The 72089-nt window shown below is 37.3% G+C and overlaps 4 protein-coding genes across 6 annotated transcripts; 2 read left to right on the top strand and 2 right to left on the bottom strand.

Annotated features, from left to right (window-relative positions):
- The first annotated feature begins 18334 nt into the window (after positions 1-18334).
- LOC137020773 (cystatin-F) lies at positions 18335-23703 on the top strand. The gene is made up of 4 exons (XM_067386777.1): positions 18335-18813; positions 19006-19181; positions 19270-19389; positions 21736-23703. The coding sequence occupies exons 1-4, from the start codon at positions 18756-18758 to the stop codon at positions 21826-21828; spliced, it is 447 nt and encodes a 148-aa protein (XP_067242878.1). The 5' UTR covers positions 18335-18755; the 3' UTR covers positions 21829-23703.
- A 2109-nt stretch (positions 23704-25812) lies between these two features.
- Positions 25813-41885, bottom strand: apmap (adipocyte plasma membrane associated protein). The gene is made up of 9 exons (XM_067386765.1): positions 41640-41885; positions 41384-41500; positions 34082-34197; positions 33665-33757; positions 30177-30293; positions 29843-30017; positions 29534-29668; positions 27128-27320; positions 25813-26327 (listed from the first exon to the last, which is right to left on the bottom strand). Exons 1-9 carry the CDS (start codon positions 41729-41731, stop codon positions 26118-26120), a joined length of 1248 nt encoding a protein of 415 aa, XP_067242866.1. The 5' UTR covers positions 41732-41885; the 3' UTR covers positions 25813-26117.
- A 116-nt stretch (positions 41886-42001) lies between these two features.
- Positions 42002-48872, top strand: si:zfos-1056e6.1 (uncharacterized protein LOC107988029 homolog). 3 transcript variants are annotated; one of them, XM_067386769.1, is made up of 9 exons: positions 42002-42522; positions 42950-43008; positions 43094-43141; positions 43236-43300; positions 47395-47432; positions 47550-47629; positions 47763-47825; positions 48372-48422; positions 48612-48872. In XM_067386769.1, exons 1-9 carry the CDS (start codon positions 42384-42386, stop codon positions 48663-48665), a joined length of 597 nt encoding a protein of 198 aa, XP_067242870.1. In that variant the 5' UTR covers positions 42002-42383; the 3' UTR covers positions 48666-48872. The 3 variants fall into 3 exon arrangements, with proteins under 3 accessions (XP_067242870.1, XP_067242869.1, XP_067242871.1); XM_067386768.1 differs by having other exon boundaries at positions 42950-43017; XM_067386770.1 differs by lacking the exon at positions 48372-48422 and having other exon boundaries at positions 42950-43017.
- A 995-nt stretch (positions 48873-49867) lies between these two features.
- Positions 49868-63268, bottom strand: ppm1g (protein phosphatase, Mg2+/Mn2+ dependent, 1G). The gene is made up of 10 exons (XM_067386761.1): positions 62749-63268; positions 62412-62481; positions 59955-60040; positions 59687-59810; positions 57518-57960; positions 56374-56502; positions 53295-53529; positions 53090-53219; positions 52424-52520; positions 49868-50992 (listed from the first exon to the last, which is right to left on the bottom strand). The coding sequence occupies exons 1-10, from the start codon at positions 62857-62859 to the stop codon at positions 50804-50806; spliced, it is 1614 nt and encodes a 537-aa protein (XP_067242862.1). The 5' UTR covers positions 62860-63268; the 3' UTR covers positions 49868-50803.
- Positions 63269-72089: the final 8821 nt, after the last annotated feature.

Here is a 72089-nt window from a genome sequence, read left to right as displayed (position 1 = left end):
TGAGATTATTCCAAACTTTTGACTGGCAGTGTACATTAGTGATGATGCCTACAAATTTGTTAACACTGACAGAGAATGCAAAAGATAAAAATCCTACGATAAGAGAACAAAGGCTTTGAGAAATATCTCCTTCAGGTTATACACTAGCTGCCGCAGATGCTGATTTTAAGCATATACCCAGGTGCATAAAAGTCATCTCAGTTTAATAGATTATCAGTGTGGATGTGTAGATTTTGAGTAGATGCCTCTCAGACTCCAGCATCCTGGGATTTGTTGTAAAACATTCATCCAGCATTTCTCACTGAACTGTTGCTAGGTTACCTTCTACACAGTGGAACAGTCTGTCCGTTTAAACGGGCGAGAAATGTAGATCTGCATTTTTTGTTCTAAAAGGGTTAAAGTTCATTGTGCAGATGTGGCAATCCTGAAGAGCCAAGATAAGGTAATGTTTTTCTCTTAATACACACAGAGCATACTCGTTTTTAATACCATTTAAAGCAGTAATAAAATTTAAACAAAGGAAAAAATTACCTGGTAGTTTTACAAAATGGTGCAACATGTTGCATGTTAAAGCTGTAGTCTGTAACTTTTTTTGGTTAAAAATGATGCAAATGCATAACCAGCCAGTGTTCAAAACTCTCCTTACCTTAGCCCAATTCACAATGGTAAGCTTGTAATAATGTTTCCTAATCTGAGTGTTACTGGTGGGTTTCCACAGGGAATTCGAGCATGTCCGCTGTTCGTCTTTGCATCAGTGTCACATCTGTTTACATAAAGAGTGAGTCCCAGCTAGTAGGCTATATCACATGTGAGGATCTTACACAGTTCATGGTGAGGATGCTGCAGGTGGCGGATCATTTATAGCCTTTTCTCACAGCAGCTGCAATAATTAAACAATTTTGATGGCAGATTGTATGGGATGACAAATTCATGTTAGAGACTAGACCGTACAGAAACTGAAATCTACAGGTAACGCTAATACACACTAAATACATGTAGTTATGCAATGCAGTGTTGTTAACATTAATAGTTTGAGAACAAAGTATAATAATAATAATTGCATGGTTTGATGTGATATGAGCCAAGCGATCGTTAGATTAATCACCATTGGAAGCACGATTTATTGTAATGCTTTTTTTTTTTCTCAGTTGGTCAGAAGTGGAAGATTTATTACTTGTTCAGGTTTTCTGGTGAAAATTTTGGTCATACTTCCAAGATTACAATCTGTGATTACAAAATACAGTATCCATCGGTGAGGTGACTGACAGCAAACATTCTCCTCAAAACATTAGATTAATCTCCGCTGATGAGCCGTGCCGCTGCACAACCCACGTAAAGATGATAATTCCGCAAATAACTGCAATTGCAGATTTTCAAACAGAGATGGCGACAAAGAGGCACAGCCCACAGCTTTAAAAAAATTTAAACTGATTATATACATAGCTAATCTGTAGGCAAAAATGGTCAATTTAAATTGATTTAAAGGATTAGTTTACCCAAAAATTCTGTCATCATTTACTCACCCTCATGTCTTTCCAAAACCGTAAGACTTTTGTTCATCTTCAGAACAACAAATGAAGATATTTTTAATGACATCTGAGAGATTTTTGTCTCTCCATTGACAGCTACGCAACTACCACTCTGACACTTCAGTTCATAAAGAGATCGTAAAAAACTAATTCATATGAATTAAACTGTTCAGTCCAAATTTTCTAAAGACACTTAATTCGCTTTATATGATGATTTAATTTTAGGCTTTACTCACATATAAACATTGATCAGCGAACATACAGAAGCTCAACCGAACCTGCTGATGCATGAGAACAAACCTCTTGCGGAAGCTCAAACGTGCCGCATAACACACGAGAATGAACCTCACTGGTTCTCATATGTAAAACGATCATGCTTGAGCTTCCGTTTACCACAACTGATGTATGAGTTGATGAATGTTTATATGTGAATAAAAGCCTAAATTAAATATGTTCATCATATAAAGCAATTGTGTCTCTTCATAAAATTTGAAATAAACCGCTCAATTCATATGGATTAGTTTTACAATTACTTTATGAACTTTTTGAAGCATCAAAGTGTCAGTGAGTACATCCCCTCTGAACAAATACAAAAGATGTATTTTCTTTGATCACTAATACAATTCATGGAAAGATGGCAAAAATAAAATGTTTTAAACATACATAAAAACTGAGAAATATGTCATTAATAGCCATAAAATAAGTAAATTAGCCAATTTTGTTTAAATTAAGGATTGCAGAAATGAGTACACCCTAGATTTAATTCAACAAATGTATAATATTCTAGCACTTAGTACACCCTCCATAATTTTGAATATACTGCTCTGACCCTTCTTGGCACGGAGTGTACAAGTTCATGACAAATTGTCACATGTGTCCTGTTTAACTCCTGGATGATGAGCTCCTTAAATGCCCTGATCTTTAATGAAGAGTGTTGCTCAACTCGTCTCTACAGAATCCCCCACAGGTGCTCAAGAGTGTTAAGATTGAGTGCAGTACATGTCCACAGAAGGTTTTTCACAAGGTTTTTCAGGAGAATGCATATCCTCATTGTCATGTTGAAAAAATGCCCAACAATGCAGGGAATGAGGAAAGGGTAACATCTTCAGTTTCAGGTTTGTGTATTAAATTACACAGTGGTGTGTGAATTCATGACAACATTGATAAAGCACAACTCCCTCACACCTTCAGCATTTATTCAGCCCTATATAAGAGCTTTACTATCACTGAACTTTACTGTGGGAACCAGGCACTTCTCACTGTACTCCTCCTCTAGCAACACCACAACATTTTGGATGCTGTTTGACCCAAAATGATTGATTTTGGTCTCATGAGACCAGAGTATTGATTCCCAGAATCTATATTTTGTAAATATGGGCTTTGGAAATGGCTAACTGACTTTATTGTGCTTTGGCTACAGTAGGTAGTTCCAGTGAGAACAACAACCATGCATGTCATTTCTGCAGGCTGCATCTTATTCTGTGAGATAAACAGTCACTCTTTTCGTAGCTTTTTCTGGCTCTGAGACACTCGCTTGGTATTTCTCCTGCTCTTTGTCTAGCAAAAAAATCCCTCATCACTAAATGAAAGCTTAAAATGAAGGCCTAATTATTTCAGGGGCCTTGTTGATAATCCTCTTGTACCACTGCCCTCTTTTGTGCTGAAAAATAAATCTTCTGACAGTTCTCTCCCAAGTGCTTTCAAGTGGACAATGTTGTCAGCATTAAGTCTGAGAATGATTCAGTGGGCTATAACACTTTTAATTGTCAATAAATTACTTCTCTTTAAATGTTTTGGTTTAACATACTTACCTGTTGATCAAACATTGCCTCAAACTACTCATTTTTCTCATTTACTCATTTTTGCTACACAACATTTTATCACCTTGATAAGAAAATCTTATTTTCCTAAATAATTTTGACATGTTTCTTTGGTAACTGATTAAGCAGACTTGCTGGAACATTATATCTCTAAAGAACCATAACATGTCTCCTAAGTAGTTGAGTAATTGCTGACTTTCAGAGGTTTCAGAGGGGATGCACTCATTTATGCTGTGCACTGTAGCGGTCAAAGGAGGGACAGAAATCTCTCAGATTTCATTAAAAATATTTTCATTTGTGTTCCAAAGATGAAGGAAAGTCTTACAGGTTTGGAACGACATGAGGGTGAGTAAATAATGACAATTTTTGGGTGAACTATCCCTTTAAGAAACTCAAAACGGCAATTCCCATATAAATTGTCAAGTCCTAATGTACTTCATCGGAGAGGCTATCAAATTTTATTTACATGCACTTTAGATTGGCTGGGTTGTATTGAGGTGTTGATGATGATTTGACTTGCCCAGTAGATATGCACTGCCTTATGCCGATTGATGTGGATGTTTTCATTGGATCTAAGCATACAAATGTAAACATAATTTTATATATGTAATCCTATAGGCACTATAACATAGCTTGTTTTTTGTTTTGTTTTTTTTACACATGAAGACGTGTACCAACAAGATGTTGCATTATCATAAAACAGCTGTAGTCAGTCACGTGGTATGGTGTAACATTCACCCTAGAAAAGGCCAAACATCCATCTCTCAAACAGGAAATACTACAGCAGGAGGCAAGTATTACATGAGACCTTTCATGCTCAAATGCATTTCCTCTTTTGTACAAAGATCTAGATAGTGATTGCTTCTTAGTGACATGCTCAGAGTGCGTCTAATCTCAGTTCACTCAGAAGACTCAAATGCAAGTCGGCAATGTGCATCAAGTGCTGAATATGATGATTGTCAAGATCCATTTGATTCATTCTGTAAATATTCCTGCAGGGACAATATGTCACAGCTGCTTTCTGCTGCAAAAGTGCTCCCCCCCCCCCCCCCTGAATTGAGTCCAAATCAAGACCAAATTTGTTTCCCTAGCAGTTTTATTTAAAAGCATATCCATAAGCAAAAAACCATCTCTGCAGTCTGCAGTTGAGGTCTTTAGTTATGCCTTCCTATTGCAATAAACCAACAGAGACAGTCAATACAGCCACAGGACTCATTTTTTAGACTCATCTCGTCCGACTGCCAAGAAGCAACATGTACTGGTCGGATGTAGTGACCAAGCACAAGAAAAACACAAGGGCTATATATACACAAGGGTTAACAAGTTAACAAGACACACCTGGGGAGACTAATCAACAGGGAAAAACTGCAAAGGACTACAACATGGCACACAGGACAGGAAGAAACATAAACGTCCAGCCAAGACTAAGGGAACATATGACACATGGAAAAGGCTGAAATGAAAAATTTCTAACCTGAATGAACCTGGTAAGTAACGTTTACCTGCTCAACACACCCATTACACTTTCAATATGGGTAATTGTGAAGTGTTTGAGAATATGGCTCTTCTTTTTTTGGATAATCTGATTCCCCTTGTGAATTAAGTACACTTTAGCATACTTTTAAAAAGAGTACTTATTACGGAAATGATATAAAATAATATACTTAAATGAGAACTCAATGTAATATTTTTACACAATTGCATGTTATTTACAATTAGATAAAAATGTATTATTGTTTAAATTGAAGTTGAACTTAAGAGTGCTTTTTGACCCTCTTAAGTAGGACTTAAGTACATCTTTGTGTAATTTCATAATTGTCTAATTTCATAATTTCAAAAGGTACTGTCTGTCGAATTGTAACGATTCAACACTCGACATGGGATCCATTTTGCAAGCTTTATTAAAAGTAATCGTAGTAGTACAGGCAGGGGTCAGCATCAGCAAACACAGCAATGTAGAGCAGGCAGAAACGTGGTCAGAGACAGGCAGAGGATCAGGGCAACAAGCAAGATTCACAGTCCAGGGAGCAGGCACAGGGTCGATGGGCAGGCAGCAAAGGGTCAGGAAACGTTAAACAGACAGGAATAGCAACGGGAAAACAAACAGGGTGATAACGCTCAGAAATGACAGCCGGGGCAATAATCAAGACTTCGCGGTGAAGTGGTGTGTGTGACAGTCCTTTATAGTCCTGGTTATGAGCTGCAGCTGGGTGTGGTGATTAGTGTGGTGTGCTAGGGTGGATGTGTCAACAGGTGATTGGTGTGATGTGAACATGTGACAGACAGGGAGGATTGTGGGAAGTGTAGTCCTGGAACTGACAGGAGCAGGCGATGATCGTGACACGAATGCACTGACATGCATTTATGGTAAAATATAGCTTCTTTAATGACGTCTAAATATTTGTAATTACACATTTGCAATTTAGACCAAAATATTTGAGATTACATATTACAGTTAAAACTAGATAAAAAAGTTTGAAGACAAACTTTAAGTTGGCTTGAAAAAGCCGGTCCAGAAAGTTTGAAACAGTTTTGAAAGTTTGAAAGCTTATCAGTTTGAAATAGTTTGTTTAGTAGTTTTGATAAGATAGATAGATGCTGGGGTACTCGGGGTGGTTGCTAGGGTGTTGCTATGCGGTTGCTAAGGTATCCTGGGTGGTTGCTAGGGTACTCGGGGTGGTTGCTAAGGTGTTGATATGCGGTTGCTAAGGTATTTTGGGTGGTTGCTAGGGTATTGCTATGAGGTTGCTAGGATATTTTAGGAGGTTGCTATGCTGTTCTGGTTGGTTGCTATGCGGTTGCTAGGGTGCTCTGTGTGGTTGCCATGGTGTTCAAGGTGGTTGCTTGGGTGATCTGGGTGGTTGCTAAGATAGACAGACAGACAGACAGACAGACAGACAGACAGATAGACAGATAGACAGATAGACAGATAGATAGATAGATAGATAGATAGATAGATCAGCCAAGGCAGTTCAATGAAAGTCAATGGGAGTTTTTTCCAGGTTTAATCAGCATTTTTAGGAAAACCGTAAGTCGGATCAGTCTGAAAAGATATAGCAACTCGAGTCAGAACATTTTGAAGGTATAGTCCAAGTTTGGTGGTTGTAGCTTGAACAGTCTAGGAGGAGTAGCATTTAGAAATTTAGAAAAATAATAATAAGCTTAAGTAGTAGATCAGTAAGTTGGCTTTTTCAAGCCAACTTAATTATGGTTAAACTTTATTTTACAGTACATGGACTTACCCAAGAAAGTACTGAGTAATGTAAGGTAACTACATGGGTTAAGATTAGGTTTAGGGTAATTATTACCCATTTATTGCAATTACTACTATAAGTATGTACATATGGAACAGGGGCCATATTCACAAAACATCTTACACTCTAAAAACTGCTGGGTAAAATATGGACAAAACCAGGGATTGGGTTGTTTTTACCCAGCCATTTTTTTCAACCAATTTTGGATTTATTTTTTTTTAGCCAGCAATATATTAATATAGTAAAAGGCATATTTTTGCTCACCCCCAAATAGGGGCAAATTTGTGGGGTATTTTAAGCTGAAACTTGACCATACCAGAGACTTGTATTACATCATGTGAAAGAGGGCATAATAGGTGCCCTTTAACCCTACCTGCTGGGTTTGTCCATATTTTACCCAGCTTGGATTTTTTTAACCCAGCATTTTTTAGAGTGTAGGCCTAAAAGTAGCTCCTAATTTGTCGATTTAGGAGAAATTAAATAAAATAATGGATGTGCCAGTCCTAAATTTAGGACTCTCTTGCTCTAAGAGTATTTCACAAATCATTTTAGTGCTAAAAACCAGCTCCTAAACCTATTAAAAGTTGACTCTTAAGTAACTAAGACCAAATTACAAACAATCCTAAAATGGTTGTTGCCGGCAATCCACCTCAGCAGTCTGCCCAAAGACGCTGTACACCATTGAGGCAACAGAGCCTTGACTGCTGAGCCTTTTTCCCCCTTATAAATACACTAAATGTTTTGATTTATAGATTTTAATCTGCAATGACATAACAGAAAGGTTTATATATGGTGTTTTATATGGTCAGTCGCTGCCTTCATGGCTCAATGACTTTGGATGCAACACATTTTTATCGCATATGGCCTCAGTGCTCTCCTCCCTCATCTCCCATCACAGGCCTCTGTACGTCTCGATGTAACACGGATAGTGCTTGACCAGCCCGCATCAGCTGGCAGTCCATGACAGGGTGGCACTTTTAATAACCCTGCTAAAGGTAGTTCACCTGTCTCCCGTCGCACTTCTGAAGACACACACATGCTCACATCTTGTTCTGGATAGCCAGATGGGCCACAGGGCACAGACAATCGTTTTCCTGTTGCACACCAGGTTGAATCCATTAGTGGACAGATTAATCTAGAGGTCACACTGGCCAGCAAGAGGAACATCGCCCAACATCATGATGATTAATGATGCAGTACATCTCTAAGAATAATTTAGTTATACATCATACTGCAGGAATCAATACGGTTTCCTATTTCCACAGAACAACATGTTTCTAGCAGAGCACTGAGGTTTATTGACATGCAATGACAAATTACCTCCTCTAAAAAAAGAGAAAGAGAAAAAAAAATAAATGTAAAAGTAATGTTTGAACACTGTCCTGACAAAGCCTTTAACCTTCAAATATAATGTTACATTGAAGGTTATACTGCACATCTTGTGTTTTTTGAATACTTCATGTTTGAATATTGGCGTGCTAAATGGTTGCTTATATCTGCTTGCTGCTAGGGTGTTATGGCTGGTTGCAAATATGTTGTTTTTATGTTGCTAGAGTGTTCTTGCTGTTTGCTAGGCGATTGTTAGAAACCTTGCTGGTTTCTAGGGTGTTGCTAGGTCTCGACCAATACAAAGAGTTGAAGTAATCTAAACAAGAAGTAATAAATGCATGGAGGACCATCTGTAAAGTTTTATCGGTTAGAAAGCGTTTAGGTTTTGACAATAGTCGGAGTTGAAATAAAATTATGAACAATTATATATGAACATAATATGGGCAGTAAGAAACAGGGTTTCCCTAGTCTTGATTAAATGAGGGAATGTTAAAAGTGTGATTTTCAGACATGAAAAATCATGGACATTTCTAGAATCAATATTATGACAAGTTCAAAAATATTTTATTGGGCAGAATTTGCTAATTGTCAAAAATAACCACCTTATTCAATAATCACAAACGACTGGAAATGTCTTGTAAGTTCATTTGATATAAAAAGTGTGTGAACCCCTTAGCTGTCACCGTCCCGTATACGGGACGCCTAATTACTTCACTTTATTACAATTAAAATCGTTGGAAAGGTCTAAGACTTCTAAATAGATATTTGACCACTGTTTTTGTTACAAATTATGTAGTAACAGTAATAGATTAATTTATGACAGGAGTGCCCCTTAAAACTATACATCGTAATAGGATTTCTGACCTTTTTCACAAACATTTTTTTTGTTGCCTTTGTCCCTATAAAATATTTAAGTAATAATCATAAATTATATATCATTTGAAAGCTTAAAACCTCAAAAATTCATCCTGTGAAAACCATTTTGAAATCAGACATTGCCGTACCATGGAAATTGAACCTCAAAATCTTTTAGCGGTCTCCTCCCCCTAAGTGCGGGGTGTTATATTACGGTCTTTTAGAATCAAAACTTTTTATAATCTTGACAAAATACATATCGTTGGAAAGGTCTGAGTCTCAAGATTCCATATTTGGTGATTATTTTGTTATAGAAGTAATATTGAAAGAGAAATTTATGCATTTGTGACAGAAAAATGCATCAACATAATTCAATTGAGTTTGGGTGTCACCCGGTGGCTTTTTTTGGTATAACGCCTAAACAAAATTGCGTAGGAACCTCATTTTTTTTTAATATCAACTTCAAATTTGGAACACAACTTATCGAGACATATGGCTTTAATTTTATAGCAACTTTGGATTAAAAACTATTTTGTAAAATATTTATTTATTATATACAAAAAATAAAAATAGTACAGTACATTTTCTTTACAGTAAATTTAAACTTGTATAACTTTTTTATACTTTCATGTTTTGAAATTATTTCACAGCCACAATTATCTGCTGATTGTCTTCTTTAAAAAGAGATCAACCTTATGTCCGTATTCAAAAGTGTTCATGAATTATAACAATTCAAGTTCGGATATTGAACTTTTATGTATAGGTTTAAAAATGGGGGGTGACAGTTAAGGGGATAAAATACATTCAGTTCTTAAAACACCTGTGAGATTTAATTCTTTTAAAATTTTAATGTATTTCCAATCCTAGTTTCTGTAAATAAACTATGAAAACAAGCAGCTTTATCATTACAGCAGAAATATCTAAGCTTAGATGGGAGACCTTTGAATATTAAATAATGTATTGTATAAGAACATACACATTTATTGTCCTGAACAGTACTGTGCTAAATGGTTGCAAGGGTGTTCTAGATGTTGCTAGATGGTTACTAGGGTGGTATCGAGGCATTGTTGTCTGTTGGTTACTAAAGTGTTCTAAATATTTGGACCCATGTAGGTATTTCAATGGATGTTGACAGGGTGGTTGCTAGGGCATTGCTAAGTGGTTGCCATGCAGGAAGACAGACTGATATAAAAAGACAGAGCTCACTCAAGTCAGAAGAACAGAGAATACGATCTCAGATGTTGCTGGTATGGAATCAAAGTGTTTGCTAGATTTAGTAAGACTTTGAAGCACTCATCCTTCTGCCACAGAGCTTTCATGCCACACATTACAACACAAAGAAAGCTACATTTATAAAATGGATAGTTTATAGCAGATGATTTTTTGATCACCAACATAAAAATAAATCATTTGTTCTGGGCCTATTAAAACAGGCTAATAAAGTGGAACACTGTTATCCCTTGGCACAGTGGTTCTAAATCTTTAGAGTGGCGTACCCCCGAGGCATTTAACATCCTTCTGCGGACCCCTGTCTCTTCCACTTAGACTGCAGTCACACCTTTTCTATTAAAGGGACAATATTTACATCCTTAAATTGATTTTCAGGTGCATTTTTTACCTTTATAAAGTTTTTCTAACCCTATTTATCTAAATGTATGTCATGTTTTCCTAAAATTCCATTAACTGAAATATTAATATAATAAAGAAATGAATTAAACTAAATCAAAAAATTTAAATCAAATGAAATCTGTAGTCTATCAAGCCATCTTTGCAGTGGTACATGCTGCATCTAGATGTATTAACCCACTGAATGCATTTACAAGGCATAAATAACATATGAGATAATGATGATTTTAAATAAAAATGTTCAATAAAGAGGTATTAAATGATGGTAAAAAAAAAAGGAACTGGTCCAGTAGGTGGCGGCAAGTCACTGTCTTAATGAGTCATTCATTCATTCATTCAGTGGCTGTATTTATGAATGGGTCATTGAATCATTGACTCTCTCGATTCATTCGAAGCCGCAGATTTGTTGTAGTTCTGCTGTGGCTTTCGTTGGAACTATTATTTCTTTGCAAAATAGATATTGACAATACTGTTTGTATGTCACTTAATATTATCTTTTTGTTTGTTGAACTGTTTTATAAATCAATGTCATGTTAGTACGGAGCTATGGAAGCCCGTTTCCGCCACTAAAAAAAAAAAAAAAAAAAATTATTTGCGACTTTTCATCTCAGAATTGCGAATTATAAAGTCAGAATTCTGAGATATAAAGTTGCAATTAATCATCTTTTTTTTTTAGTGGCGTTTTTTATTTTTTTAATAAGTGAAACGGGCTTCCATACGGAGCCCCACACATGACATGCAGGGAAAAAAAGGAAAGTAAATTGCGTGCGATTTACCATTTCGTTCCCTCTATTCATAATTCGTGCACATGAATTAGCAAATCAAGGGAATGAATTAGTAGGCTTAGAAGGAATTAGTAGAACTATTTTATTCCTGCATGTCATGTGTGGGGTTCTGTAGTTTTGACTTAAAAAAATGAGGTATTTGATAGGATGTCATGTATTTGACCTTTTATGGCAATACCGTTTTCCTGTTTTTACACTATCCCTGCATCCCAGTATGCATACTATCAACCTTATCTGCCCTAAATAGTATTGAATATTACTAATGTCACATACTATTTAGGATGGATACTATAGCAGCATTTTGCCTGTTAGAAATACATACATTTTAATGTTATTTTAAAGGGTTAGTTTCCCAAAAATGAAAATTCGTTCATTTATCACTTACCCTCATGCTGTTCCACACACGTAAGTCCTTCGTTAATCTTCAGAACACAAATTAAGATATTTTAGTTGAAATCCGATATCTCCTTGAGGCCTTCATAGGGAGCAATGACATTTCCTCTCTCAAGATCCATTAATGTACTAAAAACATATTTAAATCAGTTCATGTGAGTACAGTGGTTCAATATTAATATTATAAAGCGACCAGAATATTTTTGGAGCACCAAAAAAAACAAAATAATGACTTTGTTGTGAATGGGAGGCTCAGGCAGGAGATCCAAGTGCAGCGTCTTTATTGAAGTTAGAATGGTCGTACAGGCAGGGTCAATCAGGAACAAACAGGAGCAGCAAAGGACAGGCAGGGTCGTAGTCGGGGTACAGGCGGTAGGTCAAAAGGCAGGCAGATATCACTCACAGAACAGTATACAAGGCAAGGATCAGGACAGGCAGCAACGGATCAAAAACCAGAACAAACAAGGTCGAGAACAGACAGGCAAACAGGGAATAAACGCTCAGAAATTGCAACAACAGTTAACAATACTTCGCGGTGGGGTGGTGTGTTTGGAAGTCCTTTATAGTCCTGTTAATGAGCTGCAGCTGGGTGTGGTAATCAGTGTGGTGTGCTAGGGTGGATGTGGCAACAGGTGATGGGTGTGAAGTGAACATGTGACTGACAGGGAGATTTGTGGGAAGTGTAGTCCGGGGAGTGACAGGAACAGACGGTGATCGTTACATAACGCCCCCCTCCCGGAAGGCGCGTCCTCGCGACGTAAATGGAACAGCTAGGGAGGGGGGGTGGGTGCATTGGGGACTGGTATGGGACATGAACAGGGTCCCCAATGCAGGTTCCAGGAACTCGACCACCCTGGCGGGTCAGGTGCTTCAGGCGGCCACGGCAGGTCAGGTGGCTCAAGCGGCCACGGCAGGTCAGGTGGCAAGGGCGGCCACGGCAGGTCAGGTGGCAAGGGCGGCCACGACAGGTCAGGTGGCAAGGGCGGCCACGGCAGGTCAGGTGGCAAGGGCGGCCACGGCAGGTCAGGTGGCAAGGGCGGCCACGGCAGGTCAGGTGGCAAGAGCGGCCACGGCAGGTCAGGTGGCAAGGGCGGCCACGGCAGGTCAGGTGGCAAGGGCGGCCACGGCAGTTCAGGTGGCAAGGGCGGCCACGGCAGTTCAGGTGGCAAGGGCGGCCACGGCAGTTCAGGGACCGCTGATGACCGCGGCCGTGCAGGGTTCCCACCCACAAACTCCCCACCCCTAGGTATACTGCCCCCCCCCAAAAAGTTCTTGGGGATTTCAGCGGGGCCCGTCGCAGGTTCGTGGGCAAGGGGTTCGGGTGGCGGCGGCAGGGCCAGGCGTGTGGGTGAAGCCGTCAGGGCAAGACTCCTGAGTGGCGCCGGCAGGGCTGGAAGCGTGGATGGCGCCGGCAGGGCTAGAAGCGTGGATGGCGCCGGCAGGGCTAGAAGCGTGGATGGCGCCGGCAGGGCTAGAAGCGTGGATGGCGCCGGCAGGGCTAGAAGCGTGGATGGCGCCGGCAGGGCTAGAAGCGTGGATGGCGCCGGCAGGGCAAGAAGCGTGGATGGCGCCGGCAGGGCAAGAAGCACAGGTGGCGCCGGCAGGGCAAGAAGCACAGGTGGCGCCGGCAGGGCAAGAAGCACAGGTGGCGCCGGCAGGGCAAGAAGCACAGGTGGCGCCGGCAGGGCAAGAAGCACAGGTGGCGCCGGCAGGGCAAGAAGCACAGGTGGCGCCGGCAGGGCAAGAAGCACAGGTGGCGCCGGCAGGGCAAGAAGCACAGGTGGCGCCGGCAGGGCAAGAAGCACAGGTGGCGCCGGCAGGGCAAGAAGCACAGGTGGCGCCGGCAGGACAAGAAGCACAGGTGGCGCCGGCAGGACAAGATGCTTGGACGTAAGAGGGGGAAGAACAGAAGGAGCCTTCTTCCTCATCCTCTTCCGAGGATGAGGCGATGGTTCACCGACTGGAGCGGTTTCTGGAGCAGACTCACTGGCTGAAGCGGGTTCTGGGGTGGACTCCATGGCTGGAACGCCCCCTACCTCCGTGAGCACCGAAGGGGCGGCCATCTTGCCCGTAGGCACTGGCAAAGCAGCCATCTTGTCCATCGCGTCCAGGGCGCTTGAGTCCATGGCAACCGGTGAGCTTGAGTGCGTTGCAACCGGCGAACTTGAGAGCGTTGCAATAGGCGAACTTGAGAGCGTTGCAATAGGCGAACTTGAGAGCGTTGCAATAGGCGAACTTGAGAGCGTTGCAATAGGCGAACTTGAGAGCGTTGCAATAGGCGAACTTGAGAGCGTTGCAATAGACGAACTTGAGAGCGTAGCAATAGACGAACTTGAGAGCGTAGCAATAGACGAACTTGCGAGCGAAGCGGCCACCGGGCTTGAGAGCGAAGCGGCCGGCTGGCTGGGGTGCGAAGCGTCCGGCTGGCTGGGGTGCGAAGCGTCCGGCTGGCTTGGGTGCGAAGCGTCCGGCTGGCTTGGGTGCGAAGCGTCCGGCTGGCTTGGGTGCGAAGCGTCCGGCTGGCTTGGGTGCGAAGCGTCCGGCAGAGGCTTGAGAATGCCAGCCGCTCGTGCTGAGGTCAGTGGAGGATCAGCCACACTGGAACGTAATCCTCTCCGCTTTCTGACTGATTTAGAGACGTGACGTGGCTCTGGGCGATCAGCGGCGACGTGACATTGCTCTGGGCGATCAACGAAGGCGTAACGTTGCTCTGGGCGATCAGCGGCGCCGTGACGGTGCTCTGGGCGATCAGCGAAGGCGTGACGTTGCTCTGGGCGATCAGCGGAGGCGTGACGTTGCTCTGGGCGATCAGCGGAGGCGTGACGTTGCTCTGGGCGATCAGCGAAGGCGTGACGTTGCTCTGGGCGATCAGCGGAAACGTGACGTTGCTCTGGGCGATCAGCGAAGGCGTGACGTTGCTCTGGGCGATCAGCGAAGGCGTGACGTTGCTCTGGGTGATCAGCGAAGGCGTGACGTTTCTCTGGCCGATCAGCGAAGGCGTGACGTTTCTCTGGGCGATCAGCGAAGGCGTGACGTTGCTCTGGGCGATCAGCGAAGGCGTGACGTTGCTCTGGGCGATCAGCGGAAACGTGACGTTGCTCTGGGCGATCAGCGGAGACGTGACGTTGCTCATGGAGATGAGCTGGGACATAGACTGGTGTTGTTGTGATGATAGCCGCCATTTTGTGAGTGTCCATTGGCGCGGCGGCCATTACGTGATTCAGTGAAGTGTCGCATTTCTCCGCGACACCCACAGTAAACGGAGAGCCAACAGTCAATAACGCATAATCCAGAAAGCAGGTAAGTGATGAACGCGGTCCCTCTTGTCTAAGTTTATTCTGAAGGGGTTGATTAATGCCATCACAAAAGAAGTCAATAAGAGCACAGTCAGGCCAGTCTGCATAATGGGCAATATCCAGAAACTTCTGAATGTGGTTCTCCAGGGTACTATTACCTTGACGAAGGTGGATGAGACATATAGCTGGGTCCATGCTGATGCTGAATGTGACGGAAACACTCACGGTAGCTGCTGGATCTTGGTGTGGCGAAGTATTCTGTTGTGAATGGGAGGCTCAGGCAGGAGATCCAAGTGCAGCGTCTTTATTGAAGTTAGAATGGTCGTACAGGCAGGGTCAATCAGGAACAAACAGGAGCAGCAAAGGACAGGCAGGGTCGTAGTCGGGGTACAGGCGGTAGGTCAAAAGGCAGGCAGATATCACTCACAGAACAGTATACAAGGCAAGGATCAGGACAGGCAGCAACGGATCAAAAACCGGAACAAACAAGGTCGAGAACAGACAGGCAAACAGGGAATAAACGCTCAGAAATTGCAACAACAGTTAACAATACTTCGCGGTGGGGTGGTGTGTTTGGAAGTCCTTTATAGTCCTGTTAATGAGCTGCAGCTGGGTGTGGTAATCAGTGTGGTGTGCTAGGGTGGATGTGGCAACAGGTGATGGGTGTGAAGTGAACATGTGACTGACAGGGAGATTTGTGGGAAGTGTAGTCCGGGGAGTGACAGGAACAGACGGTGATCGTTACAGACTTATTTAGTGATGACCGATTTCAAAACACTGCTTCATGAAGCATCAGAGCATGAATGAATCAGTGTATCGAATCATGATTCAGATCACGTATCAAACTGCCATCGGCTGAAATCACTTGACTTTGGTGCTCCAAACAGCAGATTCGATACACTGATTCATTTGTGCTCCGATACATCCTGAAACAGTGTTTTGAAATCGGCCATCACTAAATAAGGCGTTATTTTATTTTTTTTGGCGCTCCAAAAATATTCTCGTCGCTTTATAACATTAATATTGAATCACTGTGCTCACATGAACTGATTTAAATATGTTTTTAGTACCTTTATGGATCTTGAGAGAGGAAGCGTCCATTGCTCCCTATGGAGGCCTCACGGAGCCATCGGATTTCAACTAAAATATCTTAATTTGTGTTCTGAAGATTAACGAAGGTCTTACAGGTGTGGAACTGCATGTGGGTACGTAATAAATGACAGAATTTTCATTTTTGGGTGAACTAACCCTTTAAGGTGGGGTAAAATTAAATGAGTGGCAAAACTCTGCATTTTGTTCATGTATCCCCTTTGTCACCTCATGTATCCCAGTTTGGGAACCACTGCCTAAGCATTTGTACAACATTAGGAAACAAGGTATTTGAACCATCTGAAACCGTTTGCAGATAATCAACACTATTCAAAATAAGATTTTTTGGTTGCTTTTAGAAGGGACAGAAAATGTCTTCCTTTCATATTCAAAAGATAACAAGAATGTAACATTAGTTTACATAAGGATTTTATCTCTTGTTGTCTAGCTGTATGACTTACTTTCTCTTGAGCATCAGTTCATGCACAGATGTCCTGACATGTTCCTTTAGAGTTTGCTGGTATAATTCAGAATTCATTGTTCCATCAATGATGGCAATTCATCCTGGCCCAGATGCAGCAAAACAGGTCCAAACCATGATGTTTCACAGAGGGGATAAGGATTCATGTTTAAACAAACACATGTTGACCAGCTCTGGTGTAAACAGAGAAAATGGCTGCATTGCCAGTACATGGTCAGCATATTGGTAGAATAACATTGGACAAGGAACAGCAGTGATTTCAGAGTTTTGTCATCTGAAGAGGATCAACATTCTGCTCAGGCAAAAATAGCCTTCAATTCTTGAAGTGCAAAAGCAATTCTTCAGGCTAGATTGAGACGTGTGAAGGATGTGACATGGCTGGAACTAGCCTTTTCATGTTCTCAGCACAAGGGTATGCACTTGATATGAGCACCATCCTTAAAGTTTTGCGAGCTGAGGAGCTCCAGAAAGTGGAAAAAGATCCCATATTTCTCCTCTTGTGAACTTCTGAATAGACAGCTAAATTGTTTTTGGTGATTGCAGGATGAATTCTGAAAATAGTAGTGGCGTTTGGATCCAATACAGGGTAAAAAAAAAAAAAAAAAACAGGAGACACTTATATTACACTTACTGACGACACAGCACCATCTGCTGGTTTTACAAACTTAAGGAGCTCCTTCAGGCCCTAATTAAGTGCATAACAAAAGCCCCATTCAGACTGTCAGTCCAAGTCTGATTTTTGTGCATACCCTATTGGAGCCCTTTTGTGAATGGAAAAAATAGTCTGTGTCTGTGATTGGCTACTATGATCACGGGAGCGTTTGAAAGCACATGGAAGTGTTTGAATTTAAAAACGGGAGCGTTTTGAAAGTAGGCGTCTATCAGCAGACTGGTCTATGTAGGCGCTCGGTGAAGAGCGTCATTGATGTCTATTTACGTGTTTTTGAAGCGTTGATCATTGTAGCCAATCACAGACATATCTGATGAGCAGGTGAACACAATGGCCAATCAGAGGTGTTTACGAATCTGCTCAACAGAGTTCCAAGCGTCATATATTTAACATTTCATTTATTATACTTTTGACAGCACTTTTTTCTCATAATAGTGCTGTCAATAATCCCCCCTTATAATTCTGACTTAATATCTAATAATTTTGACTTTTTGGCTCATTGACGTTTTATTTCATAATTTCAACTATATCTTATAATTATGACAAAATTATGTTATAATTCTGACCTTTTATCTATGACTTTGTATAATTTTGATGTCATAATTATGATTTATCAAAGCATGATTTTTTTCTCATGTACATTGTGTTTTTCTATAGGCATCATTAATATTAACATCATTAAAATCTGATCTCATTTACTTTCAATGTCATAATTTTGATTTTTTTTTCTCATAATTTTGAATTTTTGAGTTAAAAAAAATATCAAAATCATGTTTATCTTGTAATTTTGACTTTTTTTATCTTAGAATTTCTTAGTATGTCATAATATCAGCTTTTTATGTCATAATTATGATGTGCCAAAGCATGATTTTTTTTTCCTCTCATATGGCAGAAATGGTGTGTGGTACATTGTGTTAATTTTTTTAGGTACCATATTAAAAATATGATCCTCAGCGCACAATTTTTCAGGGAAAATATTTTTTTGTCTTTGTATCAAAATGTGTTAACTTGCCTCAAAGGAGTTGCAAATGCAGTTTCAGAATATAATTCAGTTTTGTGTATTGTGCACTAACACAAATCAACATACGTTCTTAAGCTACTTTAAGACAGTTTTGTCTTCTCATCTAAATCATCATTCACATGCAGTACTCACATCGCATGAGTGTATTCTTATCACTGAATGTCATCACCGGATGTGGGAGGAAACCACAGGAGTTCACTTGCATCTTTCAAAGCACTTCAACACACAGCCTATTTCGGTTCAGTTGAGGAAGGATTCTGTCCTTTGTTCTTGTTGATTTCAGTGGTCTCTACAAAGTTTGATATTTATAGAAGCAAATCCTCAACAACTACATGTACTCTGAACTATTAAAACTAAACTAAAAATATGCTAAATCCTGCAATGCGTTTAACTCCAAAGGAACATCATATTGTACTCAAGCAGTAATCAACAGTCAATTCATTTCACCTGTGTTCATTCTCAAGTCATATGGGAGTCCATGTAGGAAACAATTCTCCTGACCAATGGGAAATGTGCCTGCTCTCTGGAGGACTGCAGCACACGGCTGGTGGTTGAAGTGTTGCTGAACAGGAAGTTGCTGAGTAGAATTGAGAGAGCTCCAACAGACATGAGGGTCTCTTGTCAGGTTCTTGTTTTGCTTTTCTTAGCAGGCTTATGCTCATTCGGTAAGACATTTTCATAAGCTTTTGCATATATATATATATATATTGTAGATAAAGTTGTTTAATTCTGTTTTCTTCTATAAGGGTGTCTTACATGGTCACTTTAATGGCTAAGTTTTACATTGATATGTCTGATACCTTGCTGTCTGTATCAAAATCCATGAAAATGGCAAATGCGAGGTTTTTTGTCAACAGGGAAAGCTCAAGTTCAAGCAGTCGTCAGCAGACCAATCCCAGGAAATCTGCAGAATGTCAGTAAGAATGACACTGGGGTACAGCAGGCCGTCCTGACCGGAACCTACTCATTTAACAATAAGTCTAACGATGCTTTCCTGTTCAAAGCGTCGTCTGTTGATGATGCAAAGAGACAGGTACAGTACAAGATGGCCTTTTGACTCGCTGTGTGTGTGTATATACTCAGTGTAATGCATACGTCATCCAGTCTCTGCTCTGCTATAGGTAGTCAAAGGCATCCGCTACATTCTGGAAGTGAAGATCTCACGGACTGTGTGTAGGAAGAGGGCCAACAACAATGATCTCACCAACTGTCCCTTTCAGACAGATAGTCTGTTACGGCAGGTATGTGTGGTTTTCTATGGAACTTAAGAAGTTAAAATGGCTTTCTTGCTCAAAATTGCTCACACTATCCATGACTTTTCAGCTGGTTTTTGTGTGTGTATATATATATATATATATATATAAAGTGTATACGTTTGAAGTCCATAACATTTTTTAATGTTTTTTTAAATAAGTCTCTTGTGCTCACCAAGGCTGCATATATTTGATCAAAAGTAAAATATAAAACAGTAATATTGTGAAATATTATAACAAAATTTACTGTTTATATAAAGCTTTAGCTGCTTTAGTACATTTAGGGCCAGTTTCACAGACAGGGCTTAGCCTAAACCAGGATTCAATTAGGATATTTAAGTAGCTTTTATAAATGTGCCTTAGGAAAAAAACATTACTGGTGTGCATCTTGAGACAAAACAATGGCACTGAAATATTTTAAGACATGTCAGTGCAAGTTACTTTCAGTTAAAACAACTCAAACATGCATTTTAGTCTGAGACTAGCTTAAGACTTGTCTGTGAAACCGGGGGATAAAATTTAAATTAATTCCTGTGATCAAAGCTGAAATTTCAGCATCATTACTCCAGTCTTCAGTGTCACATGATCCTTCAGAAATCTGCTGATTTGCTGCTCAAGACACATTATTATTATCATCATCAATGTGTTGCTTAATATTTTAGTGGAAACTGTAATAATGTCTGTAATAACTGTCACTTTTGATCTATTTAATGTGCTCTTGATTAATAAACGTATTAATTTACTCACTGACCCGATATACAGTGCTGTTTGAAAGTTTGTGAACCCTTTCAACTTTTTTATATTTCTGCAAAAATATGACCCAAAGCATTATCAGATGTTCAAAAAAGTCCTAAAGTAGACAAATAAAACCCAGTCAAACAAATGAGACAAATATATATACACTTTGTCAATTATTGAGAAAAATTATCCAGTATTACATATCTGTGAGTGGCAAAAGTATGTGAACCTATGCTTTCAGTATCTGGTGTGACCCTCTTGACAACTAAACATTTCCAGTAACTGCTGATCAGTCCTGCACAACAACTCAGCACAGAACGGCTTCGACTCTGGGATGTTGGTGGGTTTCCTCACATGTCCTTTCACAACATTTCAGTTGGATTAAGGTCTGGACTTTGACTTGGCCATTCCAAAACATTAACTTTGTTCTTCTTTAACCATTCTTTGGTAGAACAACTTGTGTTCTTGGGCTTGTTGTCTAGCTGTATGACTTACTTTCTCTTGAGCATCAGTTCATGCACAGATTTTCCTTTAGAGTTTGCTGGTATAATTCAGAATTCATTGTTCCATCAATGATGGCAATTCATCCTGGCCCAGATGCAGCAAACCAGGTCCAAACCATGATGTTTCACAGAGGGGATAAGGTTCTTATGCTGGAATGCAGTGGTTTTTCTTTCTCCAAACATAATGCTTCTCATTTAAACCAAAAAGGTCTATTTTTGTCTCATCTGTCCACAAAACATTTTTCCAACAGCCATCTGGCTTGTCTACATGCAGAAAGGCAGCAATTCTGCAACTCTTCATTGGATGTTCAGTATTTCTGATGGTGGACTCATGAACATTAACATCAGCCAATATGAGAGAGACCTTTATTTGCTAGAAGTTACCCTGGGATCCTTTGTGACCTCAAGGACTATTACATGGCTTGCTTTTGGAGTGATCTTTGTTGGCCGACCACTCCTGGTAGGGACTGTCTTGAATTTCCTCCATTTGTACACAATCTGACTGTGGATTTGTGGAGTCCAGTCTATTTAGAGAGATGGTTTTATAACCTTTTTCAGTCTGATGAGCAACAACTCAGAAATCACCGTTGTCCATGCTATAGAAACCGTTGTGAAGTTCAGACGTTGCTAGATCCCTGTTCTTTAAATAAAACAGGGCACACACTGACACCTGATTGTCATCCCATTGATTGGAAAAATCTAAGAACAGGCGGAGCCTAATTTCACCTTCAAATTAACTGCTAATCCTACAGCTTTACATCCTTTTGCCACTCACAGATATGTAATAATGGATAATTTTCTCAATAAATTGACAAAGTATGTATTTTTGTCTCATTAATTTGAATGGGTTTTCTTTGTCTACTTTAGGACTTATGTGAATATCTGATGAAATACAGAAAATTCTAAAGGGTTTGCAAACTTTCAAGCAGCACTGTATATCATACATCATATCACTATACAAATATTCACTTTGCAACTTGAACTTTTCAGGCCTGAGAATTAAAAAGTGAACCCTCTACAGATGTAACTGTAAAATACTGTATATGGAGGTTGTAAATCAACTCATGATTTTTCATATTTCTTTCTATTGTAGACATTCCTGTGTCATTTTGACATATGGTCCATTCCATGGCTGAAGACAATGTCGACTACATATTTTAAGTGTCATTCTTCTGATAAATTCTGAAATGTCTTTTTCATCAAAATGTTTTTCAATGGATCAATCTGAAATTTCATGCTAAGTTAATGAATATGACAATAAAATGAGACGCAGTGAACAGAACAGTGCAGTGATTGGTTATCATGTACAGTATCTCTATAGGTGCAAGTGACCTTCAGTTCATCAAATGCTGAGCTTGACTGAGAGAGTAAATTATTCAGTGCGTTTCACTTCTGATGTGCTTCACGCACCTACAGTAGATCAGGGGCTATCGCCGCAATCTCTGAACTCCCTGGCTCTTTTCCTTTGAGTCGCAGATCTTTTGAACAAACTGGCCCTAGAAACACACCAGCACTGATCAAACACACACCTAACAGGTTTGTACAGATTTTTTCATTGATTTTTTTTTTTTTTACTTTTTCCTAGAATGTGACACACTTGTCCTAGATTCATAATTCCATACGCCCATTAGGTGAATGCAAGCATCCAATAGGACTGTGGTTCTCAACTGGATTTGCTTTAACCCCAGATTTTACAGTGGACATGAAGTGGCGATCCAGCAACCAAAACATTATCATACAAAAGTGACCTTAAATTGCCCTTAAAATCAAATTACATTTATTTATATCAAACTAATCACTGAATTACATTTGAAAATGTCTGTGTTTTATATAAATTTGAACTGATTCCCTGCATTGACAGGATTTTCCATCATTTATGACATCAGTTACATATGTAACCTTGGTTCACTGAATAGGGAACGAGACACTGAATCGCTGACTCCTGGTGCAATGAGTCAAACTTCCATACCATTTTTAAAAAAAAATGATTTATTTATAAGGACAACACACATCAATCAACATTTCTGTAAATGTGCCAGTGTTAGTCAGCAGGCTAATTTTCAACTGCAGTCCTTTAAACCATCACACCACTTCACTGGCAAGTAGCGTTTGCGCCGCCTCCAAGGAATGTTATGTATGCCTCATAAGAGTGGGCTCATGCCATCTCTCTTCAGATTTCCCATTATGAAGGAAGCACTCGCAAAGTAGGAAAATGGCCAGCAATGCAGTGTCTCATTCCCTATTCAGGGAGTCAAGGCTGCATACATAACAGAGATGCAGTGTAGAAGTGAAGTGAACCTATGAAAGGGAACACAACTCTTCCCTGCCATTGATGGAATTTTCCGGCAACCCATGTTTTACTATGTCCGGATCGGATAACAATGAAACAAAATTTTTGTTCAAAATGTTGCTTTTTTATGAAACTTACATTCAAGTGTTGATAAAGAATGCATGAAGCTAGAATAAAATGAGCTTTTTTGTTTAAAAGCAGAGGCTCTGTTCTTTCTTTTAATGTATTGTATGTTCTGATAATTATACAACTAAATATTCTGGGCGCCATGAAAATTTTGTGAAAATTATCAAAAATGTGGCGATGGCTGGCAACTTAAAAAATAAAAAATAAAAAAAAAACCTTGGCAGGGAAAAGAGTTAATGTTTGAGAAACAACAAAACATTAGTCTAAACTAAACAAAATGTTTGAGCTTTCCTAACTGAAAGCAACTCTGACATATCTTAATCTGAACTTCAGCTTGTTAAGCGTTATGTAGGCTAGCTATTTTTATTTAACGCATTGAGATCAAATAATCGACAAGTTAAACTCTGTCAAAGCTTGCGTAGAGCTTTTTTTTAATTTTAAATAGGCTACAGATCACATTTCTGAATAGAAAACTAAACAAAATAACACGTAGGCCCGGTTTGAGCTTGATTTAAGACAGGAGTAGGCCTTAGTTAAATTAGGATATTAAAGGGTTAGTTCACCCAAAAATGAAAATTCTGTCATTTATTATTCACCCTCATGTCGTTCCACACCTGTAAGACCTTCGTTAATCTTGAACACAAATTAAGATATTTTAGTTGAAATCCGATGGCTCCGTGAGGCCTCCATAGGGAGCAATGACACTTTCTCTCTCAAGGTCCATAAAGGTACTAAAAACATATTTAAATCAGTTCATGTGAGTACAGTGGCTCAATATTAATATTATAAAGTGACAAGAATATTTTTGGTGCGGCAAAAAAACAACGACTTATTTAGTGATGGCCGATTTCAAAACACTGCTTCATGAAGCATCGGAGCATAAATGAAGCAGTGTATCGAATCATGATTCAGATCGCGTGTCAAACTGCCAACGGATGAAATCACGTGACTTTGGCGCTCCAAACGGCAGATTCGACACACTGATTCATAATGCTCTGAATCTTCCTGAAGCAGTGTTTTGAAATCGGCCATCACTAAATAAGTCGTTATTTTGTTTTTTCCAAAAATATTCTCGTCACTTTATAATATTAATATTGAACCACTGTACTCACATGAACCAATTTAAATATGTTTTTAGTACCTTTATGGATCATGAGAGAGGAAGTGTCCATTGCTCCCTATGGAGGCCTCACGGAGCCATCGGATTTCAACTAAAATATCTTAATTTGTGTTCCAAAGATTAACGAAGGTCTTACAGGTGTGGAACGACATGAGGGTGAGTAATAAATGACAGAATTTAAATTTTTGGGTGAACTAACCCTTTAAGTAGCCTTTATAAACATGCCTTGGAAAAACAAAACATTACTGGCATGTATTGAGATAAAACAATGGCACTGACATATTTTAAGATATGTTAAGAGTTGCTTTCAGTTAAGATAGCTCAAACATGCATTTTAATCTGGGAATGTCTGTGAAACTGGGCAGTAATTTACTAGAAGTTCTGACAAAGAAATAAAAATTCGGTCTAAATGAATTGATTCAATGACTCCCATTGCTTCAATACTGGATGAATCAATTTAACAACTCTTTGAATGAATGAGTCAATGACAATTAATATTTTATAATAATCACTTGTCACCACATTCAATGTAATTAATACAATCTTTATTTGAAGCATCATTACTTTCAAAATGTGTTTTATATTTTGATTGCAACCGTAGACCAGTGTTTATATTTGAACTATAAACAGTACTTCTGTGATAATTTGAAGTATTGTAAGACAGAAATGATGATACTGTGTGTGAAGCCGTTTCATACCTATACATGACAACAGCGGCGGTGTTGATTTTGTCAAAGGATTAATAAATATTGCCAAATCGTCGTCATTTAGGAATAAGATCGCACGGGTGTTTGAATTGAGATCGCAATCTTTTAATGATTAATCACACAGCCTGAGTATCCACACAATCTTTGACGTCAACAAGACTTACTTTTGTCAGAAGTTTTAAATCCAAAGTGACTTGCAATGTCTCCACTCTCCATTCCCAGTTCATGGTGTTGCTAACATCATGCTCTACTGTTTAAACTACAGGAATGCAAAAAGAAAAAAAGTTAAGCAAATGTATTTTGCTTTCCCACCTCTGCAAGGTTATATGATTCATTTAATCTATTATTTCCATTTAGCTTTTTTTTTTCTTTTCACCACTGTCCTATCAAATGAGCCATTACTCACCAGTTGAGAACCACCGTTATATGACGTTATTGCTGATAATTATTACAGACATCATATAAAGTGTGAACGGAAAACAGATACTTGTGTAAAGGTGTGCTAAATATTATAAAGCCAGCAGCATTTATCAGCCAAGAGTGACACAGCTCTCAGTTCAACAACATATACAAATAACGATGAAATGAGGAATTAATACCTTCAATCTCTTAATTAAAAATAAACCAAAACATTCACACACTTGAACATTCTTAAAACCAGAAATAATTATAGCTGAATGTTGCAGTAGATTCATTATATAATGAAATGAAAATACCCTTTCACTTCCCCCAAACAACATCCTTATGCTGCCACCCACAGGAGTTATAGTCTCGATTTGTATCACAGCGCCTTTAAGAAAAACAGTTGACAGCTCTATTTTAAGGACCAGATGACGGTCGGTGCAAATAAAACAAGTACAGAAATGACTTAATTTCTGTCACAAGGGAGAAAAAATAAAAATAGTAATGGCACATCTTTTGATTTAAAAAAAAAAAAAAAAAAACAGGCTGCCAGAGAGCTTAATATGCACCCCACATCTCTAAAAAAAGAAAGTCCCCCACATGGGTTAACGGAACAAAATACAGGCATCTGTCAGACCTAAATGAAGAGAAGGGGTGTCAAATGAAGGGACTGTGTTTGTTCATTTGTTGACTGTAATATGGAAGAATTTGATAAGTGTTCTTGATGCGCTGCCAAAGTTAATTGCTTCGGAATCTGCCTGTTTGGAAGCCACGGTGAAATGACTCAAGCCGAGCATCTGTTAGGATAGTGACGTGTTTTTCGGCATGCTTCACACTTTGCTCAGATCCAGCTTGCACAGATAAGGGGAGCGGAAGGAGCCCAGGTACAGGTAGCCGTTGTACTCGTGTGCCTCGCTGATGTAGGCCGTCACCATGCCGTGTGGGTCGTGGAAGCTACGCACGCACGTCCCGCCGTCCTGCAGCTCTACCACCAGGCTGTAGCGCGGCACAAACTTCAGTAGAGTTTCTTGACTGAAGAGCTGAAAACACAAGACACATGGAAAAGCAGATCTATTTTAGAAATATATATTGAGTAGGAATGTGTAAAACCACATTTACAAAAACTTACAACTATTATAGTTATCCAGACAACATATGAAAACTGGTAAAACCTTAAGAAGCTTCTCTCAAAAGCTAAAACATGAAAAAGAGACATTCCTAATATTAATTCCAATAACTCCAAATTGTTACATTTTTACTTTGTATTGTAGCACAGAGGTTGCACGGACCGCATTTATGTATGTTTGTCGGATCATCAGCACTCTTTTACAGCCCGGAGATAACATGTGCATGGTTGCCAGATTGAGAAGATTAAGTAAAAAGAAAAATGTTCTGCACAGAAAACATATCCTTTTAAGAGAAAAGCCCTGTTTGGGGGATTTATTACTATTGACATTGGAATTGTTAGGAATTTAACAATTCTGGTTTCAATACACTTGACATCTGACGACCCCAAGCAGGAAAGATAGTGGAGGCTCGTTACCAAAGCAAGATCATGGAAATATCTAAATAATAAAAAAAATGTTTTCTGGACAAATAATCAGTGTGGCAAATATTGGGATTATTTTTAATTAAATCGAGAGAAGCAGAAATCGTTACCACAAATAAAATACGATTAATCATGCAGCCATAGACATTTATTATAATAAAATCTATTAATAATTAGTAATAATAAATAAATAAAAAATAATTTAAAAAAGAAAACATTTATTTTTTTAAATATCACTTTTTTATTTTAATAATGTCAAGTTTTTATTTAATTTGTTAAATGGCAGCTTACTTTAAATATTAGCTTCTTTATCCAGGGTTTTTGAGACAGGAAGTCTAGCATTGAGAAGCCAGGGTTGGGTCGTACTGCAGACATGGCCACCCAGTATCCACCTGAAGAACTGCGTCGAATGTTGTCCGGGAATCCTGGGAGGTTGTCTATAAAGGTATCCATTCCTCCTTTATTGAGACCAGACACATGAACTCTGTGAAGAGAACAAAGTAAACGTTCAAAACTCAGAACTAAACATGAACACTGACAGACTGATACATCAGCTAAACCAACAAGTCAGATGATGTTCGGCCATTTTGAAACTAATGACATTGGAATTGTTAGGAATTTAACTATTCTGGTTCCAATACATGGCAAAACCAAAACTGCAAAATCTTTTGAAACATATTTTAATGTCTCATTTTTAATTAACGTAACCTCAGTTAATCTGTGAGTCATTTTTTTTATCCAGTACTGTTTCTACTGATGTAACCAGGCCATCTCAGATCACCACAGGGTTAAAATACATTAATATTAAACCTTTTGCAGCACTGAGACCACACTGGCTTTAGTAAGAGGAAACATACTCCACATCTCTCCACACAGGAAGCTTAATGATGGAGCCTGTTGCCTTGGCAACTGCATGCACTCATCATTTATGCAGGTAAGGAGAACGGCCTGTGCCTGTAGCAGTGAATGAGGACCACGTAATTCAAGAATTCAGCTGTGAGAGGTGATAAAGAAGTGACAGGGAGGACTGATGTGTTCTAGCTGACCTAATAATGAATCAGCCCAAAGGTAGGAACACATTCGGACAATCACCGAGTTTACTGACATACTATAGATGGAAAAGAGCAGCACAGAACAGATTTGTATTAAAAAGCAAACATGAGCATCTCTTAAGTCAAAGATGTGGAACTTTCCATGAGGGATGGAAACACACTATCATTCAAAAGTTTAGGGGTCGGTAAGATTTTTAAAAATGTTTTTGAAATAAGTATTTTAGGCTGCATTTCTTTGATCAAAAATACAGTAAAAACAGTAATGTTGTGAAATATTATTACTAGTGCTGTCAATCAATAAAAAAATTTAAAAAAATAATTAATCGCACATTTTCTGTAATTAATCGCAATGAATTGTACCGTTACATTTTTTTTTTATATACTTTTATACTGAAATAATTTCACATTTAATCTCCAAATTAATGTAGAACAAAAACATAAAGAGTATATTTTAAACATTTGATCTAACGGGTAAGAAATATACAGAGTTATGAAACACTTCACTTGCATAAATTATAAATTAAATATAGTTTAATCCTTATTAAAGCTGCAAAAGTTATTCAGTCAAGAGCAGTGAGTGATTTTCTCTGTCTTTTGTTCTTTGATGAACATTAATGACAGAAATCACAGCAGCAGGTTTATTAGGCTACTGTCACTTTAAGATCTGACACACATGACGCGGATCTGACACACATCCGATGTCCTCACGACTCTTTACGGTCATTTAAGACTTTAACTCATTAAAGACTGTGATTTTGGTATACTTTCGTGTTTTTGTCTGTGAAAGAGAACGCAGTGCGGCAGGCGTGCTGTCTGAGTAGGCTTTCTGTGTGCATGAGTCGTGTGTGTCTGTCACACAGCCAGGAGATTTACAGACAGCACATCTGTACAGATTTAAGCTTTCTTTTTGTGTGCATCTTATCAAGCTTGAACGGTTTAAAGGCACTTGAATGAATGATAGTATCATATAATCTAATGCTAGCCAAAGGATGCCAGGAAAAAAAAACAGATGCTGTCTGCTTCATTAATTGCGTTAAATATTTTTTTTACGCGTTAAACTAAAAAAAATTAATCGCATGCATTAACGCATTAATTTTGATAGCCCTAATTATTACAATTTAAAAGAACTGTTTATTGATAAACGTATATAAAATATGTTTTCTATGTAATTTATTTCTGTGATGTCAAAGCTAAATTTTCAGCATCATTACTCCAGTCTTCAGTGTCACATGATCCTTCAGAAATCATTCAAACATTTCATTCATTATCATACTTGAAAACAGTTGTGCTGCTTAATATTTTTGTATTTTATTTTCAGAATTCTTGATAAATAGAAAGTCATTTATTTGAAAAGGCAATCTTTTGTAATATTTTAAAATTTTACTGAAAAATCAAATCAAATGAATGCATCCTTGCTGAATAAAAGTATCCGTTTCTTTAAAAAAAAATCGTAATGACCCCAAACTTTTCAATTGTAATGTGCACTATATACTATAGAAATAGTAAAAACAGAATGAACATAGCTCTTGTTCTGGTATAATAACATCCCAGGTTTTGATTAGAATCATAAAACAAAAACAATATAGAAGTTCATTAACAATCAATGACCAAAGTTACTGAATGTAAACAGTATGGTGAGTATCACCTCCTTATTCTTGCCATTGTGGTTTCAGCCACCAGAACAGACTCCTCATCAGGAAAGAGCTGGATGCCATTAGGAAACCTCAGGTTCTCCATCATCACGGTAACTTCCTTGCTCTCTATATCATATTCAAGCACACTGGAAAACCAAATTAACATCAGTCACTCTACTAAAACATCATTCCCTATGAAAACAATCAGTGATTCAGACACTATGTGCAATGTTCCAACCAATTAAAAACTGTAAAGTGCGAAAACCCGTGAAATGCACTGAAAATCAGATGTGCCACTGAATTTTTCATGTCCCAGTTACCGTCCATCTGCTGTGGCTTCCATGATCAGGTGCATGAAGTCTCTGCGCTGCCACCTGCTGCTGGAGTCAGTGAAGTACACCTTTTTCCCATCCTGAGTTACATCCAGATCATTCACGAAGCCCAGACGTCGACCACCGATCATCTTCCCTGTGCTCACCAGAGATTTTACCTCACCTAAAAGACAAAACGAGACAGTGCATTGTTCTTTTTGGAGCTTGAAAGACATGGCCACTATGAACTAAAGTAATAACTGTATGCAGGAACAACATGCGGAATTTTCATTCTTCCATGAACTATCCCTTTAAATGAGTACTGACGTTTTAATTTCCTTACCTGTGACAGGATTGACCTCAAACAGTCCCAAATAGGCATCAGTTACAAACAAGGTGCCGTTGGGTCCCACACGGATTCCCAGAGGACGTCCACAAGTGTGTTCATACTCAGGAGAGCCTTTGAATCAGGAAAAAAAAAAGACTTTATGGACATTCAACACTAATGATAATAGTGTTTGATACTGGAATCATCTCAATTATGTCTTTAACATAACTCAATTATTATATAGCTCTATAGTTATTAAATAACTTAAAGTGTTTGATGGAACAAAATGCTCGAGCTAGTCAATTAAAATTCTTTGCACGTTTTATGTTTGTTTCCACACAGTCAGCAGTTTACAACACAGCCAGGCAAAAGGAAGGAGTGCATCTACTGTATAAAATGCCCTCTTCTACTGTAATAAAACACACTAAGGATCTTGTCCATGTAGGGCTTTAATGTAACATTACATTAATGCATGTCTGCTTTACATTCATTAATGTAATGTACCAGTAGGGCTGCCCCTGACTAAAGATTTTTCTAGTCGACAAATAGTCGCTCATTTAAGCCATTAATTGACAACATATTTCATCTGAATACATTGTAGACAAAATACTTAGTGACGTTCTTGTCAAAACGCTGCTCCCCTAAATATTGTGCGACATAATACATAATTCATCACAGTATTTCAGTGAACAAACATATGACCTAAATAAATAAGCCCCTTTATTGAGCCGTGTTACTCACACTCATAACATATCTGATATAATGCTTTCATTAGGAACCATTACAGCTATGTATCTTTCCACACAGTCATTGTTTTAAAATTCAAGATTATTGACATATAATCAGAACATTTGGGTTAATCACCAAAACTCATCTGTATGATCTTATTTATATCTTTGGTACTTTGAACGATCAGTTAATTCAATAGCAAACAATGCAAGATTTCAAAGATGTTAAACTAATACTGACTACAGTTGCCATATTGGAAAATACATTTACATTACTTGCATAAATTACATAAAATGTATAATGTTTGTAAAAGCATCTACCCTGCGTGTTATCAAAAGGTGTGATAAAGATATGACATGGCTATGAGTTTTCGTGCTGTCAATACAGTTTCCACTGTACCACAATCTATACTCTAGTTGGCCTTTTTAGATGAAGTGTAAGTTAAGTACTTTGGCAGTCTATACTAGGGTAAGGCCTCTGTTGATAGTATCACATGGTGTTTTGTAATGTAAAAGGCCTGTATTTTGATGCAACTGTTAGCCGACCTGATCCGTCTCCCTCCTTCTGATGCCTCTCTGATTAATCTAATGGTTACACTGATGGTTTCTTGTGTTCACAGACTCACTCTCTACTGTAACAAGATTTTTTTTTTTTATATTTGCTTATCCAAAACCAGTTCTAAAGAACCTATATAGAAATCTATAGATGTACTGATTAGTATAATTAACTATTCAAATCAGTTGGACTAAACGACAGACAAATGTATTTAACTGAATGAGAAAATATGCAAATGAAAAGTTTGATAGTAAGCATTATGAAAGGCAGTTACTGTGAGTGAAAGGTAGATGAAACACGTATGTGAAGTGAAAAGGATAATTTGTGTTTTTGTGTTTTGTACTAAAATTAAAAAAGGAACTGAAATTACCAGCGTGAATTAAAAAAAACTGTAATAACTCAGCTCAATGGAGGGCTTATTTATTTAGGTCATTTGTTTGTTCGCACAGATGAGGCTAGCAGTGCGTGAGCGTGAGGCACGAGTTAACATGGGCACATTCACTGGCATCATGAAACATCAGGCTACAGAAAAGCTTATTTGAAGATCAAGATCCGTTCGTTAATTGAGATTGGATGAGTTCGATTCAAGTAACAAGGATGACTTAAGCAATTTTTTGTTTGTTTGTTAAACGTACTATTGCCATTCCAGGTAATGGCTTAACATTTATCATTTCAATGATACCAACATCACGTAGTCTACGGCTGAAACTGACAATTCTTTTACAAATCGATTAATTTGTTTATTTTCTAAATAGCCGATTCATTCTTTGGTTAATTTACCAATAAATAATAACCAATAAATTAGCATAAACAATAACTGTAACTAATCGATAGATTAACTTTTACCTAATGACATTATTTATGACAAAAGATTATGCAGTGTAGGCATAATTAGGAAAGGTGTTTAATATAGACCTTTTCAATGTCATCCTAGCTTTTAGCATCCTAGATCACTTAAAATTTAGAGTTTTTTGTCTGCTGAAATTTCTCTGAAATATATGTTGTAGTGTTTCATCAGGAAAACGATTCAAAAACACATGAAATAACAGTACAACCCACTGAAGAGATGCATGTCTATCCCTCATGCCATGTAAAGTAGCTACCTTAGGCTACTACTTAAATGTTTCAAATGATAAGCCATGTCTGAGGTCTATAGATGAATGTTTGGCCGATATAATTACCACATGGACCAGCCGCGTTAATGATCAGTCTGTCGAGTTTTGTTTTTTCTGCGACTAACTGAATAATTACAATTTGGTCAACAAAGTCTCTTCTCATACACTAATGTTTAGTCGAATGTTGGGGGCAGCCCAACAAAAGCAATTGTAATTTCAACAAAGACAACAAAGTAATAACTAAAAAGTAATAACTAAAAAAAAAAAAATCTTTGTTATGGTTTCCTAAAAGTTACTGAAAACTAGGGCTGCCCCCTTATAGTAGCCCTTATATAGTCAACCAAAATTGTATTAGTCGCAAGAAAGAAAAAAAGTGATGCAGTTTGTTGACAGCAGATCATTAACAGCTGGTCACAAGTGGTAAATACAGTAAATCAGGCAGGACATCCAATCGCTCATTCATCGACCTCAAATATGGCTTATCATATGAAACATGTACAGTACCATGTTTTTGAATGGTTTTTGAAGATTTTTTTTAATGTTTTTAAAAGAAGTCTCTTCTGCTCACCAAGGCTGCATTTATTTGATCCAAAATACAGCAAAACCAGTAATATTGTGAAATATTTTTACAATTTAAAATAACTTTTCTATTTGAATACGTTTTAAAATGCAGTTTATTTCTATGTTGGCAAAGCTGAATTTTCAGCATCATTACCCCAGTCTTCAGTGTCACATGATCTTCAGAAATCATTCTAATGTGATGATTTGCTGCTCAAGAAACATTTATGCAATTTCTAAAATAAATTTGTGGATTCAGTGAGCGGTCAGCTATTTTTTTGTTTTGCTCAAGTATTTTCTTGGTTCTACACACTTGAAGGAAAAGGTCATTTTGTCAATTGAGAGCGCAACAGTTTCCTCTGATCTATACTATTCGACCAGAAAAATCTTTGGTTGAGGACAGCCCTACTGAAAAACATACAAAGATTCATGCCTTGTGCAACAAACCCATGAACCCGAGCATTGCAAACGGCAAGGTCACTTATGTTGAAATACCACATTACGCAGTGGTTTGATGAAATAGTCCAGTATTTTTGGTTTTCTTACCACATGGCGGCTTTCCAAGTGTTGCTAAAACATGAATGTTCCTTCCCTCGATTTTGACTATCTTTCCATCAGCCGTCCCAGTATACAAAACATCTACAAAACAATAATGATTCAGAGACATTACATGCTGTCACTAAAGCAAATTATTTTTAAATATTGACTTAAGATAATTTAAGAATGACTTAAGATCAATATTAAGATTTATATTAATTTGCATCTTAAGATCTTCATACTTCCTTATTGTCAGAGTGTGCAAGCATGCAATTCAAAAATACAATAACACACTCCAAGTCAAATCAACTTTTATCTATTTTGGCCAGTACAACCGGTCTATCCCTCAGTGCACACACTGCCAAACAGCTGCGACAAACTGGGTGAAAGGTCAAGCTTTGACTGCATTGCTTTGCAAATACTGACCTCCAATATTCGCAAGGGATTCTGGGCCGATGAGCTGGTCCTCAAACAGTCGCTCTGCCTGTCTGAGTTTTACGTTGGGCTCGTAACAGCCAGTCATAAGAGGCGGTTCATTGAGACTAATTATTAAACACAAGAGGGGAAAAAAAAACAAAGAAGAGCTTTAGTTAAGTTTCATGTTCAGAAATGCTGAGGAGAACCGAACTGGAAGCCGTTCTTTCGTGAGAACGCTGGAGGAGATGAAATGCCCTACATATCAACTGCAGAGGCATCAATTATTAACCATTGTCAGAACTAAAAGAGAAATGAGAAAGCACTGTGGGACTTGGCTAAGATGAATATTTATATTGGAATTTGTCTCGACTCTCAAGAACATTGTGACAGCAGATCAGATCAGAACCAAAAGGACTACACTGGATCAGATATAAAAGAATTATTAAAGAAGCTTTCCATTCAGCGTTAGAAGAATAGTTCATGAAGATATAAAAAAAAAAAATGTGCTTTCATTTACTCCCACTCAAATAATTCCAAACCTACATTATTCCCCCCCAGAAAAAAACACCATAAATGCAGTTCATATACGGCTCATGCACGATATTCCAAGTCTTCTGAAGTCATACGAAAGCCTTGTGTGAGGAACAGCCATTATTTTGCCATTTCTCCTCTTAGTCTTTCGCTCAAAATATCTACAAAGATCTAACCTCTAAACCCCACAGGTTTATTATGGGGTTTGGGTCAGCGGACTGTTATGTCAATGGCAATACTTTCATTCTGTGGTCAGTGAGATGTGCTTTGGATCATTGATGCTGGAAGATCCAACCATGTCCCAGTGTAAGCTTCCTGACAGGGTCAGTCAGGTGTTGATTTAATATCTGCTGATAGTACTTGATGGAGTTTATTATACCGTGGAAGAAATGATCCCCATAGCATTAAAGATCCACCACCATACTTCACAGTGTGGATTAGGTGATTTTCTACATGGCTATGTTTCTGTCTATGCTAAACCCATCTCTGGTGTTTTGGTCTCATCTGACCATAAAACCCAGTACCACTGACAGTTCCAGTAACGCCTGGCCATAAGATGCTGTTTGATGTAGCCAAAGGCTTTTTTTTATTGCATTCTTCCCAAATATGTTGCAGTTATATAGATGAGGTCTGATAACTGAGGTCATAGTTTTGGAGAATTTATGACCCAACTAGCATCTGCAATTCTCCAACTTTCCAAACCAAAATCTGTATTTACATTAATTCCCACTCAAAATGATTGTTGGTGATCGCTTTATTACATACATGATAGACCCTCAGGTTTTGAATGGTCGTGCTATTAAAATTATTTATATATTCCACATGACTATGATTATTTGCCAACATGGGCAGGTTAATAGCGGTCATGGATGTTCTGCAGCGTGAAATCTGAAGGATATATCTGAACGGATATAGACTCAAAAGTTTGTTATTTTATATACAACTCGTTAGATCTACAGTTCTGAAGTGAAATAAAGTAGCATGATAAGAATACATTTATTTGAATTAATTCTGATAATGAGAGAAAGAGCAAGAGATAGTGTGTGAAGAGTATGAAGCTGGAAAGTTATCACCTCATTGCTGAGAAATATAATGTTTTCAGGAGTGAAAGCTTATTTATAAAATTCACCAGACAGAGGTTGAAAACCAGCTGCTGAATGTGTGTGCACGAGCAATTTTTAGAAAAATATATCTAGATATACAGACATAAAGTTCCCACCTACCTAAATAAAAAAAAGCTGTATTAGTGCGAGCGCATACATCACGTCTGCTTCATAGTACAACATTAAAATGATATATTTTATAGGCAAATGTGTCGCCCTCACCTTGTGGTGGCTTGGAAGTCCAAGGGGAATCGGATATGCGTGTTTAGACGTAGGTCGGATATCCAGATGTCGGATATGTGTCTGATTTAAAACCACATTTGGAAATGGCTCAGATCGAATGCGGAAAAAATAGGATCTCGAGCGGATTTGTGTGTTTACACGTGTACAACTAATTCCGATCTGTGTCAGATGTGAGCAAAAAATCTGATTTTTGTGCCAGTGTAAACAACCAGGAAGTCATGACTCATCACTTAAGTGTTCCTGATCACTAAAGTGAATGAATGGGAATATACTTTAGTTGGATTTTTACCAATCATTTTGGCACACATATTTTGGAGAAAAACATATGTATTGCATTTATTCCACATTTATATTTTGTGTAAATCAACTGCAAGAAAAGGTTATATTTTTTGTGAATATTTATGTGTATGTGTTTGTGTGTGTTGTGAAAGTGTGTATGTAGAAACGTCCACTTTTCTGTCCCTAGACTTTACAGAAATATTACACTTGAAAAACACTTTAGGATTACAATTTTTTTATATTTTAATATGAAACAATATGTTATTTGAACAATTAAACCTTCTTGAGCCATCAATGTGCCAATATTTGTTTTTTAATTAATTCTAAAAATTCCAAGCACCACAGAAGAGCTCGTCCCCACAGTCATGTACAGAGGGAAAGTGCTTTATTTTGAGCTCAGAAACAGGTTTTTCTACCATTTTAATTTCAATAATGTATCCATAACTATCAAATATATAATGTAAATAACATAAAAAAAACCAAATGCCAAATAAATATTATAAAATATATAATGAATGTAGTTGTCCCCTGGTGTTGTGTCACTGGTGTTACCTTTAACAAAAATCTCTTATTTTGAAAGAAAAAAAATCACACTGATGGCATCACTTGACTTCCTTCTTCCTGTTTCCTGAAGATCAATGAAGAAAGGCAAATGGAAAGTCCTCTATCTCTTTTCAATTATCAGAAATTTTAATTAGAAAATCATAATTTCATACGAAGCTTTTAGTTGAAGTCACTGGTGTGACCTACTTTATTGCTAGGGAATTATAAAAAAACTAGAATACAAATGGATTAAACTACTTGATTTAGTGAATATATCATGATTGACAACATGTGGGTTAACATCTTGCAGCAGCCATTTTGTAAAATGCATTTTTCATAAAAATTGTCACTGGTGTTACTGTCACTGGTGTTACCTTTTTATGAAATTGTCACTGGTGTTACCGTCACTGGTGTTACCCATTTATAAATAAACTTTATTTAAAGCTATTCATTTAGTTCTTTTGCATAAAATAGCACTAAGATTACATGATTATAACTTTTCTTTCTCATTGTTAATTCTCCTTTGGGCAGATATGGCTAAATTAAGGGTATTTGGCTAAATTCAGTGCAGCGACTTTACAGACAGCGTATTTTACAGACAGTTTTAAAATGTTGTTTATGATCTTTTTCTGACTGTTTTCACTAAGTGTCAAAGATAAGTCTTTTATTGTACACCAAATGTAAAAATTTAGTCCAATCTACTTAATTCTAGTTGAAGAATAAGGATCTTTGTTCTTATGTATATGTCACTGGAGATTCATTTTGTCACTGGTGTTACTGTTTTTTGTCTGTCACATTAAATAAAATGTGTCATATGTGACTTGATAATAATTTTACATCCATTGAATTCTGCTACACTAAAGAATTAAGATTTAAAGGATTGCATCATTACTTTTCATAACTGTTTTTCCAAAATTTTCATTGTTATAGCAAATACATGGTTGCGAAATTGAATTATTATCATTCAATCACACTTTTAACTAACCTGATTAAAATAAAAAACACATAATCTCCTTATTTTTTGCATTATCATTATTATTCTGTAACTCTGACTGCATGTGCTGAAAAAAAATGAGAAATAATATTTCATAAAATTGTTTAAAAATGCCAGAGAAGTAAGGTAACACCAGTGACAAAAAAGGGGACATGCAGTCTTTAAATAAATGTACAAAAAAATTAAAAAATCATTAAGCTGTCATTTATGTGTATTCATAAAGTCAAAGTGTAATATAATAATGTGGTCTAAGTTTAAATGTTAGAAAAAGAAATACATTTTAAGACATTTTGTCATACCAAAAGTGGACGTTTCTGTAGAATGACCCACGTACAGTATCTCACACATTTTTGTAAATATTTTATTATATCTTTTTATGTGACAACACTGAAGAAATGACACTTTGCTACAATGTAAAGTAGTGAATGTACAGCTTGTATAACAGTGTAAATTTGCTGTCCCCTCAAAATAACTCAACACACAGTCCAATGTCTAAACCGCTGGCCACAAAAGTGAGTACACCCCTGAAAATGTCCAAATTGGGCCCAATTAGCCATTTTCTCTCCCCGGTGTCATGTGACTTGTTAGTGTTACAAGGTCTCAGGTGTGAATGGGGAGCAGGTGTGTTCAATTTGGTGTTATCGCTCTCTTTCATACTGGTCACTGGAAGTTCGACATGGCACCTCATGGCAAAGAACTCTCTGAGGATCTGGAAAAAAAGAATTGTTGCTCTACATAAAGATGGCGTAGGCTATAAGAAGATTGCCAAGACCCTGAAACTGAGCTGCAGCATGGTGGCCAAGACCATACAGTGGTTTAACAGGACAGGTCCCACTCAGAACATGCCTCACCATGGTCGACCAAAGAAGTTGAGTGCACGTGCTCAGTGTCATATCCAGAGGTTGTGTTTGGGATGTATGAGTGCTGCCAGCATTGCTGCAGAGGTTGAAGGGGTGGGGGGTCAGCCTGTCAGTGCTCAGACCATACGCCGCGCACTGCGTCAAATTGATCTGCATGGCTGTCGTCCCAGAAGGAAGCCTCTTCTAAAGATGATGCACAAGAAAGCCCGCAAACAGTTTGCTGAAGACAAGCAGACTAAGAACATGGATTACTGGAACCATGTCCTATGGTCTGATGAGGCCAAGATAAACTTATTTGGTTCAGATGGTGTCATGCGTGTGTGGCAGCAACCAGGTGAGGAGTACAAAGACAAGTGTGTCTTGCCTACAGTCAAGCATGGTGGTGGGAGTGTAATGGTCTGGGGCTGTATGAGTGTTGCTGGCACTGGGGAGCTACAGTTCATTGAGGGAACCATGAATGCAAACATGTTCTGTGACATACTGAAGCAGAGCATGATCCCATCTCTCTTCGGAGACTGGGCCGCAGGGCAGTATTCCAACATGATAATGACCCCAAACACACCTTCAAGATGACCACTGCCTTGCTAAAGAAGCTGAGGGTAAAGGTGATGGACTGGCCAAAAATGTCTCCAGACCTAAACCCTATTGAGCATCTGTGGGGCATCCTCAAATGAAAGGTGGAGGAGCGCAAGGTCTCTAACATTCACCAGCTCTGTGATGTTGTCATGGAGGAGTGGAAGAGGACTCCAGTGGCAACCTGTGAAGCTCTGGTGAACTCCATGGCCAAGAGGGTTAACCCTTTAAGACCAGATGGAGCGTCGGCGCTACCATTTGCATGTCTCTCTTTAAGAGCCAATAAAAACTGAACCCATATAGGTAGCACAAAAAATCTTTTTGCATACAAAACCAGAAACTTTACAAGTTCAGATCAAGCCTCCAACATGCTTCTGTTGCATTGGTTTCACCCTCTAATGAGTCTGAGTAATATGCGTTTACAACAAAAACAGCACAGCCACTAACTGAATACAAATATGTAGATTTCACATGCTCATAACTTCATGTACAATGCACAGATCATAGAAAATGGCACATCATTATTTAAAGGTCACAACTAAAATAAACCCAAAATCAACAATACATTGCACTGATCACAAGATATTACTCACGGAATGATTTAACATACTTGGCTAAAAACATGTCTCTCATCTTTCCGAGATACAGTGTGTATACAATGTTCCTGGACCCATCCATCTTCGTTTTCCAACATGAAATAATCTTGGTATCATCTTAAAGCTTAGAATCTCATATTTTTAATGCATCTAATCATTTTGAAAAACTCCTAACGAGTGCTGAGAAGTGCTTCTAAACCAGAGTTTACCGCCCGTGGGCACAATCTGGCCGCGAAAAAATGAATAACAATTTATTCAACTATACTTTATGCTATCACCACAAAATTTGAACCAGATGCAGTTCACATGTAGGAGAGCATCACCAAACAATATTTTTTCTCTGATCTTATTGCCTTCCCGAGCTATTCCATGTCAAATAAAAAAAAGAAAAATTATAAAAAAAATATATATTTTGGTATTTTATCAGCAGTTTCTCAGCATGGAAATATTCAAATGTAATGTAATTTATATTTTCTAAAAATTTAAAAAGTGTTCTATCAAATGATACCTCCTACCTTTTGACTCCCCTCGCTACAGTTTTGTAGTTATGAGTCTTTATTTTTGTGTATGTCGCTCAGAAAGATAAAAAAAATCTAAAAAAGCCTTCAGGCTTTAAAGGTCAAGGCAGTGCTGGAAAATAATGGTGGCCACACAAAATATTGACACTTTGGGCCCAATTTAGGGGTGTACTCACTTTTGTGGCCAGCAGTTTAGACATTAATGGTTGTGTGTTGAGTTATTTTGAAAGGACAGCAAATTTACACTGTTACACAAGCTGTACACTCACTACTTTACATTGTAGCAAAGTGTCATTTCTTCAGGGTTGTCACATGAAAAGATATAATATTTACAAAAATGTGAGAGGTGTACTCACTTCTGTGAGATACAGTATGTATGTATGTATATATTATATATAATACACTTGAAATATAGTGCACAAGTCACATACACAACTTTTAAGGTTGTTTTTCCCCCCTTTTTGGAACTTGGCAGTATAAATCACCATCCACTTTAATTATGTGGAAACTAGAAGCTATATTGCAAATATTTATAAAGGGTTGATAAGATTTTCATTTTGGGGTTAAAAAAATCCTTTAACCACAAGTCTATAATAAATATCTATTATCTATTTATAATAAACACAATATACTTTTTGAAATATGGCTTATTTTGGATTGCAACATTTCCAGCTTGGCAATAGAATTTTGCAGGAAGTTCTTTTTGGTATTTAGTAATAAACTTTACAACTGACATTCAGCAATAAACATTACTCATGGTATCTGAGCAATGCTGTATGACACAATGTCCCACCTGTACTCCTCTCTGTAACCACTTATACATCATTACACACATACCATTGCATGAGTAATAATAACCTATTGTACATGCGTTACTCTAAAAATGAATCATTCAGTCATTTATTATTATAATTTTATAATTTCCCAGGCCGAAAATGTTACATAATCTTATGTTTGCAGGTTTTCTATGACTGAGGAAACTGAATATCCAAAAAACTGTGTGACTTGTGTTTTCTTTTCCATGCCAGTGCATGATTAAGGTGTAGATCTTCGTGAGAGCAGAAAGCTCACCTGAACGCCTCAGGCTGAATGGGAGACTCGAACAGGAAAACGACCACCAGCAGAGGGAAGAGCAGGAAAGCCACCAGAGTGAGTAATGTCACGCGAAACACCTTCCCACTGTAAGTGCTGCAACGCACAAAACACAACATGGTACGTTTATTTAAAGAGGACACATTTCACATTAATTAAATGAATTAAATTTAATCAAGTGCATATAAATGTTTTCAAGTACGTTAAGCAATGAAGGCAGGTAGGTATGTCTTACCTTGTCGTTTTGAACTGGGGTTCATGGGTTTCGTCTGTAATTATTTGAGGTCTGTTCAACCTCCTGAACCGCAGTCCTTCGGGCTCATTCATTTTGTTGTTGTGTCGACTTTTCCTCTGTTTCACAGCTGCGTTCACTAACACATAAGGCTAAATAAACGCTGGTACAACAAATGAAGAATTTATTCACAACATCCCAAAGCAAGCGCAGTTCATAACGTGCACGAGACCCACGCGCGTTCTCGACACCACCGACGTGTGAGTGGAGAAACGATGAAACGCTTTCAGTGACACCAGGAAAATTTTTCAAATTAAAAGTCTCAAACTGCTCAAAAGGTTTTTAGAAAGGCAGCAAAACGACTGAAATAGCATACAGTAAGTTTAATTTTGCCATTAATTAACAAGCATTTTTTAGAATAAATACATAAAACGTTTAATTCATGCCATTATATGCACAATTATGAGCAATATGCTGAGTGTGTACACTTCAAAGCCTTTAAATATCACTTCACTGGAACAAATTTCTTAAAAGCATAAATAATCTTGTAACAACATAACGCATTAATACATAAATAATGTATAAAAACACGTCAAGATATGGTGATTTGCTATTGCTCAATTCTGTAGTGTTCATTTGTACAGTTTTAGTGTATTTTAGTTAATCTATGACTCCCATTATGAGTGGTAATGGGTAAGATATTATTAAAAATTAATACTTTTTTTAACTATAATTTTGACTTTTATTATGAAAATATTACACTTTTTATATCTGCCTTCACACTGCTGGTTAACGCTGGTGTATGCGGGTGCTCTAATGGCCATTATTAACACTGAAAATATCCGTAGTACAATTTGGATTGCCCTCAAGAGGCTTGATCTCAACGGTTGGTATAATTTTTGTATAATAATCTGTCCAAATTACATTTAATAAAATAGTTGTCAGCTGCGTAGCATCCTGGTTGCCATGGCAACGTGAAAAGGTTAGATTCTCGTTTCTCTGCCTTTTTGCCATCTTCATTAGTTTTACAATAGGAGAAAAACATTTCTTATAATATATCCTGAATTACTTTGAAATAATTAACTTTGCCTTTTGGCCACTGTTGTAAAATGTATTGAGATGGATAGACAGCAACAGGTGCATCTGACAGCACAATACTGGCTACTAAAAGAAAAAAAAAAATAAAGAGAAAACTTTTGTTATTTTGACTGTGGCATTGAATAATTGTTGCACATTTTTGTGCTAACATGCAAATCACATGCAAATTGAAAAGATATGTAAAATGAGTGCTGACATAACCAGTTATTTTGCAGATGACAGGGTCACGGCCCTTCGGGAGGTTCACATTCCAAGTGGGGCCAAAGTAACCACCGTAAGACAAGTGCGTTTTGACCAGTTCTTGGGTTAGATATTAAGATTGAGTATATGTATTAAAGTGGTGTTCTGTCTCTTTACAGATACTAGCTCATACTTTCAGGCTGGACACTTCTCAGAAAACACTTAAGGTATTTTCACGTGCGTAACCTTCCTGTTGTGATTGAAACATTACTATCTGCTCCATATTTATATAAACAGAAATATTTCGAACTCAATTTTCAGATGCGAAACAATCGAGGATCTCTAATTCCATTAAACTGCTGCATACTGCCAAACAGCAAGCAAATGTAAGTCTTTGTAATCTTTTGCAAAGGTATATTCATATTTATCACACAGGGCTTGAATGCATGAATCTGATTGGTTGATGAACGTACTAAGGTGTGCGATTATTTTCAGGGAAACGCATGCAGTAGCGTTGTTAACCACCATGCAAATGCGTAGGGCCCCGTAGGTTTTGGGGGCCCCCTGCTGACCAAGCAGTTAAATCTGTTACAGCAGCACTGTTGACCTCTTTTATTGCATATTAACATTGCTTACAATACCAAATTTAAATTTAAATTTTTATTTTTTTTTCAACAACATAATGTTTATTTTAGGTTTTATTTAAATACACGAAATACTAGCAAAAAAATCATATTTAGTTTGTAAAATACACTGATGTCTATGGAAGCAGCAACTCAAACTCTGGATGAATTTGCTTGTTGTAGTAAATCAGACAACTCTGATTCCCTGCGCTGAGGAGCAAACTATTAGGATGGCGGCGCTGATCACCCGTTATCATCTAACATGATCAATATAAAGGTGTTTAAAAGAAATTTATATCACTGCGGCAAATGATTTCAGTTATTTCAATAGGTCCGACAGCCTACAACCGCAAAAGAAACAAAACCCACAACCACACCGACCAAGCAAATAAATATAGTAAACAATAGGATGAAAACAACAAATAACGAATAAATGTTACATTTTCAAATCATCCTCATCAAATTCCAGTAGCTGTAAAAATGCACAAGATATCATCACACAATAAACACATGCTAATACATTGTACATTAATGGCTGACATACATTTTTGACCTGGTTCATGTCTGAACTCATTCAATTATGAGAAAAAAGTTGTTAAATTACGAGAACAAATTCGTTAAATTACGAATTTGTTCTTATAATTTAATAACTTTTTTTCTTGTAATTTAATGACTTTATTCTCAACATTTTATCTCAACTTTTTTTTCTCAAAATTTAACAACTTTTTTCTCATAATTTAACGAGTCTGTTCTCGTAATCTAATGACTTTTTTTCTCATAATTTAACGAATTTGTTCTCATAATTTAACAACTTTTTTTCTTGTAATTTAATGACTTTATTCTCAACATTTTATCTCAACTTTTTTTCTCAAAATTTAACAACTTTTTTCTCGTAATTTAACAAGCTTGTTCTCGTAATCTAACTACTTTTTTCTCATAATTTAATGATTTTATTCTCAACATTTTATCTCGACTTCTTTCTCATAATTTAATGAATTTGTTCTCATAATTTAACGACTTTTTTCTCGTAATTGAATGACTTTATTCCCAACATTTTATCGCAACTTTTTTCTCATAATTTAACGAGTTTGTTCTCGTAATCTAACTACTTTTTTCTCGTAATTGAATGACTTTATTATCAACATTTTATCTCGACTTTTTTCTCATAATTTAACGAGTTTGTTCTCGTAATCTAACAACATTTTTCTTGTAATTTAACGAATTTGTTCTCATAATTTAACAACTTTTTTTCTTGTAATTTAATGACTTTATTCTCAACATTTTATCTCAACTTTTTTTCTCAAAATTTAACAAGCTTGTTCTCGTAATCTAACTACTTTTTTCTCATAATTTAATGATTTTACTCTCAACATTTTATCTCGACTTCTTTCTCATAATTTAATGAGTTTGTTCTCGTAATCTAACTACTTTTTTCTCGTAATTGAATGACTTTATTATCAACATTTTATCTCGACTTCTTTCTCATAATTTAATGAGTTTGTTCTCGTAATCTAACTACTTTTTTCTCGTAATTGAATGACTTTATTATCAACATTTTATCTCGACATTTTTTCTCAAAATTTAACAACATTTTTCTCATAATTTAACGAGTTTGTTCTCGTAATCTAACGACTTTTTTCTCATAATTTAATGATTTTATTCTCAACATTTTATCTCGACTTCTTTCTCATAATTTAATGAATTTGTTCTCATAATTTAACGACTTTTTTCTCGTAATTGAATGACTTTATTCCCAACATTTTATCTCAACTTTTTTCTCATAATTTAACGAGTTTGTTCTCGTAATCTAACTACTTTTTTCTCGTAATTGAATGACTTTATTATCAACATTTTATCTCGACTTCTTTCTCATAATTTAACGAGCTTGTTCTCGTAATCTAACAACATTTTTCTTGTAATTTAACGAATTTGTTCTCATAATTTAACGACTTTTTTCTTGTAATTTAATGACTTTATTCCCAACATTTTATCTCGACTTTTTTCTCATAATTTAACGAGTTTGTTCTCGTAATCTAACGACTTTTTTCTCGTAATTTAACGAATTTGTTCTCATAATTTAACAAGTTTTTTCTCATAATTTAATGACTTTATTCTCGACCTTTTTCTCGAAATTTAACGTTTTTTCTCAAAATTTAACGAATTTGTTCTCATAATTTAACTATTTTTTTCTCGTAATTTAATGACTTTATTCTCAACATTTTATCTTGACTATTTTTCTCAAAATTTAACAACATTTTTCTCATAATTTAACGAGTTTGTTCTCGTAATCTAACGACTTTTTTCTCATAATTTAATGACTTTATTCTCAACATTTTATCTTGACTTCTTTCTCATAATTTAACGAGTTTGTTCTCGTAATCTAACGACATTTTTTCTCGTAATTTAACGAATTTGTTCTCATAATTTAATGACTTTTTTCTTGTAATTTAATGACTTTATTCCCATCATTTTATCTCGACTTTTTTCTCATAATTTAACGAGTTTGTTCTCGTAATCTAACGACTTTTTTCTCGTAATTTAACGAATTTGTTCTCATAATTTAACAAGTTTTTTTCTCATAATTTAATGACTTTATTCTCAACCCTTTTCTCGAAATTTAACACGTTTTTTCTCAAAATTTAACGAATTTGTTCTCAAAATCTAACTACTTTTTTCTCGTAATTTAATGACTTTATTCTCAACATTTTATCTTGACTTCTTTCTCATAATTTAACGAGTTTGTTCTCGTAATCTAACGACATTTTTCTCGTAATTTAACAAATTTGTTCTCGTAATTTAACAAATTTGTTCTCATAATTTAACGAGTTTGTTCTCGTAATCTAACGACTTTATTCTCAACATTTTTCTCGAAATTTAACACGTTTTTTTCATAATTTAACGAGTTTATTCTCAACATTTTATTTAGACTTTTTTCTCATAATTTAACGAACTTGTTCTCGTAATCTAACAACATTTTTCTCATAATTTAACGAATTTGTTCTCATAATTTAATGACTTTTTTCTTGTAATTTAATGACTTTATTCCCAACATTTTATCTCGAATTTTTTCTCATAATTTAACGAGTTTGTTCTCGTAATCTAACGACGTTTTTCTTGTAATTTAACGAATTTGTTCTCATAATTTAACAAGTTTTTTCTCATAATTTAATGACTTTATTCTCGACCTTTTTCTCGAAATTTAACACGTTTTTTCTCAAAATTTAACGAATTTGTTCTCATAATTTAACTACTTTTTTCTTGTAATTTAATGACTTTATTCTCAACATTTTATCTCGACTTTTTTTCTCGAAATTTAACAACATTTTTCTCATAATTTAACGAGTTTGTTCTCGTAATCTAACTACTTTTTTCTCGTAATTTAATGACTTTATTGTCAACATTTTATCTTGACTTCTTTCTCATAATTTAACGAGTTTGTTCTCGTAATCTAACGACATTTTTCTCGTAATTTAACAAATTTGTTCTCATAATTTAACGACTTTTTTCTCGTAATTTAATGACTTTATTCCCAACATTTTATCTCGACTTTTTTCTCATAATTTAACAAGTTTGTTCTCGTAATCTAACGACTTTATTCTCAACATTTTTCTCGAAATTTAACACGTTTTTTTCATAATTTAACGAGTTTATTCTCAACATTTTATTTAGACTTTTTTCTCGAAATTTAACAACTTTAATCTCGAGATGGTTTTATTTTTTTATTATTGCTTGGACCTAATCCTCTTCCGTAGATGGTCACGGTCATTTCTTTCTGTTTATTATGTTAATCCTTTCTTAGTCATGTTATATTTTCAGGATTGACTATTTTTAAATTTGTTCATATTCTTTGTACCCAGGCCGTACGTCCTTGAAGTGGCTAAAAACTACCAGCATGGTATGACAATACCCCCCCCCCCCCACCCCCCCCACCCACACACACACCCACACACCCACACACACAAGCTTTATTGCATTGTCCAAAAAAAGTCACTATTTTTCCTTATGAATATAGGCAACCCAAGACCAAGGAGTATTCCCATGACTGTTTTTAATAAAACCGTGAAGTCGAGACTACAGAGCATTGTGAAACAGGTGAGACGTTTGACTCAGACGTGAGTCACTCATACTCAACTTACTTCTTTAAAACAAATTCATTGTTTCAAACTTCCTTGGTGACACAGTTTGATCATTTCTCATATTTATGACACATCTGGTGCTATTTCAGATTGAAAGATTAGAAGAGCTGTTGCCTCAAATCAAACTGAAACACCATGAAAAGATGACAAAGGTGAAATTCTGATCTTATATGTTATATCTAACAACATTTGTTCTTGTGTTGATGCATTTCCTATTGAAACAGGATGTTGCTCACTCATTGGTAAGTGTATAATGCTTTAGCCTTTGTCACAGAATGATTTGCCACTTGCTATTATGCCTACTAGATATGTTGTATTAGGTGGAGGAATTTGGTTGTACAAAAAGTCATATATGCCTGATCAATATATAATTTTTTTGTTTTCCCAGGAAGATTTTAAATGCATAAATACCTTAAGGCCATTCATGTTCTGTTTATTATAGCCGTCTGTTGCTTTAAAGCAGGATGGATTCAGATGTTTTTATCACTCAGCTGCTGGGAAAAATGGTTCTGAAAGTGATTCAAACGATATCTATTCTCTGTGCCGTTATCGTTATTGTTGTGGTGTGGTCTCTGTTACGCTTTTATATTAGAACTATGTCTTTATCGTTATAGTTATCCTTTTTGAATGGGCCTTTGTCTCTAAAAAAAGTTGCAATGTTAAGTCATGGCAAATTAATTTCATGCCTTTCATCGCAGGATATTGAGTTACTGAATCAAAAGCTAGTATTTCTTCACAAACGCATGCAGGTAAAATGTCATTCCTCATTTGTTATCATCATGAAAATGCCATAATAATTATTACTGCAGATTATATACTTATGGATATCAATAATGTAATCTCTTTAATATAGTTGTCAATTATGCAATTATGTGCTATTCAAAATGTGATACAATCTCAGATTGATTAAAATGTCTATTCTCCTTTCATTTCTTTAGACGGCCGAGTCCTATTGCTGGGAGGGGATGCTGAGAAGAGCTCCGCTGTGGTGAAGGATGCTTACAGTTCATAATAAGCACTGTCTATCAAGACCAATAACATTTCAGAGTAGAGTCAGTCTGTTCTTCAGTTTTTGATTAAATCTATAGAGAATATGAATGAACTTTCTGGAGTTGTATAAGTATTTCATCATGTATTTGATCTGTTTTTTAATATCAACTGACCTCAAAAATACATGGACACAATCTGACTTATAAATAAATGACTTGTAAAATACCTTTCTGAGTCATTTTTGCAGTGACTTTTATCCAATTGGAGTCATATCAGTGACCACAGGTGTAGAGAATCACATTAACCATGATTCACTAACATTTACTAACCCGCAGTATAATGTAATGACATTCATATTCATACATTAAGAGTGTTTACAAGACAATGATTGAGGTGAAAAACCATACTTGAGTAAAAGTACAGATACCTTACAGTCTTTACTGCATAAATTATAAATTAAATATAGATTAATCCTGATTAAAGCTGCAATTTTCTGTTACCTTTGTTCTTTGATGAACATTAATGACCTACATCACAGCAGCTGTTTTATTAGGCCACACATCTCATTAAGTTCATTTAAGACGTTATTTAACTTATTTAAGACTGCTCTTATGAGGATACTCGATAAAAGCAGCATTTTGGCATAATTTTTGGCATGTGTTATTGTTTGCTCAAGCGTGAAAGAGAACTCGATACTGCCCGGCGCGTGTCACAGACGGTGTATTCATGGGGTTCTCGTTTGTCTTATGGCAAATTTTCCAATTTTGACAGCACTAATATATTCACAAAAAATACATGAACATTAATGTCCATTAATTTTATTTTGAACATCGGTATGCTATGGATGTGTGTGTCTTCGGTGCTGTGACTGGTCATGTTTATTTTAAAAGTAGAAATATTCAGTGTACTCTCCCAATTAAAATGAGAACACAAAAGCTGCAAGTATAATGATAATTATATAAATATTACACTGCTTACTATGATCTAAGATGAAGTGTATCACACTCATGCTAACAGCCCATATAAACAATGGAATATAATGACTGCAGCTTTTACATTTAAATAAAACTCCCCCCGCCCCCCTCTTTTTGCTGATCAGATTACAAAGAACTAAACAGACACGGGTCAAATAGAGATAATTTCCAATCAGTTTGAACAAACCCCAATTCCCCATAAGAAAAACAGCATTGCAGTACTTGTCTCCACTTGTTTATTGATACAGAAAAGGCTGTAGATCTGAGCAATGACTAATCGTTTCCCTGTACACCCCACAGATGTTCTGAAAAAGTACCAAAATATATATTCCAAAATACCTTGTATATAAACCTTAATGAATTAGATGGATGTTTCAAGACGATGCAAAAAAAAAAAAAAAAGAGGAAAATCTTGTTTTGCAGTGAGGACTTCGACTCTATAAATGCATTTACTGAAACCCTTCACATTGACCAATGTTTTCCTTCAGTCCTTGTGATTAAAAGAAGCCCATTTATTACAGACATTAGGATTGACACTGCAAACAAAGTTGGTTTTTGCAAGCATGAAACAAGGGAGAAAGGAATGTCAATGTAAATCATCATCTCAGAGCATTTCTACAGGATTATTTTATCCCTCGTCTGGATGATGGTTTCATCAGGAAAGGAAAAAAAAAAAAAAAAAAAAAAAAGACCAGCATCTTTCATCATGTTATTTAAAAAAAAAAAAAATGTATTTGATCAATTACATACTGGTATCCAGAGAAAAGGTCACAAATACTGACAATGAATTACTACTAAGAAAAAAAAAAAAAAAGATCAAATCAAGTTGACAGTTACTGGAAAAACACTATGTACACAAACAAGGGTATGATGTACGAGACAAATACATCAGGAGTACACAGACTCATGTGTCTTCACCTCTGCTACCATACTGCTCCGTTCATTTCATTAGCAATTATAGACGTTGTTGACGGGCCTGTTAAATAAATCAGAACAACAAAAGAACAAATGGTCTGGTTTAACAGTTCTAGTTGCTTGCGTCTTTGAATAGTTTAAAACTTAAGCGCTCTTTCTCAGGGAGCCATTCTTAAAATTTTTTCCAAGTGGTGTGAATTCAAAAGGGGAAGGTGTCCTCAAAATAATCAGCACATTCAACGACAGCACTTCTATTCAGTTTTGGATTTTTTGCTGTCGTTGCCGTTTTCCTCTGCTGCGGTGTCCTCTGACTTCCGCTTTTTGGTGCTCTCTGCTATGTTGCTCCCAAGATGTGGGGAGAAGGTGATGATTATACAGGTCATGTTGTCACATCCTGTGCCGTCCCCTGAGGTGTCTGGTGCTAAGCAGTGGTCGAGCAGCTAAACAGTGAAGAGGAGACACTTTTTAGCAAGTTTTTTTCATGGTTCCATTAATAATAATAATAATAAAAAAAAAGATTACATTTTTTAGAAATACTGCATAAATATTGTGATTAGAGTGGATTAAATACAGTGGATTGCAATATCGGTGAAATTTGATACAATATATCTTACTGCAGCAAAACAACAAACGTAAATTGCTTGTAGCCTTGTATTTTACAATTAAAAAGGAATCAGATTTTTCAAAGTAATAATTCAAGTATTAAATAAGTACTTCATCTTGAAATAAATGATTCATCTCACTTAATACACGTCTAGCCAAATAATCACACTATTATTCAAAAGCAGGGTGCTGCTGCACTAACTAATATATATATATACACACACATACATACAATTTACTCCCATAACTTAATACTTCAGCACGTTTTACTAATTTGTTGTTTTAAGTAAATAGTGCTCATGATATAAATTTATTCCCTCGTTTATTAAATCGTGGCCACATTTGTAAAAACAAACAAACTAAAACACCTCACACATAGGGATGTGCCCAAAGCCAAATTCCAAAAGGAATGGAAAATTAAGTACTGCCAAAGATTTATAGGATCATTTAATCTGTCGTTCTGCAGTAGCGGTACCCGCTGATTGCTGACTGCTTTAAAACGTCCCCATGAATGTTCGTGTAAGGTTATTATGCTTATTATGTAAGGTGGATATGCTGACAACTACACATTGCAGAGTTTCCGGATTGACAACCATATTTAAATGCAAAATCTGATACTGTATGTCAAATGATCTGTACTTTAAGTCTTGGGAGTGTAAATGCAAATTCACAATCCTGCCACTTTTTCCTGTGTAATGCATTACTTTGTAAATTTAAATGTACAAAGTCACTGAGTGACTGATTTGAAAAGTGAACAACAGATTATAAAACATTAAATATTTAAGCACTTTATTTTATGATCTGTCCTGACAGTGATCATTTTTTCATTTCATGAATAGGACGGGTTGAGTTAACATTACAAACCGTTTCTTTGTATTAATTCTGGATTTATTGTCAGTACTGGGCTCGCAGTTCACATGTAGGGTACTCTGTACTGTGTGTGGATACCCCCACCGAAGACCATTTCTGACCCAGAAAAACCCTATCACATGAATAAAATTATGTCCCTTTAGGGCAGGGGTGCCCAGACTCAGTCCTGGATGGCCCAGAATTTCACTCCAACCAGCTTCAAAACACCTGCCTTTAAGTTTCTAGTATGCCTAGTTAGACCTTGATTAGCTGGATCAGGTGTTTAAATAGGGTTGGAGCTAAACTCTGCAGGACCGAGTCTGGACACCCCTGCTTTAGGGGCTCCATAGAATCTGTTATCTCCTTCCCAAATTCAGCTTTGAGCACATCCCTAGTCACACATTTTTCCCAGTACTCACCTCTTCAATAATAGCAGATAGGGGTCTGCTTTTACCAGCCTCAGTTTTCAACCTCTCATTCACAAAGTCCACAACTTCCTGACTGCTCATCACATTCCTTTAAACACACAAATACAAATATATACAAACAATTTAATCTATTTATTGGCTATTCAGTTCTTATTTGAATACTGCCAAAAAAAAAAAAACATGGCAGAAACATACACAAAAGTGCAGCAAAATATATGGACCTGCATTACATTACCATTAAATTACATTGAGTGACTTTAAAATAACACCACATTAAACCTAAATGTTACGCACAATGGTATCAAAGCAGAGAACATGAATAAACTAAAAGATGCAATGGTTTTCTGCTTTTTCCACTATATCTATTGTTTATCATAATTTTTAAAATTCAAAATAGATTAACCAACCAATTTCAACCACTACAGCTACTATAGTCAATTACATGCAAAATAATGATGTAGTTAAAAATAAGTCAAGGACGAAAGATCTTAAAATCATTAAATATTTTATAATAGTTTTAGGATAGATGATCAGCAAAACCACCACAAATATCATGATTACTCAATTAACAGCTTGGAAATGCATGCTAATGCATTGTGATAATTTTATACATCATGCCGCCGTCATTTTTAGTTTAGTCAATTTTGTCCATCTTACCAGATGCCATCACAGGCAATAACCATAAACTCATGGTCTTCATTGAGAGTCAGCACTTTGACATCAGGCAGAGCAGAGATCATCTGTTCCTCTGGGGGAAGAGCCTTGTTCCTTTTATAAAAGTGATCACCTGCAAGAAAACACAAGCATGAGAGATGCAGAAAAAATTTCCAAAACTAAATAAGCCAATGAGGAGCAGAGTTACCAATAGCCCTGGAGAGGTTCAGGCCTCCATTGACACGGCCATCCATTGTCACCTTCCCACCAGCATTCTTTATTCTGGTCAGCTCGAGCTCATCCTCTGGTTTGTGGTCATAGGACATGTCCACCGCTTTTCCCTTTTCAGATACCACACACCTGGAATCTCCAGCGTTGGCCACAATGAGCTGCTTCCCACGAATAAGAGCTACTACAGCTGTGGTGCCACTGTCTGAACCTGGCTGCAGAACAGGAGGAAAAAAAAATTTAACTATGTACATGAGCATATGTTACAAGATCATGTGATCCACTCCTTACACAGTTTATTTCAAGTTTTCAAATCATTCACAAGAGAAAGTATTACTTGATCCAAAAAAAAAAAAAAAAAAAAAAAAAAAGCTTGTTTTTCCACTGTGCAACACAAAATTATATATATAAAAAAAATAAAATAAGCAAACGAGTTTCAGTTTGCTTGTTACTTGTTATTTACTCATTTAATAATTTCCTTAAACGTCGTTTGGGGTCTAAAAGGACCCCAAAGACCCTATAAGGGTTGCTCAAATAAAAAAATATTCTCTTTGTCCAAATGACATGAAACTTTGTACCGTTGTTAACACTTTCTAGATCTACAAAGAAAAAAGAGCTCCACTATTTGCTATGTTATTTGACTAACTGAAAGACATTTTCATAATTTTTTGTTGGATTCATATCTAAATGTTATGAAATCACAATTATAACAATAAAAATTACTTTGTCAAAGTTTAGCATTTTTTTGTACTGAAATAAATTCCAAAATGTTGATTTTGAGGATGAATTTTGTCCATTTTCACAGTGGAGTCTCATCATAATGTAACAATATTGAAAAACTATTTTTTTTTCCATTACAAAAAAATACTAAACTTTGACAAAAAGTACCCTTTATTGTTATAATTGTTATTTCATAATATTTAGATATGAATAAATAATAATAAATAATAATAAATAATAAAACTTATGAAAATATGTCTTTCAGTCAGTCAGCTCTGTAGCCATCTACTGGTAAAAATGATAGTTTTTTTACTTTTAAAACTGCATTTTCCAAAAGATGGGCAAAAATCTTACACTAAACCATGTCAAATTATCCATGTTATCTCCATGAATGAAATTTAGAAATGTGGGTCTTTTATAAAGTGAATTTCACATAAAAAGCTGTTTTTGTATAAAAACCTATTTAAAAAAATATTTTTTAATTTATTTATATAAATTTAAAAAATATGATAAATCCTCCAAAAACTGTACAAACATGGAGTAAAAACATTAACAGAGTAAAATTGCATTTTGTTGCCTGGGGTCTGTGGAGACCCCGAAGACCCTGAGTGTACTTCCCAGAAGACCGCATAAGGGTTAATTTTATCATCACTGGAAAAAACATGCATGAAACGTGAATCACTGTCCATTTTGCGAGCAATTGTTGAAAAAGAAAAATGCCACATCGCAATATTTAAAATATTTCCATTTTAAACCATGAAGGCGAGCCAGTGGATATAACAAGCAAACGTTGCATGAGAGTTATGTCGGTGAAGAAGTCCCAAACGCCAGTCAATTTTTCAGAAACAAAGTAAAATCTGACTGAGCTTTGGGCATCTGGCCCTGCATTAACGGCACATATTCTCTTAGAGACAATTTATTTTCGTGATATTTTCTTGTGGCCCATAGTGAAAAGAAAAAAAAATTTGTCCCCATCAGAGTATTTTGGTGAATCAAGAAGTATTGTGCTAACAAGTTGCTTTTGAAATGAGGAGTAGGCTAGGGTTGCACAGTGTACCGGTACTACAAGAGACTGCCGTTGACTGTCTGCTGTGCCCTGTGTAGTAAATGCTCTGTAGAATTAGCGCGTTATTGTTTCCCCAACAGAAAGGGTCTGAAATTATTATAAAAAAAATAAATTAAAAAAAAGCAGCTCAAGCGTCACTTAACTAACATCATAGTATCTTTATATAAGATTTATATAAGAATGAATTCTCTAAGTTTTTCCTGTTGCTCATTTGACCACTTCTGGAAAAGGTGGAATAGTTTGTTTCTAGAAACATCTTTGCTAAGACTATTCAGACAAATGAAATTCCATTCATCAATAAGCTATAGCGGCTTTGAACTCGGTTATCAATCATATCAATCGTGATTTTAACATTATAAATGTATTATATGTTTTAATATACATACTGCTCTCCAGTCAGGGTTGGAAATTTCAAGATATGCTGGAAAAATGCTCCTTTGTGACACAACGAGTAAGAGTTCCGTTTTTGTTTTGTTTCTAAAGGAATCTGTTTTTGAACAAATTGGGCGAGTCTCTGACTCACTTTCAAAAAAAACGTAATTTGCTTTGTTCCTGAATGAATCAGCCGTTTTTAACAAATCGGTTGAAGGATTCATTGACTTAATCATTAACACTTGCTGCCACCTACTGGCGACTTTAGTCTCCCATCTAAAAGTAGGCCTATTCTATCATTTTTTCCCCCCAATATTTTTATTTCTATATTCAGATTTTTACATTTGAAACATTAATCTCATAACATGCAATTGTAATTGAAGTGCAAATGCATAGATGCTACATCTTAATGTCACTTCATGCAGCTTCTGTGCTACTGTGCAGTGCTAAGATGAATTTTGTTTACAATGATTCATTTGATTGGTAATAAATGCCTGTTATTCAATCTCATTAATGAAGTATTCAGAGGAAAATCTGGTCTGTTTTCATTTATTTATGAAAGTTTCATTTTGTATACCGCATGGTATCACGATACTACTAGGTATCATGATACTTGTGCTGGTATAGTATCGCAAGACATTTTTAAGTTATCGTGAGTAGGCTAACTAATCTTTTATTATCCTTGCAGCACGGCAGTTATGCGCTATGAAATTATTGCAGGGCAAATTAATAGTAGTAATTTAATAAAAGTAGCCTAATAATAATAATAATAATAATAATAATAATAATGATTATTTAATATGCCCTGCCTCCCCGTCCACTACACAACTGTGAAGGGCTAAACATCCCCCCCCAATGCCACCCATGTTCAAACACATCCTAGGTCATGTGACATGCTAACCTCTTCTTTTCCATCCATGCCTGGCAAGCACATTTCCTCCTCTTCATCAGTATCCTCTTCCTCCCCCTCTTCTGTGTCATCCTCTTCCTCGTTCTCACTGCTGTTCTCACCATCCTCCTCACTGCAGTCCTATTAATCGTAACATAACGAAACAAACAAATTCCATTGATTTTCTCTGAAACAATTGCTGCATCCCAATTTGCATACTATCCATCCTAAATAGTATTCAGACTAAGAATTAGTATGTCCCAAAGCGTATTATGTTGAAATGAGTATTCCAAAGATACCCGGATGGTGTACTTTTTCCGGTTAGAATTCGAAGTGCAGAACCGTGCACACTTCTAACGGCTAATATTGCCCATAACACATTGCGCTGTAGATGAGGAATCGATTAGAACTACAAATACGAAAAAAAAAAGAAAAAAAAAAAAGTGTCAAAAAAACTACAAACATGACAGATATGCCAGACCGACGGTTAAGCAGAGCGGTTAAGATAAAGGGGCTTAAATGATTAATAAATCAGTATCTGACCTGATGAAAAGATATTTATTAAATGTTATCCACATTACATTTCATCTGCAACAGCATTGTGAACTTTTATAACGATGTGTTTGGTCATTAACTTTTAAATGCATCATTATGCAAAGATGAGGAGAGTTCTCTGCATGAAAGACCCATGACTGGCAGATCAACGTGTGACTACATTTATCTCCGAAATGGTAGGAAATTAAATTTAATTGAATGTTGAGGATTTTATCTGTGACAAGATGATTGACAGGACAGTTTTAAACAGTTACAGGTTGCGTAACTAAGTGACAGAACGTCCATTAAAGATGCAATTATGACAAGGTAGTATGTCCCAAAGCTTGCATACTCTTCTACACACTCAAATGTATGTACTTTTTCTTTACAAAAACAGTACATACTTTTAGGACGTAGTACAAGTAGGCGAATTGGAAAGCAGCATATGTGTATTGTGAAAAGCGCCAACTTGATCATTCCAAACAAACCTTACTCATCAGTTACTAGTTCACCTCCATTTGGGATTGAACCTGCAGTGCAAGTAACCCGGATGCTTGGCCATTATACAAACCTACACCTGAATGGTCAAAATACACTAGTCCTGCTAAATGTGTCCCCTCACCTCTTCCTCACTACCTTCCTCTTCATCCTCTCCCTCTGACTCTTCACTGTCCTCGAAAAACTTGGACTTGGCACTTCCAGGAGCAGGAGCTGCAGAGGAGGAGCAGGAAGGACCAGCATCCCCAGACTTCTCACCAGATCCACCCGAAGCTGAGCCACTACCGCCACCGGAAGCAGCTGCTCTTCTGCAGGCCCTCATCTTGGAGCCTTCAGCCACATCTCCAGCACCAGCTGCCTTCTCCTTCCCATTGCTGTCAGCCTCAGAAGCCCCACATTCTGTCTCGCCATTGATTCCCTTCTCAGCATGAGACTTCTCTCCATCCTCTGACTCTTTAGAGGCATCTGGACACGGCTTTTTGTTTTGGTTCTGTCCGAAGCGGATAAGCAGCTCCTCGATTGTCATGGTGGCTTCTTCATGCAGCAGAGCTGCTTCTTCATTATCAACTGACAAGAAAGATGAACATGGATACGTTTATTTAGTTAACTTATAGTAGTTGAACTGTGCATGCATTTTACAACTCAGAAGCCAGCATACTATGTTGGTTATTGCAAATCATCCAATATGTCATTGCAATTGCTTATGTCACTTAGGATGCTTTCACACTTGGTCCGAACCTGGATTTTGTTCATACTAAGGCTGGGTGATATGTTGAATATTATCGAGACAAATTTGCTGACAATAAAAATGAGCAAATATTGTCATAATAAAGTTTAGCTTACAAGTAAGCAAATTTCACACTTTCTCACAAATATATACAGCTGCTTTCAAACGCTCCAGTGCGTATGCGTCTTTGTTCTCTGAGAAGCATAAAACACTTCTATTTGTGACGTGTTTTTGCAGCGTTGAGTATTGTAGCCAATCACAAGCTACGTTTCCATCCAAAGTTGCAAATTTAACTTGTGCGCAAATTTGGAATATGGCATAAAACATTTGTGAATAAAGCATGGTTTTCATCCAGTTAGCCGAAGAGAACAAAATCATCACTTCCTGATATTTAACTAGTGCTAAATATCACTAAGAAAATTGGAAGAATAAATAACTTGGAATAAATGACTTGCCCTAGAGCGTGCAGACAAACTGCAATAAATGTGGTCATGTTATCTTGCATTCAGATGCCTGGTGTTTGTGAACACATTCGTGTGATGAGCTTCTGAGAGTGATTTATCCCAAACCACTTTGCTCAGGTATTTTAGAATGACCGAACAGCATTTCTGATTTTTTTGATGTGTATCAAGGAATTTATTCGGTAAAAGTGTTCCCATCATAGTTTACGCGCATGTTTTCATATTGCATTTTTTTTTTTACCCGATTCGTTTGAGTGCATACGTTTTTATGCGTATTTTTAGAATCTATGCGCATCTTGGCTTTCCATCCATTATTTTATGCAATATCCCAAAATGTGCAAAAAAATTAGGTGGATGGAAACAGCTACAGACATGTCTGTTGAGCACCAGATTGCAATGTCCAATCAAAGGTGTGGAAGCGAGTCAGGATCCACTCAATAGCAGCAACCACTTTTTGTAGGAAGATTGTAATTGGTTTCATTTTTTTACATAGGTACCTTTAAGTAAATTTGATTTTAAAAATGTTACTTGTGTTCATTTAGTAAAAAGTAGTAAGTGTTCACAATGCCTAGATTATTTTATCTACTGTTGCTTTTGCAGTTTAACAATTTCTATGTACTTTTCAATAGACGTCCCATCCAGATGATGATTTTCAATTCTAATTTTTTTTGAGAGCAAGAGATACATTATTAACTGTATTACCCAGTCCTAGATCACACTGTATTTTTTTATTATGAACCGGTACGTTTGCAACAAAGCAGCAGCTGTTTACTCCCGTTTCTAAGTAACGATGACGCAGGAGAAGGCAGGAAAACGTGTTGCTCAGCTCACTTCTTATACTTAGACTTTTGAACCTTTGGTTTCAGGTCAAGTGAACCCGGGTGTGCAGCAAAAGTGCTAGTGTGAAAGCACCCTTTTACTTTGCAAAGCATTACGAGACGTTTCATTCAGAAATAACAATAAAAAATAAATAAGATTAAAATATAATGCTATCCTTTAAATAAAATGTGTATCATTCATATGTCCTCCAGCTTCATTCATTAAACAGGAAACTAAAATACTTCAATTACCAAAAGACAGACGTATATACGACCCTAACACTAACCATCATCTTCATCTGCTACTTTTTCTGTTTCTTCCTGAGGACGTCCAGCTATCTGAACAAGTTCTTTGATGACTTCCTCTGTGGTGATTTGGCCATCGATAGCCAGGAACGCATCTTCCAGAGCCTGGAAATATGAAGGCAACCAAGACAAACACATTGATGAGGTCAGCGATTGTACCCCCTTTCAGATATCATGATATAATTAAATAGCTGAAAAGTCACCAGATGCAAACTGATAAACAACTGGGAGAGATTCAGCAAGAGTTACCTTTTGCAGTTTGCCATCCTTATATGTCTTCTGCTCTTTAATGATGTCAGGCAAGTACTTTGAGCAATACAAAGCAACCTCTTCACCTGGAGAAACAGTAACAGATTTTCACTAAACGAAATCATCAAACGGAAGTATATTTGCCCGATTCAGGAATAGTTCACCAAATAAATGAACCTTTATGCAGCTCTTTTGCATACAACAACATTTCAGCACAGGGGAAGATTTTTAGTGAATACCATCTTAATTTTAATGGGATTGTTCACCCAAAAAAAGATGTTATTTTGAAGAATGTTGGTAACCAAACTATTTTGGTGACCACCGACTTCCATTGTATCAACAAAAAAAAGATACTTGAGAAATGTCAATGTTTTCTATGTTCCACGGAAGAAATTCATACAGGTTTGGAAAGACATGAGTATTTTTTATTTTTGGTAAACAAAGGCTGCATCTGAAATTGCATACTCGAGTAGGTACTTATTTTGAATTAATTACTTTTAAATTAAGTAATTAAAAATTATGCCCGCTAAAAAAGTATGTTAGTATGAATGTAATTTTTTTTCCCCTCTTATTTTAATTAAACATTTACTTGGAGTACAAAATTGAGAAATCACAAGCCACATTTGAGAAAAAGTTATAATAAAAAAACAAATAAATCAGGAAATATCGATAAAAACAGATCACAAACACAATCCTCCCCACAACACATAAAATATTAAATAAAGATGATACAAAGACACCAAAAATCAAGCACATTCAAAGTTTTAGTAGCCTTTTTGTTGCAGGAGGTAGTTAAGGATTTAATTTTAACTTTATATATAAAAATCTCTTTGACCTTACTTACCAATAGATACTTGTTAGGAAGAGTGTAGTGTCAGTGTAAACCTGACGTACTACATTTGCCATTATGTCATTATCATGTGACCTACCAGCATCAGTTGCATGGCTTCACGGCCATTCACAAATCCTCTCCTGTGGTCTCATGGGATAGTAAAGTGTCAACTCTTATGCACACTTTAATTCTTGCCAGAAGCAGTAGGTCATATCTGGGTACTTTTTGCCTACTCTTATGAATACTGTGAATTCAGACACGCTTCTTTTGTCACATGCTGTTTTTCGCCTAATATATAGTAGGGAAGTATTCAATTTCTGATGCAGCATATCTCTTCAAGTCTTCATGCTCAAAACTCTCATAAATGGACTATTTGTATTGTGCTTTTTGGGGCTTAAAGGTGCAATATGTAATATTTTTTATCCACTAGAGGCCTATTCAAAACAAAGGCATAGCTTGATGAGCACGGAATCTTGGGAAATGTGGTCTTCACATCATAGCCGGTGTAAATAACCGGGATAGTACTCAAAGAAGAACTCGTGTTCATGGATGTGATTATTAACGTTACTGTAGTATGAAGCAGAGCAGGAGCGAGTGTTGTGGGAGCTGAACGAGGAGCTGGAGCGATTGATCAAAACACGCCTCACGAGCAGCAGGACTTTTATTATGACACAGTCACCAGCGCTGCTTCCGCTTTTCCGGTCATGAGTATGAGGTAACACAGCTCTGTTTATCATATTAGATACTAGGGCTGGGCGATATATCGCATGCGATTGTCACACGCATTTCGTCAGTATAGCCGGTTCCCTGATTAACGCTAAATCGCCATCACCTGCTTTCAAATGGAGCGGCATTTAATAGACAGAGCGGCTGCTGTGAGACACTGTTACACACTGCAGTGAGATAGATCGATTTTAGTATATCAAATTAAATGCTGGATGGCTTGTGTTGATAAATGGCATGCAATTAATTTTAAAACGTATTGTATGATGGCAAAAATTCCGTATTATTGTTACTAAAAATAAAGCTGCATCTGATTATGCTGTTAGCTACTTGACAAAATAGTGTTTTTCTCTGAGGCATGGTAAAGCATGGTTCTCACAAAAAAAAAAAGAAAAAAAAAAGAAAATTAGATTTAAACAATAAGACTAAATGTGTTGAGCTATATAATAATTAGTTTTCTGTCTATAAATATATCAAAACAGTTCTTCCCTTGTCTATTAAAACATGTAAATATTAAAGCGTCTTTGGTGTTTCCATGGTTTCTACAAAATAAAACCGGAAACCGAGGGTAACGCGGGTATGACGCAATTGACAGGCGACTCCTCACACGTCCCGTAGCCTTGGTTAAAATTTCAATTTTCTCACGATTTACAAATAGTTGGAAACATTTGGGATATTGCAAGTACTCAAGTGAACAAAATATATAACACTGGCCTAGTGGTTTGTGGATATTTTACTGCAAAAATATTACATATTGCACTTTTAAAAGGACATTATCGCTATGGACAAATCTGCACTGAAAGAAAAATCTTTGTGGTAAAAATAATAGCAGACAAGAACGACTTTGCGGAAGAGTAAATGACAGAGTGGTCTCTTTAACACACGTTGTGTTACCAGCTTACCTCCATGACCATCATAGACCGCAAACATAGCGGTTTCATCGTCCAACTCTGGGATGCAGTTGTGCGCGTCCTAGGAAACAAAACACGCCATTAAAAAGGAGCTCGAGGCGGGAGTCGCTCTGATCTCACTGGCGCCAAAATCCGCGCGCGTCACTCCTGCCATAGATCACAAAACACACACTACAGACCTAACGCACACAAATATAGGACTCATTTAAATGATACACATCCAGTATGTTTTAATTACACCGGGTAAGGGCCATTCTCTTATGTTTCCTCTCAAATATCAATAGCAGCAGCAGCGGAGTGACTGAAACGGTGAAAGTGCGTGTTTTACCTCCATAGACACTCGCCAGCCCTGCATGGCCGCGAAACCGTAGGTCATGTTCTTATTCCCGCCGTTGCCCGTGCTCTTCTCCGTGTTGGGTTGAGACAAGTAAGCCCCCATGATGTATGTAATGAGGTATAGTTAAAGAAAAGGCTCGTAATTATAAAAGAAATCCGTCCAATTCCGGTTTGCTGGTTTCAAAGAAGGTAATACGTCTGCGCAAACTAGGTTCTTGTCACATTTCAGTGTGCAGTGACCCTTAGATGAGAGTAAACCGGTGTGTTACCCTGCTACTGCTGTTAGCTGACGGGCTGCTAACACTGGTGATGCTGCTGGAGTTTCTAAATGAACAATCACAGATGAAGAAGAGTCCGGATAAGTCTGTCCAAAACTGACAGAACTCACATTAAACACGAAGAGGAATAAGTGTCGATTCGATTTGAGTCTCTTTTAAAACACAGAAAAGCTCTTAACACGTGTGAGTCAACATAATCAACAGTCCACCAGCAAACCCATTTTACAGAGGGCGGACTTTAGGCACACCGGAAAGGGAAGTCTGCGCACTGAGTTCGCGCATGCGCATGGTTAATAAAAATTAGTGGCGGGGAATTTCATTCGTTGTAGTACTAGTGACTCGAATCTTCTGAATCGCTGGATAAAAACATTCGTCTGTATCATTCAGTCACTCTTTCTACAGGTTGCATCATTAAAGTCACCATGAAATCAAAATGGAGAATTCTTATTTTTATGTAGGCTATTTATTAACCGGGCAATTCATGTGCCCTTGTAATCTTTAATCAAAATAACTTCCCCTCCATCTTGCAGCAAATTCTCTTCTCCGGTGACCTTTTTACTGCAAAAAAAGAAAAAGATGGATGACGTGTCTCCACTTCCTTCCACTACAGACAAATGAACATGACTTTTATTCATTTTAAAGGCTAAATACAATCGGCAGAAGTTAAATCTAAACGTAGGCTATTAATGAACAATAATAAGGTCACGTGACTTCAGTATCATAGGCTTCTGACAACTCTTTTAGTCTTTATTTAAAGGGATACTCCACCGTTTTTTCATATTAAACTATGTTATTCCCTTAACTAAGACGAGTTGATACATACCTCCCTCGTCTCAGTGCGTGCACTAAATCGCTCTGTCTTGCGGCGAAACTTTGTTAGCACTTAGCTTAGCCCAGTTCATTCAATAGGGGCCAAGCAGAGAAGCTACCAAACACCTCCACGTTTTCCCTATTTATATACAGTTACTCGAGTAGTGTAACTCGACCTAGGACGGTGACACAAAACAAAACGTTGCGCTTTTCTAAGCGTGTAAAATGGATAACTATATTGTATGGCGGAATACCATAGCAAGTGCTCGGGAGCACTTTGACTTGGCGCAGTAATATCTTCACTCGTGAAAAGTCCTCTCACCGGCCCCCGCTCTCTCTCCTCCTCCCTCTCATTTCCGTCAATAGAACCAACGTGACTTTTACAGGAGAGGGAGCGGGGGACTTTTCACGAGTGAAGATATTACTGCGCCAAGTCAAAGTGCTCCCGAGCACTTGCTATGGTATTCCGCCATACAATATAGTTATCCATTTTACACGCTTAGAAAAGCGCAACGTTTTGTTTTGTGTCACCGTCCTAGGTCGAGTTACACTACTCGAGTAACTGTATTTAAATTGGGAAAACGTGGAGGTGTTTGGTAGCTTCTCTGCTTGGCCCCTATTGAATGAACTGGGCTAAGCTAAGTGCTAACAAAGTTTCGCCGCAAGACAGAGTGATTTAGTGCACGCACTGAGACGAGGGAGGTATGTATCAACTCGTCTTAGTTAAGGGAATAACATAGTTTAATATGAAAAAACGGTGGAGTATCCCTTTAAAAAACATTTTTTTTCCTGAAAGTTTTAGTTAATATAGTTTACAAGAGCGGGATCAAAAAAGTGAAAGCGGACTAGTGAGTAGGCTATTGATGAGTTTTCCTGTTCAGTGTGATGACGTTTAAAGGATTAGTTCACTTTAAAATGAAAATTACCTCAAGCTTTACTCACCCTCAAGCCATCCTAGGTGTATATGACCTTCTTTCTGATGAACACAGTCAAAGTTATTAATATCCTGATGCATCCGAGCTTTATAATAGCAGTGAAAGGGGGTCACGAGTATGAGCTGAGGAAAGTGCTCCCATCCATCATAAACGTACTCCACACGGTTCCGGGGGTTAATAAAGGCCTTCTGATGCGAAGCGATGCGTCTGTGTAAGAAAAATATCCATATTTAACGGAGTTATAAAGTAAAATATTGTACTTATGAAGATAGTGTAATGCCTCTCGTAGTTCAAAACACTTACGCTATGTCCTACACCTTCCCTATTCAGCTCATGGAAAAAGTGTAACTGACACGCCAGTCTTTCTTTGTAAGTTGAATATGGAAGGCGGTCTGGCAGAAGCTAGATATTTTTTGATATAGATATTTTTCTTACACAAATGCATCGCTTCGCTTCAGAAGGCCTTTATTAACCCCACGGAGCCGTGTGGAGTATGTTTATGGTGGATGGATGCACTTTCTTCAGCTCATACTTATGACCCCCTTTCACTGCCATTATAAAGCTTAGATGGGTCAGGATATTTATATAACTACGATTTTTTTCATCAGGAAGAAGAAAGTCATATACACGATGGCTTGAAGGTGAGTAAATCTTAGAGGATTTTTCATTTTAAAGTGAGCTAATCCTTTAATGTCCCTGACAACTTTTGTAGTCCCATTTAGCAACTTGTTAGCAACCACCTTTTTCAAGAAAGTAAAAGCTTTTAATAAATTGCAAGAGGGTAATACTGATGTGTCTCGGAGTCTCTCAATCGTTTTTATCAATGTGGACAACTGTTTGGCCAATGCCCTTGCCTCACGTTGCTCACATGAACTGCCTGGCCAGTTCCAAAGAAACACCCCCAAAAACAGAACAGCAGAAATAAGTTTCCCGGCTCACTACAATATCTTGAACTTGAGTTAACCACACAGACCTTATTTCAACTGTTTAACCAAAACATATTAAAAAAACTCATGGGTTGTGTCTGAAATCGCTACTCTCTTGAGTAGGTACTTATTTTGAATAAGTACTTAATTTGCGAGTGCTAAAAAAGTACACTCAATATAGTAAATGTGTGTAGTATGAATGTAATTTGGACATATGAAATTCTCCATGTTGTCATTAACATGTGACCTATTAGTGTCAGTTGCTTTGCTTCACTACCATTCACAAATCTTCTCCTGTGATCTATCTGATATTAAAGTGTCCATCGTTTACGCAATTCAGAAAATCACCAGAAGTAGTAGGTCATCCGGGTACTGTTTTCCTAATCTTTTGTGAGTACTGTGAATTCGGACATCTTTTGTCACATACTGTTTTTCGCCTATAGAGTAGGGAAGTAGCAAACAACAACAATCCAACTATCCAGTCAATTCCTGATGGACAAAATCAAGTCCCGGGCCGTCCTACAGTTTAGTTGCGTCCCAAATGACGCACTATACACTATACACTTACACACTATGTACTTGTGCACTATGCACTCATCCATGTAGTGCGTGTATTGTATAAGGTTATTTTGTCTTTTAACATCAGAGTTTGATACCCCCTCCACCTCCACTACGTAATTAAAGCTGCGACAGTTGAGTGCATGAAGTGTCCAACATTCCACACTTCGTTTTTTCCGTTAATTTAGTGCATCATCGGGTATTTAAAGTGCACTTTTTCTTTTTGGAATTTTCAGTGTGCACTACTCGCACTATTTATACTTAAAAACGTCATAGAATAGTGCATAAGTAAGTGGCTTATTCAAGAAGCCATCACAAGACACGTCACTCGTATTATTTTGAATGAGAGAAAGTGCAACGCCCAATAGAGGGTATGCATCGACGTCACTTTCCCGCCGAAAACGTGCTCCCTCAGCTAGACTGAGTGGCAAAAGAACCAGCTGCGTAACTCGATTAATAGGAGCGAAAACGCGAGTAAAACTAACGAATTACCCTAAAGGTTGGGATTATTGAAAGCCTATTCATTTTTCCCATAGACTTTTGGAAAATCGCAGAAAATAAGCTCTGTGTTTAACAAAGGGTTATGACACTTACATGTTTTGTCTATCAAGATAATCTTTACAAGTTAACACAACATTTATAGATTTTGAAGCCTAAATAAAGTCGTCAGATATAAAAGGCTAACAGTAAACGGACTGCAGCACACCATGGTCGCGGATCAACGTCACCACCAAGCGTCCTCAAACTTTATTTAGAAAACAACTCTATTTAAAAACATGCTCGCTGATTATGATCTGCGCTGTGTATGAATACTTATCCACTTTTTCATGAGAAATTCTGTCCAAATGTCCCGTTTTTAATGATGACGTCTAAAGTCCCTGCCAAAGGAAGTAGTCCCTTTTAGCAATTTGTTAGCAACCGCCGATTTGAAGACACAGTAAAAGTTTAAAAAATCACAAGTGGGTTATAACTGGTGTGTTTTATGTCATAGATCAAAACGTGAAAGTATTTAGAGGCTTTGTTAACCACAGACCTTATTTCAGGCGATTTACCAAAAACCCATTCAAAAAACCCATAGACTTTACGCTGTTGGAACCAGAAGTCCTAAAATGCTAACTCGCTTCCGGGTTTTGCCTACAAAAACGCGTCATCCCTGGGGCACTCTATTTAGGCCGTGTGTCCACCAGAGCATTTTAAGCCAGCTGAAAACGCTAGGCGCTCTGCTTAAAATGCCTATCTGTGAGCACTTGAGAGCGCTTCAGCAGCGCAGCAGTTTTTTCCGTTGAGACGATTTGTTGCTATGATACGGAATATCTGCGTCACTGTTACTTATAACTGATTTTGCAGGTAATTTGTTTCAGATTTAAAATCTTGACACAATGTGAAATTACTTTGCTATGTATTTTCGGAGACCAGCAATATTAATTTCTCATCCATTTTGTTTCTGTTTGTTGATGTCGCTGTACAGCAAGAATGTGACAGTTGGCCGGTGTTGTATTTGTCCCGCCCCTCCTCCAATCTGATTGGACGGCTGGCTAAAAAGTGACAGTGATGAGCGCAGCGTTTTACTCAAAGTTGAACATTCTTCAACTCGAGGCGACCAGTAAAAAACGCCCGTTTTTTTATTTTGATATGCGAATGAGAGTTGGAGCAGAAAAATGTGTAAAAATTTCAGTTGACCATATGGAATTAAAATTATGATGTTACAGAAACTCTTAATTTTTTTAGGCTGCAACATAGTGTGGCCCAGATCCGGCCCACATCTGGTACATGTGGTTCACACTCGGATCTGGCCCGACACTATGTTGCTGTCAGGGCGTCTTTACTGTATTTTTCTTATATTGAAGTCTTGTTAAGCAAAATGGTTGTTAAAGGGTTATTTACCCAAAAAATGAAAATTCTGTCATTTACTTACCCGGCCTCATGTGGTTCCACACCCGTAAGACCTTCGTTAATCTTCAGAATACAAATTAAGATATTTTTGTTGAAATCCGATGGCTCAGTGAGGCCTCCATAGCCAACAATGACATTTCCTCTCTCGAGATCCATAAAGGTAAAAAACATATCAGTTCATGTGAGCACAGTGGTTCAATATTAATATTATAAAGCGACAAGAATATTTTTGTTGCGCCAAAAAAAACCCCAAAATAACGACTTATATAGTAATGGCCGATTTCAAAACACTGCTTCAGGAAGCTTCAGAGCATAATGATTCAGCATGTCGAATCAGCAGTTCGGATAAATGACATTATTTTCATTTTTGGGTGAACTAACCCTTTTAAGCAGGATGGATGACAAATGATCAGAAAAATGCTTATAATTATGTCTTTTTGGGGTCTCTTAGTAGAAATACATACTCTTAATAAAATACAATACAACTGGTTGCAGTCATGAACAACTCAGTGATTTAATTGTTTATTTGAAGTTTGAATGAGTGATTCAGTGATTCACTCAGTTCATTCAGAGACTTCTGTTCAGTGGTGTTCTTGATCAGTGAAGCAACAAAAAAACGCAAATATATACTTTATATTTCTAAATAAATTTACATTTATATAAATTGTATTTTGGTTTTATATATATATACATTAAATTAAGGATGAACCTACCTACATTTTAAAACTGACCCAAGATAAAAACCATCAGACACTCTTTAATGGGTTCAACGCCATCTAGCGGCAAACTACTGAATTAAGTGTTTTGAAACAAAGGTTCAAAAAGTAGTATGCTGAAATCACGTGACCTGGCAAGTTCGAAATAAGCTTCAAAACACTGATTCGAACCAAAAGAAACTTCCTGAAGCACCACTTACTAGTCTCCTTGAAATCATAAAAAAAGCCAATTATTGGTCAATTCTTGATCTAAATTATATGGTTACAGAATGCAGACTCACACACAGATGAATGCAGTAAACTGTGAGCTTTATTGACAACACTGAGCAGATTGGAGAATAAGGCCGAGTACGTCGTTCAAATAGACTTTGCAGAATGAGTATAACTAAGTAATGAAGACTTTCCTTGTCTAAGGAAAGCTGGACGGATGGCTGGATGGATGCACACACCTCGTCGCATTCGGTGAGAACACTGGTCATGGTCTTTTTCAGGTATGAACACAGGCAGATACTGGAGTACAAACACTGGAGATATCCACTGGAATTAATAGCTGGGGAACAGGAAAGTGATCCACATAGTCTGAACAAGACAAAGTCCAGACAAAATGGTAATATGAGGTGTGTGCATTTAGGTTTTGATGAGAGGCTAGATTTGTCTGGCTATCACCAGACCAAGCTCAATTTAAAATTGAACATTGGTCTGGGGAGTCTGAATGTATTTTCTACTGCACAAGAGGCGTGATCAACGAGCATTAGTCACGCAATTGGATAGTCCTTCAACCAATCAGATCAACAATCCAGGTGACGTACTTTGCAGAGTGGCGCGAAAAATCCAGACAGGTTTAGTTTGTATTGGGGAAATGGTTTATGTACAGAATGTCAAACACAGCAAGATGTAAAACATGTTTTATTTATATGTAGAAGGTACAGTGAGCAGAGACAAAGATGGAAAGAAATGGACGACAGCATTGAGGATATTCTTGGGGAACAAGGAATGCAAAACAAAAGAATTAGAACCTTATTTATTTTCCTTAAAGACAGTGATTTAATAAGAAAAATTTAAAAGTTTTTTTTTTTTGGCCCCATTTTTGATTAAATAACCAAAAGTTTACTGCAACACTCTACACACTCCTGTACAGTAGGTGGCAGTATGCAACACATGAATGATGCAATCTGCCAAGAAACTAAAAGAAGAAGTTTGTATTGGTTTGTAGCATTGATCAGCGGTTTGCAGAAGCAGCAATGGCATCGACCAATTTTTGCAGGTTGTGCAAAAAAAACATGAAAGTGAGTGGTATTTACACCCACTCGAGCGATTTGTTTGCTAAACTAAACAAGTCATTTAGCATCATCGAGAGGTTAAAAGGAATTGGATTGACAGTCGTGCTTGCCGTCGCTTCTCTATCGTCATCATGTTATACCCGCCAATAGCGAGCAAGGTGGATAAGCCAGTCTGTGATTGGGTACCGCAAAAGTGTAACAGAATCAGTAGAAATGAATGTACGGGTTTCCAGACTGAGTTGGCGGGCGAAATCAAATCGCCGGCAGATCAGGCTGGGTTTACCCAGTCTAAGGCTAAATGGGTTGCAGGTGTGCGAAGTGTGTGCAAGTGGGAGTCAGAAGGGATTATGGGAGATGTAGTGCAGAAATAACAAATAAATAGTAAATTTAATAATGTACCTCGCTTTTTTCACTCAGGTATATATGTCACAATAGGGAAGAAAAGACTATCGCAAAATCCATTTCATAACATACCTCAAGCATAACATACACTTAAACTCACAGACAATTAAGTCCATTTTAAATTCTGACTGGTTGAGTTCTTTAAAGGAAAATTAAGTCTTAATGCAGAAAATTAAATATAGGCTACCCGGGCCTCGTCTCTGTATTAACTTCCTTCAACAGGAAAATGATTACAATATTTAAACATTGCCATTTGCCAGTTTTAAACAAATTTAAACATTGCTCATTTGCCAGTTGATTTCTCAGCACCAGAAACAACGCAATAAAAGTGAGAAGAGTGCCTTACTTGATAAGTTAGAAGAAAAAGCCACAAAATGCTGTTGTAAGTAATTAGTATAATAAAAATGAATGCATTTAAATATAAATTGGAGCCAATGAATGTCTTCTTTCATGTAGAGACGACCATTAAAGTTCATGAATGTACAGTGATGAATGAGAAAAAGCATCTGCAAAGTCTAAAGAGCAGCAGTAAAGATGCAATTTGATATATAACATCTCAAGGGTCAATTTCGAGATCAGTGTAAAACACAGATTCCAAGATTGACTTTGCGCATGTTGTGAATGGAGACTCAGGCGGGAGATCCAAGTGCAGCATTTATTTACAAATGAGAGTGGTCGTACAGGCAGGGTCAAAACAGGAACAAACAGGAACAGTGAGGAACAGGCAGAGTCGTAGTCAAGGGACAGGCAAAGATCAGGACAGGCAGCAATGGGTCAAAAACAAGAAACAGGCAGGAACGATAACAAGCAGGCAGACAGGATAGAAACACTCAGAAATGACACAATGGTAATCAAGACTTCGCGGTGAGGTGGTGTGTGTGACAGACTTTTATAGTCCTGTAAATGAGCTGCAGCTGGCTGTGGTGATCAGTGAGGTGTGCAAGTGTGGATGTGTCCGATGCTGATTGGTGGTGAGTGTGAGCATGTGACTGGCGAGGGGGATGATGGGAAATGGAGTCCGGAACTAGACAGGGGCAGACGGTGATCGTGACATAGCGCCCCCCTCCTGGAAGGCGCGTCCTTGCGCCATAGAGGACACCAATAAGGGTGGGGGGGTGGGTGCATTGGAGATCTAATGGGGAACGGGAACGGATCTCCAGTGCAGGTTCCAGGAGCTTGGGCAACCATGGAGGGTCAGGAGCCTCGGGCAGCCACGGCAGGTCAGGTGGCTCAAGCGGCCACGGCAGGACAGAGTCCATAGGTGACCCCAGCGGGTCAGAGTCCATAGGTGACCCCAGTGGGTCAGAGTTCATAGATGGCCATAGCAGTTCTGGGGCCCTTAACGGCCATGGTTGAGCAGGGTCCCCACCCACAAGTTCCCCACCCTCAGGTACACTGCCCCCCCCCAAAAAAGTTCTTGGGGATTTCAGCGGGGCCCGTAGCAGGTTCGTGGACAAGGAGTTCGGATGACGCCGGCAGGTCAAGACGTTTGGGCGACGCCGGCAGGGCCAAGCGCTTGGGCGGAGCAGGAGAGA

This window comes from Chanodichthys erythropterus, chromosome 5 (assembly GCF_024489055.1).
Source record: "Chanodichthys erythropterus isolate Z2021 chromosome 5, ASM2448905v1, whole genome shotgun sequence".
Classification (NCBI taxonomy): Eukaryota; Metazoa; Chordata; class Actinopteri; order Cypriniformes; family Xenocyprididae; genus Chanodichthys; species Chanodichthys erythropterus.
Note: the sequence above shows the minus strand (reverse complement) of the source record. Positions and strands in the feature narration are given on the sequence as shown.

What these genes read in the sequence shown, in the direction of transcription:
- si:zfos-1056e6.1 (XM_067386768.1), top strand. Translation starts at nt 42,384, where the DNA reads ATGAAAATATTACACTTTTTATATCTGCCTTCACACTGCTGGTTAACG. An exon ending in CAAGAGGCTTGATCTCAACG is followed by an intron (nt 42,523 to 42,949) that starts GTTGGTATAATT and finishes GTTATTTTGCAG; the next exon opens with ATGACAGGGTCACGGCCCTT. An exon ending in ACCATGAAAAGATGACAAAG is followed by an intron (nt 47,826 to 48,371) that starts GTGAAATTCTGA and finishes CTTTCATCGCAG; the next exon opens with GATATTGAGTTACTGAATCA.
- apmap (XM_067386765.1), bottom strand. Translation starts at nt 41,731, where the DNA reads ATGAATGAGCCCGAAGGACTGCGGTTCAGGAGGTTGAACAGACCTCAA. An exon ending in CCCCAGTTCAAAACGACAAG is followed by an intron (nt 41,501 to 41,639) that starts GTAAGACATACC and finishes TGTGCGTTGCAG; the next exon opens with CACTTACAGTGGGAAGGTGT. An exon ending in TGAGGTCAATCCTGTCACAG is followed by an intron (nt 30,018 to 30,176) that starts GTAAGGAAATTA and finishes TTTGTCTTTTAG; the next exon opens with GTGAGGTAAAATCTCTGGTG.
- LOC137020773 (XM_067386777.1), top strand. Translation starts at nt 18,756, where the DNA reads ATGAGGGTCTCTTGTCAGGTTCTTGTTTTGCTTTTCTTAGCAGGCTTA. An exon ending in TTGATGATGCAAAGAGACAG is followed by an intron (nt 19,182 to 19,269) that starts GTACAGTACAAG and finishes GCTCTGCTATAG; the next exon opens with GTAGTCAAAGGCATCCGCTA. An exon ending in CAGATAGTCTGTTACGGCAG is followed by an intron (nt 19,390 to 21,735) that starts GTATGTGTGGTT and finishes TTTCTATTGTAG; the next exon opens with ACATTCCTGTGTCATTTTGA.
- ppm1g (XM_067386761.1), bottom strand. Translation starts at nt 62,859, where the DNA reads ATGGGGGCTTACTTGTCTCAACCCAACACGGAGAAGAGCACGGGCAAC. An exon ending in AGGATGGCAAACTGCAAAAG is followed by an intron (nt 59,811 to 59,954) that starts GTAACTCTTGCT and finishes TCATATTTCCAG; the next exon opens with GCTCTGGAAGATGCGTTCCT. An exon ending in AGTAGCAGATGAAGATGATG is followed by an intron (nt 57,961 to 59,686) that starts GTTAGTGTTAGG and finishes CTTTCTTGTCAG; the next exon opens with TTGATAATGAAGAAGCAGCT.